At 38.6% G+C, this 72,089-nt stretch overlaps 1 protein-coding gene across 3 annotated transcripts; it reads left to right on the forward strand.

The window, feature by feature from the left end:
* Positions 1–15,465: 15,465 nt before the first annotated feature.
* On the forward strand, positions 15,466–38,547 carry MYL1 (myosin light chain 1). 3 transcript variants are annotated; one of them, XM_043445454.1, is made up of 7 exons: positions 15,466–15,891; positions 28,737–28,764; positions 32,930–33,073; positions 34,832–35,005; positions 35,460–35,537; positions 37,349–37,391; positions 38,231–38,547. In XM_043445454.1, the coding sequence occupies exons 1-6, from the start codon at positions 15,766–15,768 to the stop codon at positions 37,375–37,377; spliced, it is 579 nt and encodes a 192-aa protein (XP_043301389.1). In that variant the 5' UTR covers positions 15,466–15,765; the 3' UTR covers positions 37,378–37,391; positions 38,231–38,547. The 3 variants fall into 3 exon arrangements, with proteins under 3 accessions (XP_043301389.1, XP_043301388.1, XP_043301390.1); XM_043445455.1 differs by lacking the exons at positions 15,466–15,891; positions 28,737–28,764 and adding exons at positions 27,602–27,727; positions 28,458–28,482; XM_043445453.1 differs by lacking the exons at positions 15,466–15,891; positions 28,737–28,764 and adding an exon at positions 27,367–27,727.
* The last annotated feature ends 33,542 nt before the right edge of the window (positions 38,548–72,089 follow it).

Below are 72,089 nucleotides of genomic sequence, written 5' to 3' on the forward strand. Positions count from 1 at the left end.
CTGTCTCCTAAACTGTAATATATGTTTCTCTTGGTTTCCCTGGTGGCTCAGACAGTAAAGAGTCTGCCTGCAATGCAGGAGACCCAGGTTCAATCTCTGGGTCAGGAAGATCCCCTGGAGAAGGAAATGGCAACCCACTCCAGTATTCTTGCCTGGAAAATCCCATGGATGGAGGAGCCTGGTGGGCTACAGTCCATGAGGTCTCTAACAGTTGGACACGACTGAACAACTATCATTTACTTTTTCTATTTAAAGGATTATAGGACTTCCCTAGTGGCCCAGTGATTAAGAATCTGCCTGCCAGTGCAGGAAACACAGGTTCAATCCCTGGTCTGGGAAGATCCACATGCTGCAAGGTAACTAAACCTATGTGCCATAACAACTGAAGTCTACCCTAGAGCCTCTGTTCTATAGCAAGAGAAGCCAGTGCAATGAGAAACCCACGCACCACAAGAGAGGAGCCCTGCTCAACACAGCCAGAGAAAGCCCACACAGCAACAGAGACCCAGCACGGCCAAATATTAATTAACTAATTAATATTTTGAAAAAGGGTTATAAGTCTCTAGGAGAGAAAAATGTTTCAGACACTAGCCTCAGAAAAAAACCTTGCACAGTACAAAGAAAAACGTATCACCCAAAATAAGTCTATTCATTTATTTACTCAACAAATATTTATTGAGCATAATACTATATATCAGATACTATTCCACGTTAGAGAACTACAACAGTAAACAAGATAGCCATGAATGCTGCATCACAGAATTTACGTTATAATAGGTAAAACTGCACAATAATCAAGTAAATAAATAACTCAGATTCTTATAAATGCCATGAGCCCATCAAATGAAGTGTTGCACTAAGGAATAGGGGAAATAAAACCTACTTTGGATAGTATGAGAGATAAGGTTTCTCTGAGGAGATGACATCTAAGCTAATAGTTGAAGGACAAGAAAATATAGTCACTGGAAGAAAGGTGGAAAGGTCAGTGCAGGGGGAAAGAATAGCATTTCCAAAGGTCCTGAGGTACAGAAACATAATGAATAAGCTGAAGAGCCAAATGACAAGAGCCCAATGTGTGAGGAGGAGGTTAGCAGGAGATAAGGTAGGAGTTCATCCATTTTTCTTTAATGTTCTAGGAAAAATAGGTTCATTATGAGAAGGCAAACTATAAAAATAATTCCACTCACACACAAGGCCTGCTTTAGATACTCCCTTTCCTTCACACCTAAAGAAATATAAACTGAGGAAAGAAATGGGACAGAAAGGAGATTAAACCAGTCAATCCTAAAGGAAATCAACCCTGAATATTCACTGGAAGGACTGATGCTGAAGCTGAAGATCCAATACTTTGACCACCTGATGCGAAGAGCCAACTCATTGGAAAAGACCCTGATGCTGGGAAAGATTGAGGGCAGGAGGAGAAGGGGGAGACAGAGGATGAGATGGTTGGATGGCATCACTGACTCAGTGGTCACGAGTTTGAGCAAACTCAGGGAGATAGTGAAGGACAGGGAAGCCTGGCATGCAGCAGTCCACGAGGTCACAAAGAGTCGGACACAACTTAGCGAGTGATCAACAGCAAAGAAATGGGACCAAACCACACACCAAACTTCAGCCCTCAGATTTACCACTCCTCCAAGCCCCAAACAAAGGTCTTTCTCTGTCTATCAGGATATCCTGGATTTCTAGGCCTGCAGTATCAATGCACAGCCCTATCGAGGGTCTTCATATGCCTCTGATGGTGGAGTCCAGTCTTAAAGGTGGAGAAATATACAGGAATATATGTGTAGCTCAAAGACTGAATCTGAGGGGAAACTAAGGCATATTGGATTTAACAGTTACTGAAGACATAAAAAGTTTAGTTGGAAAGTTTCTGACACTTCTCAGGGGATTGGACGACAGCTTTGGAGTTCGAAGACCAAGTTTCCTGAGTGTTCAGACTTAAAATTCTGCCTCTGTGTAAGACCTTTCAGACTCTGTTTGCTGAAGAAAGAGACTGTGAAATGTAAAGGCTGGAAGTCACATTGTAGCTCTGCTTGCTGGCTGGGTGCCGAGGGGCCCCGTGCTATTTGTTTAGCCACGTTGTAATGCCCTTTCCAATCCAAAATTCATTCTCGCCTCCAGAAGATTATTGAAATGGGACTTGTGAGATATACAGTCTATTTCAACAAACAGCAATCTAATTCTTCCTTTACACATTCCTGGGAAGAAGAAAAAAAAAAATCACCTTGCCAGCTGGTACGCAGGCTGCGGTGCACGGAAGCTACAAGCATCTTAACTGCCAAAAGGACACCAAGGGGATTTTCATATATACAGTGTGGATGTGTCAGAAGAAGCATCTTATGAGGAGTTTAATCTGTTTGTTTGAAAGAGTGCGGCAGGAACAGTCCCCTGGGGCTCACCTCAGGGCAGGCGATGCTTTCACTCTGCAAAGAATCTCACTTGATGAGAATCAATAAGCGTGCTTGGTCTTGACTGCAAATAGTTCATTACAAGCTGAGAAAGAGGCCACTGCAGTTCCATTTTGCTTTCTTCCCAGCTTTCACGGTCCTAACTTCCTCCATGTCAGAAAAGCCCACAGTTGTGTGATATACAAGAATGTATGAGGCAACTTAAAAGCTAGAAATCTCACATTGAGGTTTATGATGATGGGGAACAGGTGTCTGGCATCTTTTAGATCCTGGTGCCATTCTGGAGTGGGCCCAGCATGCTCTTTGCACTATCCTCTCCTCTAGAATGCCTCCAAACGCACAGGCTAAGGCTGCCAGTCCCTAGAGAATGTTTAACGTGCCACAGTGTGGCCTCCTGGAGTCACAGATACTCTCCTGGCCTGAATTAGAAAACCTTGCCTGGGAGAAGTAGCAAATGCACTGTCAGCCACGGCTATTCCTGTCCCTGCAGTTGCTGCCCATCCTCCAAATGGAGACGTCCACACTCATGCCCCCTGAAGTCCCTAAAACACGCTTGAAAACAGCAGCCCTCAGTCCCTCCGACTTCATCTGTGGTTCAGTTGCTAAGTCGTGGCCGACTCTTTGTAACCCCATGGACTGCAACACACCAGGCTTCCCTGTCCTTCACCAGCTCTTGGAATTCACTCAAATTCATGTCCATTGAGTCAGTCTACCCTCACTCATTTTACCTTGAAGGGCAGTATTACTTCTTTTCATTACTGAGCTTTTTATTAAGTTATATATTTGGGAGAGTGCCAAAATAAGTGTACAGCTTGATGAATAATCACAAAGTGAATATACTCATGCAGCTACCAATCTCTCCACTCACCACCACTACCCCACCCTCCTCTCCGAGTTAACCACCACCCTATCTTCTTATGCAATCAGTTCATTTCATTTGGTCTTGAATTTTATATAAATAGAATCATATTGTATATACTGGTTTTTTTAATCAGCGTTCTTTAACTCAACACTACATGAGATTGATCGCATTACTATATATACCTGTAGTTTGTTCCTTCTTACTGCTGTGTAATGTATCATTATATGAACATACTGTGCTTTATGTGTCCTCTCTACTGTTGATGGATTTCTGAATTGTTTTGTGCTACTATGAATAATGTTGCTAAGAAGGTTTATGCCCACATGTAGACATTGTGGTAAGGCATGTTTATAGCAGTAGAATTACTGGTTTTTAAGGTAGGCACATAATTAATATTTCTTCTTAACATTTTTGCCCTGGGAGTTACTGCGTACTTTATTTCCCAGAAAAACAGCAAATGCTTGTTTTGCCAGTTTGTTCTCGGAATGATGTTAAGTATTGTAGAATGACAGGGAGCTAACAGACAGTCGTTGTCCTTGGGCATTTGTGCTCTCGCTGTCCTTCTCCGGAGATGACCAGGCGGCATCTCTGACCCCGAGTCTGACCAATTGGCTAATGTGCTTCTGCTGCCGCAGTGCCTTAACTTGAGGTAGCGTCTACACCATGTGCCCTTCTGTGTCACCGTCTGGGATTTTCTGTCCCTTTTGTACTCCCCTCTTGCCAAAATCACATACTACAGTATCAGAATTACACAATGAAGCAAGCTCTGGGCAATTTTAATCACTATAAATGTCCTTCCTTAAGAAACCTTACACCCCGCCCCCAAGGGAAGCAGCATGCTAACCATGCAAAGAATCATGCTGACTCCTTTTCCACATGGCTCACCATCTCCCTCTGAAGGCAGGATTCCTAAGCACTAATCCCGGCTTGCCCTGGATGTGGCATGACCTCTAGCAAGGTAACTCTAAGAGCAGTAGAAGAAAAAAACTCCAGCTCCTATTTACACAAGGATGGGATGTACTGAGAGTTAAATAAATAACACTGGTTAAAAACTTAGTGATGAAAGGAGTGTAAATATCAAAAAGAAAAAAAATCATCATTATTATCCACTCCTAGTTCCTTAAAAAGCTTGCACTTAAATACCTATCTGCTCTTAAAAGGAAACAGTTTACAACATTTCAGAACACTTTTGGAGTATCTCTTAATCCCCAGTTGGTGAATTATTTATTTTTATCAGAAAGTCTCTTCACTCATCCTACTTAGTTTTATATTAAGAAGAACTGATGAATGTTCTCTTGTTACATTTTACATAATTAAAATTGTTTTTTAGTCACTGTTTTCCCTTCCTTCCACTAGATAATGCCAGTCTTTATCATGTCAGAATGGGTTCTGATAGTCAATTCTCTATTCATTGCCTTTCTAATCTAGCTATCCAAGTTCTTCCAAGCTCTCAAAAATTAGAGCTCCAAACTGCCTGGGTCATTTAATTATAATTAACCAATGCCAAAACCCATACCACTCACTTATTTATTCATTCATTCAATAAATAAATACTTGTTTTGAACTTACTATGAGTTGAGAGCTTGAGGTTTGCTGTAGAACCAGACAGATGAATCCCTGATCTCATGGAGCAGCACACTTCCTAAAATATATCAGAAGATAAATTATAAAATGTGAAATTTATAAAGGCTATGAGGAAAATCAAACCAAATACTGGCCTAGATAATGACTGAAACAGGGACTCCTTATGATAACATGACTGAGGAATGTCTTTCTAAAGAGGTAACACTAAAGACTGAAATCTCAGTGACCCCAGGAGACTGGCATGAAAAGGTGTGTGGAAAAGTGTTGCATGCAAACAGACAGCAACAACAGCCTACATACAGCAAAACACACCCCTAAGGTGGAAGGGTCAGCATGACTACAGTGTTACATGCAAAGACAAAAGCAGTGAAGGGAGGCAGGTGGGAATTAGATCAAATACACTTTGTTGAACAATGTTAGGAGTTCATCTCGCAAGTTCCATAGGTCATGATTCCATTATTGTGTTGGTCCTTTAATGGACCAGAACCTGGCGGTCCGGAGAGTAAGAGAAAGCGGCTGATATCCCCTGGTTTACACGGAAAGCCAATAGAGCCCTGTCCTTAGGGCTCGCGCGGCTGCACGTAGGCACCGGGCGCCCTCTCGAGTGGGTGAAGGCACAGTGCGCCTTCTCCACAAAGTCTTAGAAGCCCGGGCAAGCAAGTGAGCTCATCGGGCCTCTGCGCTCCAAGGAATTAGCCAGAAAGAAAGAGAGAGAGAGAGAAAAGAAAGAAAGAAAGAAAGACACGGGGACCAAAGCTCTGATGGAGCAAAGGTGTTTTAATCAACATGGCATGGGCATATATACTGTAGTTATTCTCAGCAAAGATAAAGATTAAAATTCCAGACTTATAAAACATAAGATGATCCCTATTTAAAAGACAGTTGCAAACAATCACTTTTTACCGTATGACTCATAAAAAGGAAGAGGGTACTTATCACCGTAATGAGAAATGCCTGGATTCCTCAGCCCAGGGAAAGGCGTGCCTCTCCTCTTAATTCCTGAATATTCAGGAATCAATAAGGGCCAGAGGGTTCCTGACAGATCCAAAACAGCACACAGGAAGCCTCTTGTTAAATGCTTCCTGACATTATTGAAAAATCACGTAAATGTTTTTCTCTGGATAATAAATGCCAGGAGAATGACTTTCCTAGTGGTCCAGTGGTTAAGACTCTGCACTCCCAATGCAGAGAGCACAGGTTTGATCCCTGGTTGGCGAAACTCAGATCCCACATGACTCATGGTGACTTGATAAATAAATAAATAAAAATAAAATGCACACTCCCATTCATTAAAGCATTAAAAAATATGCCAGGAATATGATCCTATCACTGCTGTATACTCTGTTCCACTTTGCATTTTCCAGTACTCCCAAGGTTTCTCAGACATTGGCGTCTCTAGCCCTCGGGTAGTTATTTTCCCTCTTTGAGCCTCTCTTCTGAAACAGCATTCAAATGGATTGACAAGATTAATTCTAACATAAGTGGACAGCTGATGTGTAATCCACACAGTTTTTCACATGTAATTTTTCTTCCCTCAGTCAGTAGGAAGCAATAGTTAAGAGCTTAGGCTTTTAATTATCAAAACCAGGTTCTATTTCTGTTTTTGACACTTTTATTGTGTGTAACTAGTACATTACTTTACCTTGCTGAGTCTGTTGGTCTGTAAAATGGATAGTAGGATATATCTCTACCTTAAAATTGTTGCAAGTTTTGATGAAGATAATACACAATAACCATCAACAGATGGCCACTATAATGCTGTTCACAAGCAAAATTCATAGACCTTTTCAGTAAAAAGAGATAATGGAGTGTACCTTATCAATTTCTCTCATTTTGCATGTAAGCCTCTCTAAAACTAAAATAACTGTCAATGGTAACTTCCTTCTTTCCTCTATTCCTTCCTTTCTTTCTTCCTTCCTTCCTTGGAACTAAACCAGACTTCCCTAGTTAATATTCTCATGGAGAAATAATTCAACAATTCACTGCTTGCTTTAGCTTTGAGGTTGGACTATATGAACTACACAATCATTACCTAAATAAATCACAGATACAGTCTTATTCCTGTTAGGGAAAATTGTGATTGGAGAAGTGTATGATTTAATGCATACTACTTATGAAGGCTTGAGAGACTCAGAAACGTGAATTCTACTTTTTATTCAATTTGTTAAGTGGGAAAAGCCAATAAGAAGATATGATTTCCATACAATTCTCACCCACAAAATGTGTATTGTAATTTGTAGACAAAGCTCAAGCAAGGAAATACATTGTAGATGATAGAAGAGCTATAATAAGCAAATATTGGATATGGATTGCCTTGTGGATATGTCATCTAAAATTCAGATAAGTAGCTGTTGGGGCATGGAATTAGGTGAAGCCCCCTTATTCCAAGGGCCTGTCATTGGCAAGTTTTCATATAGTCATCACACAGACATGAACTTAGCTATATAAGCATAAAGGGGAAAAATTCCTGAATCTTAATTGAAAGTTTAACAAGTAGGCTTTTATGTGAACTCTTTGTATTGTACCCATATCAAATCCTTATTATTGGCTTTTTGAATTATTTTATCATTTATGTATTACATAAACAAACTGCAACCACAGAAGAAAAATAGAAAATATACATTAGCCAAAGGAAACTCATTCATACTTTTATCACTCAGAAATAACTATTACTAACATTGTGCTCTTTACCCACACACACACACACACACACACACATACACACACACAGTAATTCTTCACACATTCAAGCTAATTCTTATTTTACCTAAAGAGGCATAACAAAGGAAATTGAGGCAAACTTCTAAACCTAATACAGTACTTTGTTACACCAAAACATAGTTATCACAAATGAAAAAGACATTTCATACGAAGAAATTAAAATTTTCACAATTATTGTTTACTACATATAGTCATCTTTCAGTCTCCAAGGGAGAATGATTCAGGAACCCCTCCTTCTCCAAAGATAGCAAACTCTGTAGATGCTTCAGTCTCCTATAAAATGGTGTGTTATTTGCATACACCACAGCCTGGTGTGCTGCAGTCCATAGAGTCACAAAGAGTCGGACACAGCTTCATGACTGAACAGCAACAATTTGCATATAACCTACGTGCATCCTCCCATATATTTTAAATCACCTCTAGATTACTGATAAAACCTAATTCAATGGAGAGGCTATGTAAATTGTTGCTGTGTTGTTTAGTGGCTAAGTCATGTCAGAATTTTCTGTGACCTCATTGACTGTAGCCCACCAGGCGCCTCTGTCCATGGGATTTACCAAGCAAGAATACTGGGGAGGGCTGCTGTTTCCTTCTCCAAAAATGTTGCTGTCATGCAGCAAGTTCAAGTTTTGCTTTTTGAAAATTTCTGGAATTTTTTTCAAATATTTTTGATCCACAGTTGATTGAATCCAAGGATTCAGAACCCATAGATATGAAGAGCCAATTGTACTCAGTTAATTAGCAAATTTTCTTCAGGACTGTACAAGGGAGTTATGACAACAAATTCCGTTCTAATTCAACAAGACTTTACTAAAACTTTTAATGGTCCCTATATGTGGGGAAATATAAAATAATTATCTATACTTTTGAGGAATTATATCTTCAGGGAACACACACACACAAAAAAACTTTCTGATTACTTGGGCAAAATAATTGGTAGGAGGCATGAAAACATATCGAGTTTTGGGAGCTGATGAGGTCAATGTGTCTTTTTCAAAGTCCTTGCAATGAAGCTGGAGTAATATTACCTCTCTCCTCCTTTCCACAGGGCCTCCCTGGTGGTTCAGGTGGTAAATAATCCACCTGCAATGCGGAAGACCTGGGTTCGATCGCTGGATTGGGAAAATCCCCTGGAGAAGGGACCAGCTACCCACTCCAGCATTCTGGCCTGGAGAATTCCATGGACTGTGTAGTCCATGAGGTCGCAAAGAGTAGGACACAACTGAGTGACTTTCACTTCACCTCCTTTCCACAAGAATAAAGATAGGCAAAATCCATTACACACTTTGCATTCTCAAGATTTCTCTGAGTTTTCTGTCACCTACTTTTATTCCAGTTGGCTGGACAGATGGGATTTGTAAGTTACTTTGCAGATACAGACTCAGCCAAAAAGGCAAGTCTTTGAAATTCAAATGTCTTTTTGATTTATTATGAAGGACAATTGATGGGGCCACTTTCAATTTCTTTTTAATTATAGCCCGCATTTAACTTTTTTCAGTTGCTTTAATATTTATTTATACAGATATTTCGTTGTTGTGTATGGCAACCCGTGTTAGGATGGCTTGTGCACTGCCATTTCTGTTGGCTAGAATCTTCATCCCTGCTCCCTTCATGTATTACTGCCTCTCTTCCCGTTCTCAACCTAATTATCCTTTCCTTAGGGAAGACCTCACTGATACCCTCAAGTTTTTCCAACTCCATGTTCTCATAACCCTGCTTATATACTCTTTCAAATACCCATCTCAGTATAATTTTAGATTTCTGTGGGTGATGCACCAGTGCTTTTCTCCATCAACAGACTATAACCTCAAGTTTTTGCTCACAACTGTATTCAGAGTGCCCAGCATGGTACACAAGACATGTTAAATACGTAATAAATGTTTGTTGAATAAAATTTCCTGAGAATATATTTTTTACCTAATTTGATTACAGCTCCTGGAGAAAGTGAAGGACAGGGGAGCCTGGCATGATGCAGCCCATGGGGTTGCAAAGAGTCAGACATGACCCAGTAACTAAACACACACACAGTTTTTCAAGACTCATAAGTAATACCATTTTTACCCATTCTATGTCTAAAGTGAGTAATTTCTCTTTAAGAACAGCTTGCTATAAACCCAGTTCTAATAGACATAATAGGCTCTGTATACTGTATTATCATCAAAACAGGAATATAAAGCATATCTTTACTCTCTGTCCATAGCTTAAGGAAAGATTTGACTCTGAATTCAGCAACAATGTAACCTAAACCTAAGAAATAGGTGTACCAAATTAGCTCCCATCTCTAATATAAAACAGAAATCCAAAAATTCTGCTGAAGGTTGTTGCATTTACTCACTTGCTATTTGACACATTTTTAACTAAACTGATTTTATAGAAGTCACTTTGTTTTTCCTTGTGGTCTCAAATAAAACTAATTTAACTATTACATGTTATTATCCAAAATTATCTATTCATTGTAAATTTTGAGCATCTAACATAAATCAGCCACAGCACTGAGCATTGGGGCTGCTGCTGCTAAGTCACTTCAGTCGTGTCCGACTCTGTGCGACCCCATAGACGGCAGCCCACCAGGCTCCTCTGTCCCTGGGATTCTCCAGGCAAGAACACTGGAGTGGATTACCATTTCCTTCTCCAATGCATGCATGTATGCATGCTAAGTCACTTCAGTCGTGTCAGTTAAAGAAATCCAGCCCAAACAATCGTTTCTACATTTTATTCATTTCTCTTTCTCCAAAACATCAAAAAATAAAAGTCCAAGAGCTAGGTCCATTACAACTCTTATTACAATTTTTTGTCATTTCATTCTCTAGTACTTCAAAATTCCCAAGTCTCTTCCTCTCTTTCACTCCTAGAGAATATTATAAGCATTCAAAACTCATCTCCTTTGATAAGTAGTAAGAAGCTCTTAGCATGATCTAATTCTTCAGGGCTATGTTTGGTTGCTGAAGAAAGATGTGTATATGTGTGTCCTTGTAGGGGGTGTGTGTGTGTGTGTGTAGAGTATGTATCCCCGAGATCCACAGTTCAGGCACAAATGAGAAAGCATAGAGAGGAAGGAACAGTGCCATTAAAGACAGCATCCCAACAAATGAGATTGTAAAAGTGAGTCTCTGTAGCTTCTCTTTGCAGATCTCAAGCCCCTCTAAACTATTACCTTTCTTCTGCAACATACACAGCCGTGAGCATTTTGAGAAGCACAGGAATATCATCTTTCAAGTCATAACCTAAATCATGATAACCTGCTTCAGTGTTCAGAAGAGGTGTAATGGGAAGTGGTCTTCCTAATCTTTCTCTACGATCCCTCCATCCGCACTCAGCTTGAGCTCTCTGTGTATACTCAGTCATTTCAGTCACGTCTGACTCTTTGCAACCCCATGGATTGTAGCCAGCCAGGCTCCTCTATCATGGGATTTTCCCAGCAAGAATACTGGAGTAGGTTGCCATGTCCTTCTCCAGGGGGTCTTCCCAACCCAGGGATCAAGCCTGCATCCCTTGCGTCTCCTGCATTGCAGGCAGATTCTTTACCTGCTGGGCCTTTGGGGAAGTCCCTTGAAATTACTGCAGTCCCTTTAAGTCATTTCTCACCTGTCTGAACAGGAATCAACCTAGACATGTATTTATACATGCATAGGTAATTATGTAGATTTTTGTGGATATATTTACATATATGGTATCATATTCTGCAACTTGCTATTTTCATTTCTTACAGATCTTTCCTTATCCCATGGAACTGCATAGAAAACCACCACATGGACCATGTCAATTTAACCAATATTCACTGATAGGCATTTTTGTTGTGATCTTTTTCCTATTAGAAACAATGCTGTAATAATACCCTTGTACAGGATCTTGGTTCATATGCATGAATATTTGACTATGGTTAGTGTTTCTCAAAACTAGCTTTACACAGAATCATCTGTGGAGCTTTTAAAAAAATACTGCTGCCCATGCTCTGCTGCCCCTTCCCCATACCAGATCCATTAGACCAAATTCAAGAAAGAATTTCTTGAACCCAGGCATGAGAATTTAATAAAATCTCCACAAGCAATTTCAATATCCAACCAGGGTGGAGAGTCATTACTAATTGTGAAGAATTAGCATTGCAGATTTGAAGGATATACACATTTTACACTTTGGACTCATTTTGTAAGTGGTTAAATTCCGTATAATTGCAAATTTTATAATATCATTACTTCTTCTGCTCTAAGTTTCAGAAAATCTAAAAGTATAAATCAAGTACAAGAAAATGGTCTCCTTTTAAGCTAAAACGGCATCTCCTCAGATATAAAAGTGGGTGTCCACTCCACTTCAAATAGTTATTTTCACAGCACTTGGTTTTCTTCATCACTTGTGAAAATTTGCCATCCTTTCGTTTACTTGATTACTGTTTTTCACAGCCCCCTTCTCCAGTAAAACTCCAAGAGAACAGGAACCAAATCCATCTTGTTCACCCAGTAAGCCCTAATGAATGCTATTATAAAAGTGCCTAGCATATTATAGGTGATCAGTATGTGTGATAAATAAATCCCTGTGGTCGCCTGGTCAGTAGGTGAGCTTGTTAAGCTATTATAAGGACCAGGGCAGAGAAGGGGAAATACTGCTTCCTCTCGTTTCCCAGGCTCTAAATTTCCAAATAGAAAACAAATACTTTATCTTAGTCCAAAAGAACCTAAAAACATACACCATTACATAAGAAAAAGATTGATGTGTACCAAATCTTGACCATGTAGTTAAAAAAAAAAAAATACAAAGGGTTTAGAAGGTCAGATGTGACGATCCATCTTTAGTAGTGAATTTATCCCTTCTCTACCATTCCCCTGAACTTTGGTAAGCCTCAAAAAAACTTATACAGCAAATGATACAGTTAAGCATGAAGAACACTTGGAGATCTGCTCACAGGCAAATCAGCTGTCACTGAGAACATGACTCCTCAGCTGTTGCCCTTCTTTCTCCTTACAAGTAAACCTTGTCACATGGCCTCTAAAAAGGAAGAGTCAAGAGAGAAATTTCACTTTGAATTTAATTACTATATTAAATTTCTCAAGATCATAGTTGCAGGAAGGCTCTAAACTCTTCTTTCTCCACAGATAATTTCTCTGTCTGGTTACTAACATCTATCAAAGTAACATATACATCATGTCCAATAGACTAACCATTTCATAAAAGACCTCAGTCCTGTAAATTGTGTTCATGTTTGGACTTCATTTCTCTAATATGCCTGAGTGAAACACAATGATTGTTGATTAAGTAGGAATGAGATCTTACCATTCCTTTCTTTGAAGTTTCAGGGTGAATTAGTTTTAGGGTTTTTCATTCTTGGTATTTTTTAAATCAAGTATTTATTTTAGGATAGTTGTAGATTTATAGAAAAGTTGAGGGGAGATCCCATGTGCTCCACACCCAGGTTCCTCTATTGTTAGCATTGTAGTTTAGTATGGTACATTTGTCACAATTAATGAACCAATTCTGATATACTAGTATTAGCTAAAGTCTTTGCTTTATTCAGATTTCCTTAGTTTATACCCAATGTCCCTTTTTTATTCTAGGATTCCATTTTGGATACCACATTACATTTACTCATCATGTGTCCTTAGTCTCCGCTAGGTTGTGAAAGTTTCTCAGACTTTCCTTTATTTTAATAATCTTGACTGTTTTTTAAAGTGCTCTTCAGGAATTTTGTACAGTATCCCTCAATTGGGGCTTGAATTTTTCACATGATTAGACTAGGTTATGGGTTTTGAGGAACAGCCTGTCAAACACCATCTTAACCTTTTAGTCAACATTAATACCATGAGTAATGTCATGTTTTGACACCATGTATCCTTGATAAGATATGAAAGACATTATACGTTTGTGATTTCCACTTTCCAAGCAGAAAATTCTACACCAATATATATTTCCTCTGTGAATTCATATACCATGATATTTATTTGATAACAAAAAAGGATTTAGACATATAGGGAGATCAAGCCATTTCCCCCTTAACATGAAATAAAGTATTCCAATTTCAAATTGATTCACTCAGAGCCCATAAAGCTCTTTTACCTGTCACAGATTTTAAGGGATTTCTGCACATGAAGCAAAGTATTAATACAGGCTATGAGTTAAAGGAAGAACATATCCATCACTCAGCACTTGCTTTGATAATCCAAACGAAAACAAACTGATAGACAAAATTTCTGCTATTTACAAAAATAGTTTCTATTATAAATATAGCATTATTTTTTGAATTCTAATTATTTTAATTTGAGACAAGCAATATTCTTAGGTAAAATATATTCAGATTCTCATGACTCTCTTGTCTGTAAGAAATGAGTAGCACAATTTAGATAATGACTGAACCCTTGATGTGGGGCAGCAAGGAGGAGGGAGTAATAAAAAAGCTTCTCTTGAACCTATGTGGATAATATAATCCAGTGGATCCGGCCACCATGTGAAATCAGAATAACTGTGGGTCAGCTATGACTTAATGAATTATTGCTAATATGAGTCTCAATCTTTCTTAGCTATGGAGAGGAACAGTGACCAAGTTGGGGAATGCTTTTAATCAGACCAAAAGAAAATGGCCAAAATCTATAAGCACAATTATATTCAACAATTAGAATATATATCGTCTGTTTACATGGTATATATATATATACATATAAATATATATAATCTTATATATCTAATGTGTAAATATATATAATGTGTAAAAACTCCATTACTTTGGCCACCTGATGCAAAGAGCCGACTCATTGGAAAATACCCTGATGCTGGGAAAGATGAAGGGTAGGGAGAGAAGGGGTGACGGAGGATAAGATGGTTGGATGGCATCACTGACTCAGTGGACCTGAGCTTGAGCAAACTCTGCGAGATAGTGAAGGACAGGGAAGCGTGGCATGCTGCAGTTCGAGTCTGACGTGACTGAGCAACTGAACAACAATGTGTAAATATGCTCTTCCAAAATCTCAGATTTGCTACTGGATTTCTTTTGACTAATTAATAACTACTCAGTAATTAGATATCTCACAGATTAACAGGAGTGAGGATGGTACATTGGCTAATCATGTTTCTTAATACGAGAGTCTAATCTTACAAACTGAGAAAGTCAAAGACAGAAAAGGAAAAACTTACAAGTTACTCACCAAAATTTCCACTTAATGATAAAGTCCTTTTCTCTCTTTATCTCTCTGGTCATTTAAGTAAATTTAAAATTTTATCTTATCTCCCTAGTAAGGATGAAAATATTAGATGATAAATAATTAGACTTGGTTCTAATTGGTTTAGGAATTCTAAATTCTAAACCAATGCTTCCTTGGTTTAGGAAGTAAAATGGATTAAGCATCTACTGTGATTGAAAGTTACTTTACTCTTACAAAAAGTGTTTGGCAAGAGGGTAAATCTTCCTGTTATTTCCACCGCATTTGATGTTTTTGATTATAGAAAAAAGAGGGAGCTGTGAATTATTCTTTTTAGCATACTGTTCACCACAGTTTAAGAGAAAGGGAGTCAGAGTGTGTGCTCCCTAGAAGGGAAGTCACTTTAAGACTTAACAGGCTTTCCTTATACGTCTGCTTTTTATTTTTAAACACCACTACCTCTTTGCTGACAAACACTTTCTTGCAAACTATGGCAAGGGAGGAGGAGCATGCGCAAAGAAGCTGGGTGAAAGTTGGTGATACTCTCTGCCAGAATTCCAAGTTGAAACCAAATCCTTCACTAAAGTTTCTTAGGCATAGGAAAAAAAAAAAAAATGATTTACAACTTCAGCAGAACTGTAATTCTATGAAGAGAAAGTATCAGTCAATCTACTTTACTGTCACCAAAGGATCTAAAGCTGGCTGGCTTTGTCATACTTCTTTCTCCTTTATATATGGAGGTGGCGGGGGTGGGGTGGAAAGCAAGAGGAGTTAAAAAAAAATTGATGAAGCCCTGACCCTTTTGATTCCATTTATAGTCTGAGCCGGAATGCCATCCCCCTGGACTAGGGAACTGTCCAATCCAGCCCCAAGTGTCAAGATTCTGTTAGGCACTAAGTGAAATATATATGCATGCCCTTATACCGTTTAACACTGTGGGTCCACCTTCAAGACACTGGGCTGTGGATCAACCGAACCACCACTCTTCATCCAAGAATCACTTTGACAGGTTCTTTTGGAGGTGCTCCTTCTCTCTCTTTTTTTTGAACCCATCCTTTTAAACAAAATGGCACCAAAGAAGGATGTAAAGAAACCTGCTGCTGCTGCTGCCCCCGCCCCGGCCCCTGCCCCTGCCCCAGCACCTGCACCTGCTCCACCCAAAGAAGAAAAGATTGACCTCTCTGCCATCAAGGTAACAAAAAGGGTGAACTGTTTGGTCACTGAAACATCTCTTAAGAGTGGGGAACACTAGGGACTTGAAGAGGGGCATGTTTTTCATTGAGAGGAATAGAATTACTAAGCAAACTGATAGATCTGGATAGAGGAGAATCCTGATTTTAAAAAATTTAGAACAAAACTGTAGCAGATAATTTCAGTAAAATTATCATGAGTATGGCATTATATTTGAAACCTGTATTTGCTGTACTCTCTGTTTTCTGTTTCTTTTTTCCCCTCAATTGTCAAAGTCTATGTTTTACAAACATTTAAACCAATGGTTTCTTTTTTTAAATAAAATCTCTGGAAACTGGAACTCTTCCTTAAAGCTACATTAAAAAGAAAGTTTTAGTCCTTACTTGTTTCCAAAAGTTTAAAAACAGCTGATGACCCAGTTGTCCTAGCTGCTTGACAGCTGCTTTATTTCATCTGAAAAAGAGATTTTTGCAACTCGGGTTAATTCCCCCTTCAGCTTTGCTTAATAAAATTTGATACAACATTAAATGAGATCTCAGTGCAGACAACTATGCACTCAAGTGTTTCAGTGACTATAACTGTCATCTTGCTTATTTATATACAGCATTTAATGCAGAATGTGAGTTGTTTCTAAATGAAACTAACCCCCCTACCACCAATGTTGTAAAACTTGTTAGTTATATGGCTTTGAGCTTATGTCTTTGAGCTCTTCCTTGCATACTGATCTTGAACTAAGGAGAATGTGATTGATTTTTTGTGTCAACACTTTGCTGTGATCAAAGTTCTCAACTGCTGAAAGGTTATCTGCTTTTGGAAAAATGATGCTATGGATGTGCCTGCTACTTCTCAGTGATGTGACCTATCAAATGTGCGCTGTCTCTTCATTCACTGGGCTCTGATTGGTCCAAATGACAGTTTGAAAATCTTCATCAAGGGAACCCTGCCTTATATGGAAAACTAGTAGCTGAAAGTGCCTAGGAGGTGATCATTTCACTGAAGCCAAAAGCTCTATGCTTAATAAATCTGAATTTTGCTAACTTAATCCTTGTTAGTATTTAATATGTTGCTTACCTGCAACAGTCAAGCTAACCTATAAATAAATAATTCATTGACTACTTTAGTATAATTGTAGATATTTAAAATATTTTGGCATAAATATTGAATTAGATTACCCTTAAATATATGTGAAAATATTAAGTAAATATATTTAAAATTTTTACAGTAGTCCAGTTAAACATGAAATTTTATATTTCAAAGTAGAAGTAGTTCATCGTAGATATTTTATCTTGAGTTTGTAAGTCACTGAAGTCACATTTGAAAAAAGTTCATCTTAGAATCTAATATTGGTTAGGAACTATTCTTAATGAATATCCACTTAGGAGAAGAAATGAATGTTATGTCTTCCAGTAAATGTTTTTCTATCTTGAGGACTGTATGCATACAGTTCATTAGGAGAAAATCAAATTTTTCATCTCTAGCAATACTAGTTAATGTATCTTATACATGCACACTGACTGCATTATACAATAAGCAAGATTACAGACACTATTCTTTGACTCTCCATTTTATTTTAACACTAAAGATATGAACCACTGTCAAAGCAATTCCTCTTTATATTTATTGTGATTTATAAGACAATATCACCCTTTTGTATCTGGGACTACAAGCATTTGGAAAGGAAAAAAATGTGCCTTCTTAAAGAGAAAATGAAGTATCCCAGTAATGAAAACAGGCACTAATTTTCTTCCCCAAGGAACTGTGTAAGAATAAGTAAATAAATAAAATTTTAGTTTGTCAGGTAAAAGTCTCCAAGAAAAGACAAGTAAGGAATCACTTTTTAAATCCAAAAATTAAACTGATTGCTTCTTCATAGCCAAGAAGTGATGCTTTTCTGTATCTTGAAAGCTGGTTTATCTTTTCATCTGTATCTTGAATTAATGCTACTGTGAGCTAGTACAAAGAAAAAAAAAGAAAAGAAATTCTCCTAGAGAGTCTCTGTAAGGATAGGATATAGGATATACTCCATCTTCACTATTTCTTTGTAGAATGAGAGAGGTGATGGATTTTAATAAGGGACATAAACCAAAAAGGGACATTATATGAAAAAATGAAAAAACATTATCTTTCATTCAGAGAGTTCATTCTTCATAGAAAGAGAAAAAAGAAAAAAACAGAATTGAAACATATTTTTGTAAAAGAATTTAAATGGCTTTAATGATATGTATTCAACAATATGAAATCAGTGCATATTTATACATACGATAACATAGCCAAAAAATATGATACAACTTGAGAAATTTATAAAATATAATTTCATCCCAATAGGTAAAAAGAGTAATTAAGATGTGCACTAAAACATTTCATATTATGATGCTTTTAATCATTCAATGATATTTCTAGATATATAACCTCATATAAGTTATAAACTTTTTTCAAGCAGAGAAAATGAACTTTAAAAAAATTAATAGAGCTATTATATGCATTCATTAACTTTCTGAAAACTTGATAAAGGAAAAAAACTTAATTGGATTTTACACTGTCTTTCATAAATCATATAAGATTAGAAATCTAGCTGTTCTTTATACTTTGAGTAGGGCTGAAGTTTAAGTGGAACTATCTTTGTGTAATATAATCATAGCAATCATACTATTTAATCCCTCAATACTATCCCAGTTATGTTACTAGCCATATATTTGACTCTCCATAAACTGAACAATATGAATTTGTTTTATCAATTTCCTAAATGTGTTTTCCAACCTGATTTCCCATTTTATTGGCTATTTGTTTAGGACATTTCTTTGGTTGCTCTGACAGTAAACCTTTGATATTTTCTGAGGGATGGCTTGCCTGATATGCCCTTGCCCCATGGATTTTCTATGAGTATCCTTTTCAAACACACAGCTATGCTGACAACTGAGCATTAAAGCTATTGTCCTGGGTGGTTCTAAGCATTCTTTGCTTTCAGAGAGTGATACTTTAGAACATCGCCTGACAGAATTGGAAGTGTAGGAAGTGAAACCCACCATGAGTTTAACTGCAAATATAAATAATATTTAACACCTGTTGCCCAAAACTACAACCAAATGAAATAACAGAAGTAGATAAGCAATGAGATGATCATTTGCCTAACTTTTAAAAGATCTTCACTTTAAGCAAATTTTTTGCATGATGCACGCCTTAGCTGGTATGTTGGGATTGCTCTGAGGTGATGAGACTTTGAATATGTGTCATTGTGCTACTTAAATTTTAATTCTTGTTGTAGTCTTCACTCAGTCAGGTCATCCCTGACAATATACTGCGGGCGACATTAAAAAAAAAGTTGCAGAGGTACAGAATGCATTGACAGAAACTCATCAATAGCAAATCTCACAGCAACAATTGACCATGTGTTTGGGAAGACAAACTTTTAATTTAACGGACAAGGTGGAAATATAGCATTCCCAATAAATGTATCTATTTACTGATGAGTATTCAGTGGAGGCAAATATTATGTATTCATTACAACATCTGACTTATTCTGGTCCAGGTATAGGATTGTTGGTGTTAATCTATAAGTTATTTTTTCTCATCCCTAACAAAGCTAGGACTTCCCTTGTGGCTCAGCTGGTAAAGAATCCACCTGCAATGTGGGAGACCCAGGTTCAATCCCTGGGTTGGGAAGATCCCCTGGAGAAGGGAAAGGCTACCCACTCCAGTATTCTGGCCTGGAGAATTCCATGGACTATAGTCCATAGGGTCGCAAAGAGTCGGACACGACTGAGCAACTTTCACTAACAAAGCTAATACAAACCCAGTCCCACTTAGAATTGTTGGAAAAATAAATTAGCTCATAGCTTGTGAAAAGGTTTGAATATTATAAAGCTCTTTTAATAATCAATATTTATTATGAATTTATTCTATGCCTAATTATAATATTTCATAGTCAAAACATTACACTCAGGTTGTTTTTAGCTACATTTTGCAAGAAACAGAGCCTAAATGAGGTTCAGTGTCAAGCCCATGTTCAAATAACAAGTATGTGATAGATCTAGGATATAACCTACCAGGATAAATCCAGAATCAACTGTATTAACCACTTCCTAAACTACCTCCTGTTATAAAGGGTAAGTTTCTATTTCCAAGAAAGTGAAAAGGAGACTTTTTTGCTCTTAAGGATGAGGGTAAGAGTGATCAGTGTTAAGAGTGACTCATGTTGCCCAGCACAGCCCTCTGCAGCCAAGGGAGGGGGTTACAGCAGCCATCAGAGCTAGTTCAATCAAGACTTTTCATCTTGGCAATTCACTACTGTTCTGTTTTCCTCAGCTTTCCCTTATCTAAGCACCTGTTACTGACAGGTTGGGTGTTCTCATTTACAGATGGAAGGTGAGATATTAGGATCCGAGAAAGGCACCCTAGTCACTTTGGTCCAGCTTCCTGTAAATAGTTGTAAATGGAACATGGGTACTAACAATGTTGTTGAGAGTAGACTGGTAATTGCCAGGGTGGGGTGGGGATGGGAGAAAAGAGTGAATATTATCAGAGGGTACAAACGTGCAGTTAAAAGATTACTGAGTTCTGAGGATCTAAAATACAATATAACGACTATGGTTAACAGTATCATATTGTATACTTGAAAATTGCTAAGAGAACAAATTTTGTGGCTTTCACCACAAAGATAGCTATGTAATATGATGGTTATGTTAACCAACTAAACTTATGTGGTAGTCATCAAAATCATTATGTGTTAAATCATCATGTTGTACACTTTAAACTTATACAATATTATATGTCAATCATATTTCAATAAAGCTGGAAAAAAATATACCAAAGTATATTTAAATGTTGTTAAAAGTAGGCAAACTTATTGAATTTTAAAATAATTTTGCTTTTGTTTAATTAAACATGCACTTATGTCAAACCTGACATGCAAAATTTGCCATCAGACTAATAGTCTAAGAACAGTATGGGTTTATGTTTTGTTTACAAATAACTAGAAATCTCAACCAAATATTCTTTGGGGTGATATAAAGAAACATAATGCCACATGTATAATGATTAAATAGTAACTAGTCTGAGGAAAAGAAAGAGGGAAAGAAGACATATAGTCAATTTCTAATTAGAAGGAATATGTGAAGATGTAAGTTATTTAAGTTTTCTTCATATAATTTTAAGAATCTGTCTTATTTTACCCTGGCCTTTTAATACAACTAGAATGTCAACCAGTTGCAATATTCATCCATTTGGGGCATGATTATAACTTCAGAAACAATCAAACATTATTTGAGACTATCACTAAGTATTGGTATTAAGTTTCCACTTTGAAACATCTACCCTGTAAAAGAAGAGAGCAGGTGGAGTGGAGTGAGAAAATATTAAAGGGCATTCTGTAACTCTGTCTGAAATTATATTTTAAATAATATTTAACTGGATTATGTCTTTGCAAAGTAAAGGCAGTTTTGGAAAAGAATAGGAATGTTCACCAATAATTAGTGAATAGTACTTTTAATTTTAAAGATAATGAAATTTTTGCAAGACAAGAAGGCCACAGAGTGACAGAGCCAAATTTAGCCTCTCGACATTTCAGTGCTGCGAATGAGCCCCCTGGCAAGTTGTCTTTAGAAGCCTTTCCATAATTACCCAGCATTAAGCACCATCTGACTCATGGAAATTGTGGCAAGGATTATATTTAGTCTGCTGATACTACACATTTTTTTCTTCTTCTCTTCATCCTAGAATACTTTTTTATGAAAAGGAGATCTTCTATAATTTGTTCCTCCATCAAGTTCTACAATTTGTTTCTCCTCCCAAATCAGAATCTGGAAGGCAAAAGTTGCAGTATATAAGTAGTAATGGCTTCAGTGATACTGGTGAAAATGTGAATTATATAGATGATAAACTCTTGTCCTCTTGATCATAAATCAATAACAGTGAATTGAAGCCAGAGCAGAAAATTTTTTCCTTAAGATAAAACTACATCTTATTCAACTTGACCTTCTTTCTTTCACTGTGGCAAGTGAGGTTCTTTGTACCTAGTTAAGTACCCAACGATATACCATCTTCTGATATAAGTAAGATATAAAACACTCATTAGAACAGTGTTATGAAATTTTGTTTTGCTCAACTCCTCTTTATCTAAACTGGTTCAAAGTAATATATCAAATTTTTAGGCAACTTTTATCCATGTAGTTCTACAGCGACTTGCTGTAGATGCTACTGAGAAAAGGATGAAAAACTCAAAACATTATAGAACCACAAGCAATCCTAGAAACCATGCAGAATAAGATTTCTTATTTGAGGAAGCTATAACCCAGAAACATTACTTTGCCAACAAAGGTCTGTCTAGTCAAAGCTACGGTTTTTCTAGTAGTCATGTATGGATGTGAGAGTTGGACTATAAAGAAAGCTGAGCACCAGAGAATTGACGCTTTTGAACTGTGGTGTTGGAGAAGACTCTTGAGAGTCCCTTGGACTACAAGGAGATCCAGCCAGTCCATCATAAAGGAGATCAGTCCTGAGTGTTCATTGGAAGGACTGATGCTGAAGCTGAAGCCCCAATACTTTGGCCACCTGATGTGAAGAATTGACTCATTGGAAAAGACCCTGATGCTGGAAAAGATTGAAGGCAGGAGGAGAAGGGGATGACAGAGGATGAGATGGTTGGATGGCATCACCAATGCGATGGACATGAGTTTGAGGAGGCTCCGGGAGCTGGCGATGGACAGGGAGGCCTGGCGTGCTGCAGTCCGTGGGGTACCAAAGAGTGGACACAACTGAGTGACTGAACTGAACTGATAACCCAGATAAGAGAAGATAATCAAAAGACATGATTCATTACAGAAGCACCAGAACAAAATTTTGAATACCTCAAGCCCCAGCTAGGTCTTTTTCCACCCTATCGAAAGACCTGAAATCTCCAAAATAATAATGTCAGTATTCATATATCCCTGTTGTCACAAAAAGAAGCTCTACTCCAGAAAAGTAGAAAAAAGAAGATACTTATAATTCCTTAAAATACAAGCACAAAGACTTTTACTCTAATGCTCTCATTTTAAAAATAAAAAGAGGAAGGAAAGAACATAAACACAACTTGGATTTATAATTAAACTAAACACAAATGCACAAAGTAGAATAGGAGCAACTCAAGAAATCTTAGATTTCTTTATCAACCATTGACAATGAGAAAGCTGATGAGAAATCCAAAGAAGTACAGGCTTAGGTCACATTTTAAAACTTTTATTAAAATTCTTCTCTGTTAACTCCTGTAGGTCTAAAATGTATTGTTTTAGTAATCCAGACTTTGCTCTAATGTGAGTGAATTCAGGTGACTAGTCGAGGCACCCTAAGCATAGAATTACTCATTTCTCCTTCTATTCAGATCAATTTATCCAATATAGCCATCTCTTCTCTCATATTAGACAACTCAGGGTGGTACTGTATTCTCATTGCTCTTAATTTCTCCTTTTTACACCATATTAGAGTCACCAGGCTAAATATATCCTTTGTTGAAATAAAAAGTGCAATAAAATAAATTAAATTAAGTGAACTGTTCTGAAGCACAAAACTCTGAAGAGTTCCAAAATGGTACTTCTGCCTGCCTTTTACAATAATTCCTCATAACTCTGAGGTTGGAGTAAAAATAATTAAGTTTTTGTTAGGTTTTGCTTACATCCAGGTCTTTGTTCTCCCTCCCAGGCATTAAATCAATGAACATGCAATGTTTTCTAGATTGAAAAGTGGTTAAAGTAAAGTCTTTACTTAACCTCACCAGTCATTCTCCTTTGTATCTAGCAGTGATGATTAAGCTCTTTAAAAACTGCAGTCTACGTTCCTTCTTAGGGCATTAGCCCTCAGCAACTCAACATCTCCCAGATCATCTTTAATTATAGCTCTTTGTATTAAACTAAAGATTAACATGCATCAGTCTGACAGCCTGTTTGAGTAAATGCATGTTAATATTTTTCCTATAAATCAACTCTTTCTATATACCAGCATCTTTGTCTTGTCTTTAATCAGTTAACCAAACCTCATGATTACTATCAGAAAAATATTTCTCAAAGTGAGAAACAATCTGAAAACATTGCAATAAAAATCTTTTTTAGTACCAGTATCTTGTCTACTACATATCTAAATCCAATACTGTTTACTACATGAATCATAAAAACGTGGAATGTAGTTATCTTACCAACAGTCATTTTAGTATGTAGACTAAAATGAAAAGAAAAAAAAAACCACTTTAAAAAAATAGGGAATGGTCAATTAGAAGTCCTGATCATAACATTTATATAAAATCTAAAGAAATGTTCCAGAAATATAAAGGCATATACATCAATAAGGGCTTCCCTTTGGCTCAGCAGGAAAGAATCTGCCTGCAGTGCAGGATACGCAGGAGATGCAGGTTCATTCCCTGGGTCAGGAAGATCCCCTGGAGAAGGGCATGGCAACCCACTCCAATATTCTTGCCCGGAGAATCTATGGACAGAGGAGCCTGGCCGGCTTACAGTCCGTAGAGTTGCAAAGAGTCAAAGACGATTGAAGTGATTTAGCGTGCACACATGGACATGACATCAATAATTTTAAATAAGCATGCCTACTAGCTATGTGCCTGGCAGTTCCAGGTGCTGGAGATGCAGTACCAAAGGAGAATGAGTCCATGAGTGCCCCCTCCTCTAGAATGTAAGCTCTTTAAGGAACTGACAAGGCCTCTCCCCTCCAGGAAGATAATATCCTAGAGGAGGAAACATGTTTGAAGGAGGAACTTACTGTACACCTGTTGTGTTATGTGTTATGTGCTAAGTCTCTTCAGTCCTGTCTGACTCTTTGTGACTCCATGGACTGTAGCCCACCAGGCTCCTCCGTCGCTGGGATTCTCCAGGCAAGAATATTGGAGAGGGTTGCTGTTTCCTTCTCCAGGGGTCTTCCTGACCCAGGGATCAAACCCAGGCCTCCTGCATTGGCAGGCAGATTCTTTACCACTAACCCCACCTGGAAAGTCCCTGTTCTAAAGATTTTAATTTAATGAACATTCTGTTAAGTATCTAATGTAGACAAGGTATTGAATAGGATTATGGGGGACACAATCTAAGAATAAGGCAGGGGCAGCACTCCAGGAGGGAGAGGTTGGCTCACAGTCAGGTTCACAACATGGACCAAGGGATCTGGTCTCCAGTAGCAGCCTGTGCTTCCCAGAAGTTTACAATCAGGAAGGTTAAACATACTGAAGTGGGAGAAAGGAGTTAGACAAATAGAAAAGGTTCTTTCAAGGGTTTTGAAGGATAATTAATTTCCAAGAAGCAGAGATGACAGAACATTCCAGGTAGAAGAGACTTAAATCTAACTTTCATAATAAAATGATGCCATAGCAAACTGAGTCCAAAATCAGCTGACATTTTGTATTCATATCATGCCTTTGTGCAAAGGATTGATTACTTCATCATTATAACACCTAGGAAGAGATATAAGTGAAAGTTTTAACCATTTATCAAAGTGTAAAAGTGTACCAGAGAATAAATATCATCTTCCATTTATTGTACGAGGCCAGTGTCTAGGTCTTTTGACTTTTAAACTACAGTTTATTCTCTAGACTAGACTAGACTAGACTGTAGCCTTCTCCACCATTGTCAATAGCTTTTTTAAATGTTTACCTTCCTCAATAAGCATTAAAAAAATCAAACTCTCATTCTCTATGTGATAAATATATGGACTAAAAACTAGAGTGAAGTAGTGTGATAACTGCCTCTATTGTATTTTAATAAATAATAAACCTTTACATAGTATGCAAGTGGCCATGAATAACTTGTTTATAACATAAATACAGCTATTATACAGCAAAATGCCTTTGCAGTTTACATGACAGATTTTACACACTTTGTATTTTATATGTATTCAAGGACTCATTTTTCTATCTGAAAAAAAGAAAATGAGCATTATGTAGGGTATATGATGGGCATTATATAGGGTACCTTTGGTGATTTACTAAAGAATATGATAGTTCTCAATACTGATCATAGGGCAATTCAGATTTAATGACACAGTACCTAAATCTAAAGCAAAGAAAGATGGTCTGCTGCAATGGCTTTAATTTGTGCATCAAAAGTCATGAGACTCCAAATTAGTTATCGAAGGGGACAAATTTCCACCTTGGTCCCTCTCTTTCTTTTCCCCTAATGATTCAAAGGATTTCAATGTTTCTATTAACTTCTATTTCCCAACAACCTTTCAAAATGTCAATCTATTCATGAAAATATGTTTGTATGGCTTCTAATACTGTTTAAGTTATACTTTCAATCTCATTTTGGGACTCAGATTCTATGAGATTTTCTTCACTACTTGCAGACTTTGGACAGAAAAAAAAAAGACATACACTTAAATGTTGATTTCTTTCCAAATGGCTTGGGGGAAAGTTGCAAAGTATACATCTGTCTAGCAGAGGGAGACTATGCTTTTTGTGATCATTCTCTTAAAAATAGTTGCTAAAACAGTACTTAAATTGGAATTTATCTCTAACATTTGTCATGCCTTTGAGCTGTTTTAAATATATAGAAAACTGACAAACATGTCCGAGCTTTAGTGGACATCTAGACTGATCTTTTTCCAATATCGTCCTAGGAAGCGTAGGAAATAGAAAATTACCTATTTTCTCATAAGCTGCCATGAAAACTTAATACCAATCCCATGGACACCTTTAAAATTCTAAATTAAAACTTTGCATTTCACAGTCTTTACTTTGGCTTCTTTTGGTTCTCAGTCTGGTGACTGAGTCACAAAATATTTGACATGACAGAAAGGGAAACAGCAAGTTCTAGTAAGAAAGTAAGCAACGTTTATAAATTTTAAAAGAATATGTATAGAATGAGAGGGGAAAAGAACACAAAATGGCCCATCAGCTTTCCCTCCTAGAAGAATTTCATAAATTCAAGAAATATGACTAGTCAGCCACCATAAAGAGAACAGTGAATGCTCAGTCACTCAGTTGTGTCCGACTCTTTGCAACCCCATGGACTGTGGCCTGCCAGGCTCCTCTGTCCATGGAATTTTCCAGGCAAGAATACTGGAGTGGGTTGCCATTTCCTTCTCCTAAAGAGAAACAAGGAAGGAATCTAACACCTACCCCTAAGGTAAGAACACTAAGGAAGAATACTAAAAATGGAGATTAAAACCATCCCTGGCTTAAATGAATTCTATACTTCTGAGAGTACAGTGTGCAAAAGAATGGTCTTTAGTTGGAGATTTCACAAAAAAAAAAACTGACCAGATTTTCACTTGGTAAGGCTTTAAGAAGCACATGGCATGTGTGTGTCCCTTTCAAGTCCTCTGAACTTTACCAAAGGGGACAGAGCTCCAGAGGCTCTTCCTTCTATAGCAGTTGCCATTTGAAACCCCAAACCAGTCCCATCCAGTAAGTTCCATTTATACCCAAACTGCTGACTTAAAGCTTACAAAGTCCATAATTCACTAAGAGAAGAGGTCAGCCGGAGTCTTTCGAGAAATTCTGAGCCCCTCTGCCACTGAACAAATGAGAATCTTCTTCAAGGAAGACGCTCCAAGAGACCATCTCAGGGTTAACGACCGTAAAAGTACTGATAGGCATTGGCCTCATCATGGCCATCCACTCTTAGGTTCTGATTTCCTAAAAATAGACCTCAGGGTACAGATCTCTCCTTCCCTTTGCCCTAAGAAAGTTAAAAAACCCTCCAAGAGGAGTGGCTACTTCTCTTTGGAACCTGATGCTAGTTTTGAGGTCACGGCTTCTCCAGAAATAAAAGGCAGCCTCGGCAAGGGAGGACCCACTCAGGGACTGGAGCGGCCCTCAACTCACTCTTCAGCTTCGCCGCTGTCTGCAGCCCAGCAGCTCCATCATGGTGGGTCCTACAAGAAAACTATTTGTAATTTATAGGCAGATATGAAAGGAGATAGGAATGAAATTGAAGAGAGAACATACTCAGTGTGAGTCTGTAGAATCTACTTTGGGTTTTTATCGAGGTGTGTTGAGGATAGACGAGATTAATTCAAGCTATTATGCCAGCTAGAGAAATACATCTTACTTGCAAAAGAAGTACTTTATGCTTCACCAACTTTCTATATCTCATAAGGTTTATTATATCTAAATTTGAGGGGGGGAACCTGCAATTATAGCAAAATATTGCACCTTAAAAAAACAGTCCAATGACGCTGATAACTAAAATTAAATAAACTACTTTTGATGCATTGGGTAAAACATACTGGTTAAATAGAAGAAAGACTTAAAGTGATCTTTTTAATGCAGTGTGTCTGTAGTTCTTAATACAGTGTATCTATACTAGACATATCTTAAATGCACCATAGATTATGATATTGTTCCAGGAAGAATTTGATTTAACATTTGTTAAATTATTGACTCATGGGTTAAGATACAGAGAGATATTCCCTAACTATGTTTTGCAATAGCTTTTTATTTTTCCTAGATTCAAAAGTATCCTAAGGCAAACTTCTTATTCTCTGACACCTACATGGCTTCCTAAAAACCTCAGAGCAGAGAGCGCTCCCTTCTGTCAATGCATTTGAAAGAGTACTAGTTGTTTCTTTCTTTCTTCCTCTCTCTCGCCATTGCAGTCCTTCAGTGCTGAGCAGATTGCTGGTAAGTGAAATGAGCTTCTCTACTTCAGAGGCAGGCAGAGCACTGCTCAGTTTCTGAAATAATACTCACCTCCAAGGCATGTTACTGTGTGGCTCGAACTGTGAGTATCCAAGCTATGCCTGAACTCTGAAAAGTAGGCATACTTTTTGAGCTTACTTTGAAGATTACTCAGGGAATGAGCTTGGATACATTTAAAAAATCAGGACATTTTTGTTTGGTTAAAATATTCTTTGTGGTTACTTTCTTTCTAACAGATCGAGTTCTCTAAGCAACAGCAGGATGGTAAGTTTAAACGATGTAGTTGTTAATATGTGCACACTCATAAAGATGGCATGTGAGAAAACCAACTCCCTTGAGATGAGATTAGTTCTTTCTAATTATCCCCACTGGTGCTGTCACTCTAAATATAAATGCTCTCAATCCCTCTAAACATAAATTCTCTCAACATGAACCCTTTGTCTGTAATCAGTAATCAAAGGTTTAAGCAAACAAAAGCTAAACACCATGAAATAATTCCTTGTATTCACTGACTTCTAAATAGAACTAATTTGATACAGTAGGTAATATCATACACATACCCCCAAAAAGGATATGGATTTTGGATGGCTGATTTGTTAATCAAGTGCCTACATAGAAATTTGGCAGGTCTAAATTGTTCACTTTAGAAAATAAAATTGATTATAAAACTGCCCAGTTACCAAATACACATGATTTCAATGGGCACCACAGTGAGCTGAGAGAAATAGAGGTGAAGTGGATTTAGGGGGAAAGTACATTCAGAGATAGAGAGGAAGATGATTTATAAAAAAAAAAAAAAACAAAAAAAAAACGTGGAAGGAACCTTAGACATTTCCTAGTCCATCTTTAGAGATGCAGGACAGGCACCCAGAGAGATGTTGAGACTGACTCAAAGATCCAAAGAATTAGTGATAGCATCAAAATCATAACTGGCTGAATTAATTAGGAATTTATTTCATAGAAACAGTTTCTAATTACAATACTTTAAGCTCTGGAGATTCAAAAGAATCTGAATAGTTTCACTAACACTTTCACTGTTTCTTCTTCTGGTCTTTAGATCGAAGCGATCCCATGGCCTATGAATCTTGTTTCTTTACTGGAAAGTGTAGGACAGAATGTTTTATGGAAAAGAGTCACATACTTAAATAAATTGAGACAAAAATACGTCTATAGAAAGAATGGAATAAAATGATAAAATTTTAGTTATATAATATCATAGAAATATTGGCCATAAAAATAAGTATGTGTATATTATGTATTTTATAATATATAATATAAAAATTGTGAAAATACTAATAAGTATAAAATTATAATTATACTCCATTCTATACCTAAAAGTATCAACATTTTTCAGCTTCTTCTTGAGTGTCAAAAATATCTCCCATTTGGACATCAGTTAAAATATTTCATAAAAGGAAAGAAAATCAAAGGATATTTGCTATAGTACAGACATATATATATATATTTCATGGTCAATGCCTTCATGTAGACACATTAGATGATTTGATGACTCAGCTCAAGATCATTTGACATTGTACTAAAAGGACTAGTTTTTCTTTGAAAACAGTTGGCAATTCTGCTATGGTTTGCTTGATTTTTAATCTATTTTAACTAATGATGCTGCTACAATATCTGCTCCTATATCCCAGTCCTCTCAAATATCTAACTTACAGTGTCATTATGACTGCCAAACTATGGTAGAAGCAAGCAATAGAAGACTTAAAAACCCTTTGAGAGACTTTTAAATTAAAAGGAAATCTTATATTTTAAGAAATAAATAAAAGCATACTTTGTTTGTTTCCTCCTTCAATGATTAGCTTTTCTCACAGCTGCTCTATTTGAATGTATCACAAGTTCAGAATAAAGACAAGAACACCAGGAAATTATAGTACTCTAAAGGTGTAAGTCCTGTGCCATCCAGAAAAGTTGCCGCTAGCCACATGTGGCTTTTAAAATTTAACCTGTAATTAAGTAAAAATAAATGCATTTAAAAGTCTACTTTCTGCTTTCCACTAGTCATATTTTAATGCTCAAGAGCCATGGGCAGCTGGTAGCTGCTACCCTTTTGGGAAGCCTGGATGCAGAACATTTTCAATCATCACAAAAAATCCTAGAACAGTGTTGCTCTAGACTAAGGGCTGGCAAATTTTTTCCTAGAGGGCAAAATAGTAAATACCTAAGCCTTTGTTGGCACTGCAGTCTCTGTGGAAACAACTCAGTTCTGTCCCTGAGGTATGAAAACAGCCATGGATAATACATAAATGAATGGGCATGGCTATATTCCAGTCAAACTTTATTTACAAAAAGAGGTGGCCAGCCTGTAGACAGTCATTGGCTAACCCATGTTTTAGACTCTTCAAGGGAATAACTAAGCTTTAGAAATCTGAAGTAAGAAGAGCAATATCTTTCTGTTCTTGGCCTTTAAATCAACAAAAGAGTTAATGTCAAAGAGATTCTATTACAGCCCATAAAACCCTATTTCTATATCAGCATCTGACCAGGATAATAGGGAGCCTTCTGAGCAATCTGCTTGAAAGGCTGGAGCCAGTAATAAGAGCAGTTCAGTTTCACAATTCCCTTAGAAAGATGAAAAATTATATTTGACTGATGACCCCACAGGACCTACTGCACGTCTTTTAGGTAAGGGAAATGATCTGTGAGGTCAATTTGCATAAAATTTGAGGGGGACGTTTCAGCAAAGAGTGGTAACATGATCTATAGTTGATTGTGAATTTAATGTCTAGTAGTCTTGGATTAGAGGATGAAGGGATAGTTAAGATATTTTTCTGAGTCATCTACCTAGATAGTATTTCTTGATCCGAGGCCACTAATGGCCTAAAAAGAATGCTTTCACCTCTACCAGCTCACTCACAAATGAGTTTTCGAGTGTTGGTATTAAACTCCAACAGATCACCATCAGTACTTTTAGGTTTGCCAGAAAAATTGATTTAATTTAGCTTTGTTGCTTCAATTAAACTGTCTTTAATTGCTCCTAAATCCATAGTAGCACCTCTTTCTGCCTTTTTGGTGTGCACTTCTTAATTTTGGGTTAATGTAATCCTGAAAGGCAAAACCAATTATATCAAAGGAAAGTGACCAAATTTAGGGCAAGTAAGTCATAGAGTGGGGCTTCCCAGGTGGCACTAGTGGTAAAAGAAAAAAAAAAAAACTCGCCTGCTAGTGCAGGAGACATAAGGGATGTGGGTTTGATCCCTGTGTGGGGAAGATCCCCTGGAGGAGGGCAAGGCAACCCACTCCTGTATTCTTGCTTAGAGAATCCCACGGACAGAGGAGCCTGATGGGTTATAGTCCATAGGGTCACAAAGAGTTGGACAAGACTGAAGTGACTTAGCACACACACACACAACCAACAGAGAGACTGTTATAAAAACAGACAACACTTTTAAAATGTGTACTTACATACACACATGAATACAAGTAAAACTAGGGCAATCTGAGTAAAATAGGTGGACTCTATCCATGTGAATATTCTGGTTATGTGAATATTCTGGTTATGATCATATACACATATATATAGTGTATATATATCATATACTATAATTTTGAAAAATGCTACCATTGGGGAAATAGTATTTTCCCCCAGACAGAGTATTTAAGAGATCTCCTTGTATTTCATAAAATGACACATGAATCTACAATTATCTCCATAAAATTTTAAATTAAAATATGTATCTGCATAATAAAACTAACATAGCAACATGTTATCATATGTAGTACCTGAAAAAAATAAAGTTTAAAGCAATCACTATAGCAATAGATTCAAATAAATATGCTTCCTTCTGACTCTGTTACACTAGGAGCCTATTAAAGTCATGCATCAGTGGTTAAAGGATATCAGAGAACTTAGAGATTTGTGTCATCTTTCTAAAATTTCCCTGAAAAATAAAGTTACTCCTGAAGAAAATTAGTTAAGAAGAGAGTCTAGGGAGTTTGTACCTCAACAGAAATTTTTCTATATAACTTGAGAAATTTGGGTTAACCTCACATGACACAATCCCAGTTAAATGTTTGTTTTCTTGAAATTTTATTAACTTTGTTAATTATATGAGGGATTTTATGAAGAATTCTTAAGATTTTGCCAGGCATCAGAATTTCTTAACCCAGTCCTGTTTCCAAGGTAGATGAAGGAGATATGAACAAATATTATGAGGATTCTCAACTTCCATATCTAATAAATAATAACATATGACTTAAAATTTGAAATGCTGCTTTAAAACAGTCCCAAAAAGAACTGTCAAAAGAGGGTTGACATTGAGCTCAGAAAAGGGAAATTCCAAAGATAGCAACTGAAGAGACTGGCAAAAGTTATAAAATAGAGGAGAGTTTGAACTGGATCCTTGATGAAGTTTGGGTTCCTTTATAAGTTTGAGGCAGAAAAAAACAACCAAATGTTTCTTGCTTCTTGCAGAATTCAAGGAGGCGTTTCTCCTGTTTGACAGAACAGGTGAATGCAAGATCACCTTAAACCAGGTTGGTGATGTCCTTCGGGCTCTGGGCACAAATCCCACCAATGCAGAGGTCAAGAAGGTGCTGGGAAACCCCAGCAATGAAGGTAACCACATGTTTTTCCAAGAAGCTGGAAGTGTGTGTGCATGTGTGGGAGTGGGTGTGTGTATAATAGAGAGAGAGTTGTTGAGAAGCAAGTTCCATAGAATAGGATTTAATTTATTTCTGACAGTAACTGTATTTCTTGGCTATTTAGTCTCAGTTTTTTCCCCCATAAGATAAATTAACCTTCCTTTGAGAATTCATAAGCATAATTTCATATTAATGAAAGGAAATAATACCTAATGCTAATATCATCATCATCATGCTATCTAAATATAACCCTGCTTCTGTGACCATCTTAAAGGAAACTTGGCTATCTTAATTTAGAATAGATAAATGATACCTTAATAAAAAATTCTAAAAAGAATTAAAAATCTTAAGCCAAAGCCTGCATTCAGTTGCCCAAGGAAAATCCGAAGGCAAAAGCTAGTGAAATATATAAGTGGCAAAACTGCAGAGGTCATTGCTGGGTAGAGTAATCTAGTCCTTAGTCAAGAACAAGGAAATTTTTTCTAATCCCATGGTTCATGGCAAAGTATAATAGTCTGTTGGAAAGTACCACTCTGAACAAAACAGAAGATACAAAACTGAAGTTTTTTTCAAGTAGATATCTCAGTTTATCTTTACCATATGGAAAATAAGGCTGGAAAGGCAATCTCTTTTTTTCTAGAAAAGACTATGTTCCTTTGTTACAAAAGAAAAAATACTCCATTAAGAAAAAAAAAAAAAACTACCTCTAAATCAGCCTGCCGGAATTTTCCTCAAATTATTATTTCCTTTGGAAATATGTCCACATAATACATTCAAAAAGTACCTGAGAGCATCAGGTAAAGTAAGTGCTCAGTTAGCCAAATTCATTCTTAAATGTCATTTCCTAACTTATCAAACTTCTGTATTTAATAGACTTATTAGATAAATGTTCATTTATTCAGCATTCAAATTTAATTTTCTCTATATTACTCAATATACCAGATTTCTACACTATGAGGAAAGACTGGTAAATGGAATTTTAATTTATGGGTACATAACTTTATCCATTTGTGTACCTCTGATTAGTCTGTTTTATACTTTTGCTATAAATACCATTTACCTTGTCAGAAGGTTACTAAAGAAATTCTCGTCATCTCCAGACTTCTAAAACCACAAAGGCAGGAGATCACAAAGTATTTAACACACACACATTCTTCTCATAGGCTTCTTATTTTAAAATTAAAATTTAAAGAAATTGAAAGTTCTGCAAAAGCTCAAACAATGGTGGAATACATATTAAAGTTCAGCTAGCTTTTGCTATATTTATATGCCAATAGGTTTGTTATCAGTATATTTCTATATTGCTTCCCAAGTATTTATCAGTATTTATTAACTAACAATACTAATAAAATAGCAGCTAACACTGATCAAGCACTCAGTTTGTCCCAGGTACTGTAATAGACTGTGCATTATTACCTCATTTAATATTCACAAAGCACTACAAAGAATCTCTTTTGAAAGATTAAAAAGTTGAGGCACAAAGAGGTTAAGAAACTTGCCCATGATCACATATTTGTAAATGGTGAATTAAGGATAAAAGCTCAAGCACCAGGACTCCAGAGGTCCTGCTATTCTCTATTACAAACTTTCTGTCAGCAGCCATTTACCAACTGAAATTTAAGCTGTATAAAGATCTTTCTGATGATCCAGAATGGACATTCAAGCTTAATTTGTAACTCAGTGGTGGCATTTTATGATAGCTGATAACTCTCCAAATGGCAATTTCTTTCAGAGATGAATGCCAAGAAAATTGAGTTTGAACAATTTCTGCCCATGTTGCAAGCTATTTCCAACAACAAGGACCAGGGCACTTATGAAGACTTTGTTGAGGGTCTGCGTGTCTTCGACAAGGAAGGCAATGGCACTGTCATGGGTGCTGAACTTCGTCATGTTCTAGCCACACTAGGTAAGAAAAATTCATTTCAGTGGACTTAATAGGACAGAGTATGTAGGAAGGAGCATGACTTAGGGGAATCATGTTATAACCAAAATAAGTAGGGGGAAAGACTACAAAGGGAAAATGAAAAGGAATAGTCAAAAGTTAATGACCATTTCAATTGGCCTCAATGTCAGTGAGTTTATTTGGGGGAAATGATCTTAATAACTTTAATTATTGGTTATGAATAAGTAACATATGGCATTGTAGTTCTTACAGGATAGAGTGTGGATGATCAGGTATAATGTGAATTTAATTCATTTACTCAAAAACAATTTATAGGCAAACTTCCTGCCAAAGCAACAGGAAAGTCTTGGTGTCTATCCTACAAGAGGTCTCCAGGAGTCCAAATCTTATCACTTAGGGTGGAATTTTGAGAATATTCTCTGGCTTTCTTCTTGAACAAAGAGTTTTGTTTCATCAGGTGAAAAGATGAAGGAAGAAGAAGTGGAAGCCCTGATGGCAGGTCAAGAAGACTCCAACGGCTGCATCAACTACGAAGGTATCATTTAATGTGATCTGATGGTTACAGCAACTCTGAACTGATTGGGTTGATGGCGGATGCCTTTTGAGTTTAAAACAACTTATTTTTCTCTACTTTCTTATTGAATATACACACATTATTTATTATCAACCAATTACACAATAACCTTAAAAAGATATCTTGTAAGGATCTGACTATATACATTGATTTCAGTGGGTTTTAACATTTTCGTGCATTATTATACAGATTAAAATGTGTTTTTACTTTTTTATTAGATCTTTTAAAAATTTTTAATTGGAGGAAAATTGCTTTACAAGATTGTATTGGTTTCTGCCATATATCAACACGAATCAGCCATCTTATTAGAGCTTCACAACACCTCTGTAAGGCAGCATTTGTGTCAGAATAAATTTTAATATTAAAGTTAATATTAATTATTGAATATTACAGTTGGAGATATCACAAAATCCTTTACAGCAAGCAGTGATAAAAATGAGGAATCTGAGTGCTGAAGATGTTTAGCTACTTAATGAAGGTCACATCATTAATAGCAAAGCTGGTGCTAAAATTTAGTTCTCCTTATCTAGTGTTCTTGCTTAAATGAAATTGATCTCATGGTATCCAATTATCTATTTCCTGCCACCAGTTTACTCAGAGGGTCTGAAAAGCAATGCATCACCCAAAATAAAGATACAAGATAAAACTGCATGATATAACTTGTAAATTTGAAATGTTGCAATATAACTGAGAAACTTACCCACCCTCCCAAAAAGACTAATCTCACCACTTCTCAATAAACTATGTTGATAGTTTTGATGGCAATATGGACTTACAAAGTCTGATAACTTGGATAAAGTAAGAAAAGAAACACAGAGGGGAGGAAAAGGGAGAGAAAAGAAATGGAAAGGAGAGAAGAGAAGAGGACAGGAAAGGATAGGAGAAAAAGAAAATACTCAGCCAAGCATATCTGCACTGACAATCTTGGTTAAACTTTACTTTTTCCTACAAACAGCATTTTACATTCAGTTACTGCCATAAGCAGGAAGGTCACCTGGAGAAGGAAATAGCAACCCACTCCAGTTTTCTTGCCTGGAGCATTCCATGGACAGAGGAGCCTGGCAGGCAACTGTCCATAGGGTCACAAAGAATCAGACACAATTAGCAATTAAACAACGACAACAAAGAACAATGTCCAACAATATAGAAAGCATCATATAGATTTTGGTACATCTACACAATGAAATTCCCCACAGCTCTAAAAAGAACAAGGACGCCCTTACTTATGGTTATGGTAGTATTTCTAAGACAGTACGTTATGCAGTGAGAAAAATAAGAGCAAAAGGGTTTGTAGAACTGCCACCATCTGTGTAAAAAAAAAAAATTATATAACGTATATTTGTATTGGGGGGGGCGGGCTTCCCTTGTGGTTTAGATGCAATGTGGGAGCCCCGGGTTCAATCCCTGGGATGTGAAGACCCCCTGAAGAGAGGAAAGGCTACCCACTCCTGTATGCTTGCTAAGCAAGCATAATAACTGCACCCACTTAGCTATAAAGAGGAACTAGCAGACAGTGGTGAGGAACATTTTTTGTTATAAACTCTTTCATACTTTCAAGAAAAACATTTAACCATGCGAATGTAACACTTAAAAAGCTAAACTTACAAAATCAGGGGGAAAGCCATAAATCTAGTATTAAGAATAGTGGGATATACAGAGTTTAAATAAATAAACTCTAGAGTTACAGCTTAGAATAATTAGAATTAACTTACCATACTGCTCTTTTATTAAATTTGACTCTTTTCTAACTCTAAACTGTATTATCCCTACAGCTTTTGTCAAGCACATCATGTCTAACTAAACGGAGCTCTCAAGGTATCTATCTGTTCCCTGTTTAATATATAAGGCTTTCTCAATATTGTATTTAATGTAAAGAGTTATTCATATTAGTTATTAATAGAAAGAATAAATAATTATTCATGTTAACCAGAACACTTTAATATAATTGATATTATATTCATATTAATGCATTATATTATTATAACTCCTTGAGATGGGTTATTTAGAAATAGATTATTTTTGTATAAGTGTACAAGCAAAAACTTTTGAGGTTTTAGCTTCAATTTATAGACCATATCAAGGCTTCCCTGGTGGCTCAGTGGTAAATACCCCATCTGCCAATGCAGGAGATGTGGGTTCAGTCCCTGAGTCAGGAAGATCCTGTAGAAAATGAAATGACAACATGCTCCAGAATTCTTACCTGGAAAATACCATGGACACAGGAGCCAGGCGGGTTATAATCCATGGAGTCACAAAGGAGTCAGAAACGACTTAGAAACTAAACAACAACAAATAGACCATATCTTCATCTGTACTATAATTATGCAGTGGAGAGTCAAGAAACCAGAGAGTAGTTAATTGATTTAATCGTAACATAAGAATAATAAAAGCACTATCCTAGGTTCTTTGAATAACTCTAAACTGTATTAAAGTCATTTTTAATAATTACTCCTCTAGAAAAGCATATCACAGTCCAAAGTGCAGCACTTGAAACCAGGTTTGTGCAGCAAGGAAATGCCATCCCTTGGAACTGATGGTTCATTTTGTGCTTTTTTCTTCTTTTTCACTTTACATTATTTCCTTCCCATTATTTCCCATTTTCTTTCTGAAAAGATGCAATCAACATCTAACTCTTTTTCCCTTTTCCTTTATAGATCAAGCATTGTTTATGAAGACTGGCTGAACCTTATTTTAAGAACACCCATGACTAACTGTCCAAATCTGTTTGCCATCATTTAGAAAAACAAAACAATTTGTACTATTCTGAACTGAAGGACTCCCTGAATTTTTGTACATTTTATGTTTCTCTCTGAATTATATTCATACCACACAAACCAACTGTCTGCTGATCTAGACAAGAATGGTGAAATACTGACAATCTCAGATCCAAGCCCTACTCTTTATTTTCTACCATGGGTCAAAGAACATCCTTAAAATAATAAATCAATAAATAATTTTGGTCAGTCTGGAATGTTCAAGTTGCATCGCATTTTTATCTTCCTACTTAGAGAAACTAATTTTTCAAAATCCCAGTTCTTTTCTTAATGTTGATGAACTTTAAAATTTTAAGAGAATAATCACAGTCTATAGAGCAATGACAAACTAAATAATAATGATAATCATATATTATTGAAAAAGCAAATAGAAAACTGAGGAAATTCAGATAAAGATAGTTTAATGTAAATTATACAGGCAATTTGGCCTTCCCAGGCGGCTCAGTGGTAAAGAATCCCTGTGGCAAGCAGTAGATGTGGATTCAATCCCTGGGTTGGGAAGGTACCCTGGAGAAGGAAGTAGCAACTCACTTCAGTATTCTTGCCTAGCAAATCCCACGGACAGAGGAGCCTGGTGGGCTACAATCTATGGGGTCTCAAAAGAATCAGACACAACTTGGCAACTAAACAATAACATCCAGGCAATTTAAGTGAAAGTATGTTTCTTCAGCTTTGTGTAAATCATTGTATACATAGCTTGAACTATTTCACTTCTAGTGACAATCTGGCCTATTGGAAAATTCTAATAAGCTCTTGATCTATCTCACTGAATGTCTTCAAGGATAAATTTTAAAGTGACCTTTCAGCTGTTACTTAAAAAAACCTCTCTAAGAATGACACTCTTACTCAAGACTCTATCTATTAATATCCTCTCTCCTACTTTGTATGTCCGTGTCCCAAAATCTTGGTTCCATCTTTTAACACATGCTCTGAATTGTAAGATCAATTGATAGATAAGTTCACAGTGTAAACTTATTCATCCTATCACATCCCATCACTTTATTTATTTTAAGAATAGAAGCAGAATTTGCAAGTTAGTAGTTGGATATTTAGAAAAGATGAAATGATAAATACTTCTCCCACTCTTTAAAGAGATATCTCTAAAATATATGGGATTTTAAAATCTCTGAAAAGTACCTGCCTGCCTATACATTTTTGGAAGCTGGAACAGCTTTGTCCTGACGTCGGGCACTTCAGGTCATCATGCTCCTTTATTTAGCAAATGTCACTCAGATTTCAGTAGCCCTCAGCTTTAAACTTGACCTACGTTTCTGTAGCCAAGATAAGGTTGGCACATTGCAATCATTTTTCTAAGAAGAATTTACTATGGTCTCAAGATCTCTAAGGTCAAGTTAGCCTCAGACCAGGAATTGGAAATTTAACACAGCACTATCCCATAGAAACTTCAGTAAAAATGGAAATCTGTATCTGTATTGTCTTGTATGGTAACCGCTAGCCGCATCTGGTGACTGAGACCTTGAAATGTGGCAAGTGTGACTGCAGAACTGAATCTTTAATTGTATCTCATTTTAATTAATTAAACTAGCCCTATGTGACTCATGAATACATACTGAATGGATAAGCTCTCAGTACACACTCATATTTGGTTGTTACATCAGGAAATAAAATGTGTTTTTAAAAATTACAGAAGTCAGCATGTAGAGATGTCAATTGGTACAAATAATCCAATCCTAAAAGGCTCATTTTTGTTTTGGAACATGTGGCTAAATTTCTCATCTTGGACACTCCTTTAATATTTTTCAGTTAGAAAAATGTGATGTCTACAAGGCATTGAATGTTTAGTTCTCAAGCTTGATATTTAATATATTTCCCTCAAGACCTTATAAAACTGCTTTAACTCCCCATGGGATAATATCAAATATACTGTCATGGGACCTAGCCTTATTAAATTACCATGTGTGAGATGCCCATGACTCAAGTTGTAGCAGGTGCAAAATAGAGTAGCAGGCAAGAGAGTGACAGTAATTTTTAACATCCACACCAGCTGGCAAAAGTGACAGGTGCTTAATTCCTCAGTCTTTAAAAATAACTGTTGGAAAGCCTGCACAGCAAAGCAAATATTTTCAAGTTTGTTTTTTAACTATGTTCAAGTTACCTTCCTGACATATATTAATGTAATATAATATTATGTGTTAATTTTTCTCCTTAAAGTATATTTAAAACAGTGCACAAGAACTTAATTTTTCTCCTTTATGAATGAAATAAACAATTATTGTCAAATTAGGGAAATAAAATTTTATTTTTCTCAAGCAACATTATATCCAAAATAACTCTTGCCATCTTTTTCTCTGACTGGATTTACATTTTTTTTTTCCACAGTGGCAAATATACCTTGAAACTTAAAAGAGTAAAGGAAAAATATCTTCCTTTAAATTCTAAGTCGAGAGAAAAATTATGAATCCAAAGATTTAGTTAACAAACCAAGTCCAAAAAACAAAGAGATTAAACAGCAAGGATCTGGAATCCAAACTAAAGAGTTATACTCTCTTGAAACCAAGGAAGAGCAAAACAATGGAATAATTCAAGCAATGATCTCAATTTTACAGTTTGATGAGGGAGCCTCAGGCTAAGAAGAGGCAGTGCAAAAGGAAGGGGGCTGGGTTTAAAACACCTGTTGAGAATTTTTCCAGAAACTTCATATCAAGATACATTTTTTTCATTTATTCATTAATTTATGGTAGGAAAAAGTACTAGCTCTACCCTACTTTGTCCTTCACTTGCCAGCTCCTACGTTGTGACGGGCCAGAGTCTGCTTTTACCACGACACTGAGAGGCGGAAACACTCTTTGGTTAGGGCCAATGTTGCCCATGTCCTGTACCTCACACTGTAGACCTCACAGTCTGGTTCTCCTCCAGAGTCAAGGAATCTACACAAAAATAGAGCATGCCACTTCTGGAAACAACGCCCCCACTCCTACACACTCTGCATACCCATGACCCCAGACTTCCTAGCCCAAATGGCCCCAAACTTTCTTCCAAGAATAGGTGGGATTCTTCCTAGGTCTACCCTCCTAAACGAAGACTACAAAACAAACACCAAGAGATGGCCAAAGTCAGCTGTTTTTGTTTTGTTTTGCTTAAAGTGAGGACAGAATTAACGTCAAGGTCCCTGCATTGCAGAATGGAACTGGAGGTGGGAACTGAAGGAGGGCAGGCCACCATATCACCAAGGAGTCCAAGAAGTGTAACTTGGCCTTCCAAGCTATTACGAAGCTTTATTTGTCAAGGGAGCACCAGAGTATACATTATGTAACAGTTTGTTAATTTGACTGATAACTTTTAATCAATTTAAATTTATTTAAATTTATGAGAAGTGGACCTCAATTTGAACTCTTGTCCCAGGCCTGCAAAAATAGGGGTGGACCTGCTGAGGAAAGATAAATTCAGATTTTCTGGGGGCAGATCTTTAGGTTGTCCATAAATACTCCAATAAACACAAGAAATACTTCTAGTACACTTGAACTGCTAAAAAAATAATAGAGGTTAGGGCAGTCAAGATGGCAGAGTAGGAAGATCCTGAATTCAACTCTTCACACACACCAAAGTGACAACTACCTACAGAGCAACTATGAAAACAACCTGAAAACTAACAGAAAAGATTTTCCACTGCTAAATACATAAAGAAAGAATCACAGTGAGATGATAGGAGGGGCAGAGACATGACATAGTCGGGACTCTAATCAGCAACCCACAAATAGAAGGGATATCACTGACTCAGTGGTAAAGAATCCATCTGCCAATGCAGGAGACACGGGTTCGATCCCCAGGTCAGGAAGATCCCCTGGAGCAGGAAATGGCAACCCACTCCAGTATTCCTGCCCGGATAATCCCACAGACAGAGGAGACTGGTGGGCTACAGTCCATGGGGGACAAGACTGAGCATGCATGCATGCACAATTGTAAAGTCCTCCCTAAAAGGCAGGAACTCCAAGCTGCATATCGGGATTTCCAGCCTAAGTGTCCTTCACCATGAAAACAAGCCCCCAGAACATAGTGAGACTTATGTTCAGAAGAAACTAGAAAGCTACAGAAAACAAAGACTGCTCTCAAAGGGTGTGCACAAAATTTCACGTTTTGAATTACAGTGCTCAGGCAGTAGTTTGAACGGAGCCTTAGTTGGGCCCATTTGTTCACCTTGAAAATCCTCCCAAAGAGAGAAGAAGAACCTTGGGACTGCCCCTGAGGATACAGATGCTGGCAGCAGTCAATTTGAGCAGCACATTTGACAGCAGTAATACTGGCACAGGCAAGAACCATTTTGGAGTCCTCCCTCTAGCCTAATCAGTGCCAGGAGGTTACCCACCCTACCAGAAAGTAGGCACTAGCCCAGCACATTCCAGGCCATGTAGACAGTCATGCGCTGAACATTACCCACCAGCAAGCCAGCACCAGCTCCATGCCCCTCTCAGGTCATATGGGAGACTGGGTGCACCAAAAAACTGGGAAAACCAACAGCCTGCAAGATCAGCTCACTCGTAACAGGAACAGACCCCACTTGGAGATCCTAACCACCCATAAAGAAATTTAAGCACCAAAGAATTGATGCTTTTGAACTGTGGTTTTGGAGAAGACTCTTGAGAGTCCCTTGGACTGCAAGGAGATCAAACCAGTCAATCCTAAAGGAAAACAACCCTGAATATCCATTGAAAGGACTGATGCTGACACTGAAACTCCAATACTTTGGCCACCATATGCAAAGAGCCGACTCACTGGAAAAGACCCTGATGCAGGGAAAGATTGAAGGCAAGAGGAAAAGGGGACGACAGAGGATGAGATTGGCATCTCCAACTCAATGGTCATGAGTTTGAGCAAGGTTCTGGAGTTGGTGACGGGCAGGAAAGCCTGGCATGCTGCAGTCCATGGGGTGGCAAAGAGTCAGACACAACTGAGTGGCTGAACTGAACTGAACCACCCATGTTTCCCTGAAGTTTCAGGGGACTGCTCCATGGGTACGTTACACTTGAGTAAGGAAGGCATCCAGGCCCTAACCCCTGGAAAGACAATCCAAGACAGTGAACAACTCCCCTCACACCCCTCCCCCCGACCATTATTCTTGTGAATCTCTCGGATCTAAATCTCTTTTCCCAGAAACTAGCAAAAGATAAGTAACTGTATGCCTTGCCAAGCAGTAGAGATTTGGAGATAATTGATTTGCCCTAAATGATGTTAGCTGACCAGGGAGGGTCTGTGCACTGGCCAAAAACACATCAGGTTGCTTTATCCTCAAAGCAAGTGGCCTGATTAGAGTAAATGCAGACAGGCTTCTGAAAAATGCAATTTGACTACCAGAACCCAATGGAACAACCAGGAAGCAGGGTAATGTAAGCTCTTCCTGGGGTCACTTGGTTTCTACCTTCCGTGGGCTGCTTAATAACCATTGTTCTCTTATAGGTATATTGGCCCATGTACCTGATATTGTCTGGTGTCCTTTGTCTCCAAAAGGTTAAGTTCAGTTGCTCAGTTGTGAGTGACTTTTTGCGACCCCATGGACTGCAGCACGCCAGCCCTCCCTATCCATCACCACTCCCGGAGGTTACTCAAACTCATGTCCATTGAGTCGGTGATGCCATCCAACCACCTCATCTTCTGTCATCCCCTTCTCCTCCACCTTCAATCTTTCCCAGAATCAGGGTCTTTTCAAATGAGTCAGCTCCTCCCATCAGGTGGCCAAAGTATTGGAGTTTCAGCTTCAACATCAGTCCTTCCAATGAATGTTCAGGACTGATCTCCTTTAGGATGGACTGGTTGGATCTCCTTGCAGTCCAAGGGACTCTCAAGAGTCTTCTGCAACACACCATAGTTTAAAAGCATCAATTCTTTGTCACTCAGCTTTCTTTATACCAACTCTCACATCCATACATGACCACTGGAAAAACCATGGCCTTGACTACATGGACCTTTGCTGGCAAAGTAATGACTCTGCTTTTTAATATGCTGTCTAGGTTGGTAATAACTTTCCTCCCAAGGAGTAAGCATCTTTTAATTTCATGGCTACTATCACCATCTGCAGTGATGTTGGAGCCCCCAAAAATAAAGTCAGCCACTGGGTCCACTGTTTCCCTTGTTCCCCCATCTATTTGCCATGAAGTGATGGGACTGGGTGCCATGATCTTTGTTTTCTGAATGTTGAGCTTTAAGCCAACTTTTTCACTCTCCTCTTTCACTTTCATCAAGAGGCTCTTTAAGTTTTTCTTTACCTTCTGCCATAAAGGTGGTGTCATCTGCATATCTGAGGTTATTGATACTTCTCCTGGTGATCTTGATTCCAGCTTGTGCTTCATCCAGCCCAGTGTTTCTCAAGATGTACTCTGCATATAAGCTAAATAAGCACAGTGACAATATACAGCCTTGATGTACTTCTTTCCCAATTTGGAATCATTCTGTTGTTCCATGACCAGTTCTAACTGTTGCTTCCTGACCTGCATACAGGTTTCTCAGGAGGTGGGTCAGGTGGTCTGGTATTCCCACCTCTTGAAGAATTTTCCACAGTTTATTGTGACCCACACAGTCAAAGGCTTTGGCATAGTCAATAAAGCAGAAATAAATGTTTTTCTGGAACTCTCTTGCTTTTTCAATGATCCAGCAGATGTTGGCAATTTGATCTCTGGTTCCTCTGCCTTTTCTAAAACCATCTTTAACATCTGGAAGTTCACGGTTCACATATTGTTCAAGCCTGGATTGGAGAATTTTGATCATTACTTTACTAGCATGTGAGATGAGTGCAATTGTGTAGTAGTTTAAGCATTTTTTGATATTGCCTTTCTTAAGGATTGAAATGAAAACTGACCTTTTCCAGTCCTGTGGCCACTGCTGAGCTTTCCAAATTTGCTGGCATATTGAGTGCAGCACTTTCACAGCATCATCTTTTAGGATTTGAAATAGCTCAACTGGAATTCCATCAACTCCACTAGCTTTGTTCATCGTGATGATTCCTAAGGCCCACTTGACTTTACATTCCAGGATGTCTGACTCTAGGTGAGTGATCACATCATCATGATTATCTGGGTGGTGAAGATCTTTTCTGTACAGTTCTTCTGTGTATTCTTGCCACCTCTTCTGAATATCTTTTGCTTCTATTACGTCCATATAATTTCTGTCCTTTATTGAGCCCATCTTTGCATGAAATATTCCCTTGGTATCTCTAATTTTCTTGAAGAGATTTCTAGTCTTTCTTATTCTATTGTTTTCCTCTATTTATTTGCATTGATCACTGAGGAAGGCTTTCTTATCTTTCCTTGTTCTTCTTTGGAACTCTGCATTCAAATGGGAATATCTTTCCTTTTCTCCTTTGCTTTTAGCTTCTCTTCTTTTCAAAGCTATTTGTAAGGCCTCCTCAGACAGCCATTTTGCTTTTTTGCATTTCTTTTCCTTGGGGATGGTCTTGATCCCCGTCTCCTGTACAATGTCATGAACCTCTGTCCATAGTTCATCAGGCACTCTGTCTATCATGTCTAGTCCCTTAAATCTATTTCTCACTTCCACTGTGTAATTGTTAGGAATTTGATTTAGGTCATACCTGAATGGTCTCTTGGTTTTCCCCACTTCAATTTAAGTCTGAATTTGGCAATAAGGAGTTCATGATCTGAGTCACAGTCAGCTCCCAGTCATATTTTTGCTGACTGTATAGAGTTTTTTCATCTTTGACTGCAAAGAATATAATCAATCTGATTTCAGTGTTGACCATCTGGTGATGTCCATGTGTAGAGTATTCTCTTGTGTTGTTGGAAGAGGGTGTTTGCTATGACCAGTGCATTCTCCTGGCAGAACTCTGTTAGCCTTTGCCCTGCTTCATTCTGTACTCCAAGGCCAAATTTGCCTGTTACTCCAGGTATTTCTTGACTTCCTACTTTTGGATTCCAGTCCCCTATAATCAAAAGGACATCTTTTTGGGGTGTTAATTCTAGAAGCTCTTGTAGGTCCTCATAGAATGGTTCAACTTCAGCTTCTTCAGCATTACTGGTTGGGTCATAGCCTTGGATTACTGTGATATTGAATGGTTTGCCTTGGAAACGAACAAGATCATTCTGTCATTTTTGAGACTGCATCCAAGTACTGCATTTCAGACTCTCTTTTTTTTTTTTTACTATGATGGCTATTCCTTTTCTTCTAAGGGATTCTTGCCCACAGTAGTAAATATAATGGTCATCTGAGTTAGATTCACCCATTACAGTCCATTTTAGTTCACTAATTCCTAGAATGTCAACGTTCACTCTTGCCATCTCCTGTTTGACCACTTCCAATTTGCCTTGATTCGTGGACCTAACATTCCAGGTTCCTATGCAATATTGCTCCCTACAGCATCTGACCTGCTTGCATCACCAGTCACATCCACAACTTGGTGTTGTTTTTGCTTTGGTTCCATCTCTTCATTCTTTCTGGAGTGATTTCTCCAGTGATCTCCAATAGCATATTGGGCACCTACTGACCTGGGGAGTTCATCTTTCAGTGTCCTATCTTTCTGCCTTTTCATACTGTTCATGGGGTTCTGGAGGCAGGAATACTGAAGTGGTTTGCCATGCCCTTCTCCAGTGGACCACATCTTGTCAGAACTATCCACCATTCTAACCAAAAGGTTAGAATCTATAAAACTTCTAATCACTCATGGAGAGAAACTATCAGGGTTCAGACCTGGGGACACGCAAACCTGTCTACACGCACCTAGGGAGATGCTCTGCTCCTCTCCCTCGAGTTATAACCATGCCCACACTCAGCAGTGAGGAGTTACAGAAGGCGAATCTGAGCCCTCAGTGCTCCTCAAGAATAAGAATCAGGAGGAAAGGCAGAGAAGGAATGTTGACACCAACGCAAAGCTCGTTAATGACTCCCGGGAAACGTAAGTTGGAGTCTAGATGATAAGGTCTAACCTGTTGTTTTGTGCTTGGTCGGGTTTCACTTGCTTGCAGGGGTTGGTGTTCAGAGGCCTTGCACCTTACACGTTGGATTAGAGCTCCCAGCCCAGGACCACTGCTCTGGATACTTCAGCTCAGCGCGTTTACATGGACACTGCTACTCAAGATGGCAGAGGGGGACGTGTGTGGGGCGCTGTGACCTGGAAGGTAAGCAGTACTGCACCCGCCCTGTAAGGACCCCGCTGACGAGACCCATAAAAGCAGCGCCTGCCCCCCCGCCCCACAGCCTGTTGGGGACAGCCAGTGCCCTAGAGCAGCAGTCCCCAAACTTTTGGCACCAGGGACCAATTCCATGGAAGAACACTCTTCCATGGGGGCAGGAGGTGGTTTCAGTATGATTCAAGTGTATTACATTTATTGTGCACTTTATTTCTATTATTATTATATCAGCTCCACCTCAGATCATCAGGCATTAGATCCCCAGGGTTGGGGACCCCTGTTAGAGCATGAACTCACACCTCTCCATTCTCCCATGAAAGAATAAGGCTTTCCAGTTGCTTCTGAATGGAACTCAGTCTCCATGTATTGATACCCACAACACCAGGTAGGAGAAACCTTGTTGGGGTCCCACTGAAAGTTCAGTAACAAAGAGACTCAAAGATACAGAGAACAAACAAATGGTTGCCAGAGCTGTGAGGGGTGGGGGTGGGGTTGCTTAATAGGTAAAGGGATTAAGAGGCACAAATTTCCAGTTACAAAATAAATATGGCATAAGGTATATATGGTCAATAATATTGTAATAACTTTTTATGTCAACAGATGGTTACTAGATTTATGGTGATGATAATTTCATGATGGATGTAAATGTTAAGTCACTGTGTAGAACACCTGAAACTATAATCTTGTTATATCAACTGTATTTCAATAAAGAAAATTTAAAATTATAATAGTTAAATACCTTCATCAATAATCATATAGGTGGCTAAGAAGAATTCAAGTAACAAATAGGTTAGGCTTTTCTTTCTATCCTTGAAAAGACAAAAAAGATCGTCTTTTCCTAGTTTATTTCTCCAACCTGTGAAGGAGAATATCAACTCATCCTGTAGGGTGAGAAAAAGTGTACTGTTCTAAGAATAGTAGTATATAATCAATAATGCCCAGTGGTACAATTTTTCAATTATATGAACTTAAAAGTGATAAGTAAAAATGTATTTGGGGAAATATTTTTATACTTTTTCAAAGTTCACTAATGATAGCTCATCTATAAAAGCATACTTAGTGGTAAATCATTTAATTCCAACTGGGAAAGCTTAATTGGAAATACAATTCAGCAAAAGTGGCCAAATGGCAAACATATACTCACTCTTCCTTACCTTTACACTGTCATCAGTTAGGCATTCTTAGGAAGAATACCTTAAATGGCAGGCAGGTGCTTTGAAGTCAGGCTTAGATTAGAATCCTACTGCTATCACTTTTGAACTGTGTGACTATGGTGCAATTATTTGACCTTTGTAAGTCTGAGTTTGTTTTATATAAAATGACATTTACTAAGGCTGTTTTGTAAGTTAAAATAAATTAAGAATGTGAATTATTTTGCATGTAGCAAGCATTCAAATATTTTCCTTCTCCTTTTCTTTACTACTAGCCTCTGAGTGTTTTAGGAAGTATTGGATTAAATCTGTAATAACTCCCCACTGCCTAGAAGATAAAGCTCAAAGATTATCAAGATACACAAGATCTTCTAGGAAAATTTTCAGTTTTTGTCTCCTGCTATTTTAATTATTCTTCTGCTGAAGGATGTAGTGGGTAAGTGATGTAAAGATGTAGTGGCACAGACTTGTTCTGTCACATCATACACGGGTAACTTTGATTATATTAATATTATATATAAAATAGAATAGGGAGCTCTGCTGTAAGAATTAAATTAGACAACATATAAAGTGCCTATGTAAGGCTTACTTATTGTAAGGACTAAATAAATGAACTCAGGGTTTTTATTATAATTATCACCTCTTGAAATTGTTATGAAAATGTTTATTCAGAGAAATGATTTTACACATTCAAGACTTTATTTAAGTTTTATTTCTTCTACTGACTTTTCCTCACTTCACCTACCCACAAATACTCACCAGTGTGCCTATAGCACCTTGTTCCTATTGTAGTTAAAATATTCTATAAAATATTTGTTTGTATCACAGCAGAGCTGTATCTTCAGGACCTGCAACAGTCCCTAATACACAGTTGGCACTAAATAAATAGTAACACTTTTATCCTGAATGTTTAAGTGAGTAATAAAAAGCAGTAGGTAACCAATAAAAATTTTTAAAATGTGTTAATAAACTAACAAATATAGGAATGTATTAATAAAGGGAAAACTCCCACAGTTACAGGTAAGATAACCTTGAGGTATGTCTCTTCCTTCAGAACCAAATGGCAAATGGGTACAATCTCTTTTCAATTGGTAGTGTTTGTCTGAAACACTTTTTTTTTTTTTTTTTTTTTTAGTGAGTTATATAAGGAAGAGGTGGCAAGAATACACAGAAGAACTGTACAAAAAAGATCTTCACGACCCAGACAATCGCGATGGTGTGATCCCTCACTTAGAAACAGACATCCTGGAATGTGAAGTCAGGTGGGCCTTAGAAAGCATCACTATGAACAAAGCTAGTGGAGGTGATGGAATTCCAGTTGAGCTATTTCAAATCCTGAAAGATAATGCTGTGAAAGTGCTGCACTCAATATGCCAGCAAATTTGGAAAGCTCAGCAGTGGCCACAGGACTGGAAAAGGTCAGTTTTCATTCCAATCCCAAAGAAAGGCAATCCCAAAGAATGTTCCAACTACTGCACAATTGCACTCATCTCACACACTAGTAAAGTAATGCTCAAAATTCTCCAAGCCAGGCTTCAGCAATACGTGAACCATGAACTTCCAGATGTTCAAGCTGGATTCAGAAAAGGCAGAGGAACCAGAGATCAAATTGCCAACATCTAATGGATCATTGATAAAGCAAGAGAGTTCCAGAAAAGCATTTATTTCTGCTTTATTGACTATGCCAAAGCCTTTGACTGTGTGGATCACAATAAACTGTGGAAAATTTTGAAAGAGATGGGAATACCAGACCACCTGACCCACCTCCTGAGAAACCTGTATGCAGGTCAGGAAACAACAGTTAGAACTGGACATGGACCAACAGACTGGTTCCAAATAGGAAAAGGAGTATGTCAAGGCTGTATATTGTCACCCTGCTTATTTAACTTATATGCGGAGTACCTCATGAGAAACGCTGGGCTGGAAGAAGCACCAGCTGGAATGAAGATTGCCGGGAGAAATATCAATAACCTCAGATATGTAGAGGACACCACCCTTATGGCAGAAAGTGAGGAGGAACTAAAAAGCCTCTTGATGAAAGTGAAAGAGGAGAGTGAAAAAGTTGGCTTAAAGCTCAACATTCAGAAAACTAAGATCATGGCATCTGGTCCCATCACTTCATGGCAAATAGATGGGGAAACAGTGGAAACAGTGACAGACTTTATTTTTTTGGGCTCCAAAATCACTGCAGATGGTGATTGCAACCATGAAATTAAAAGATGTTTACTCCTTGGAAGGAAAGTTATGACCAACCTAGATAGCATATTAAAACACAGAGACATTACTTTGCCAACAAAGGTCCGTCTGGTCAAGGCTATGGTTTTTCCAGTGATCATGTATGGATGTGAGAGTTGGACTGTGAAGAAAGCTGAGTGCCGAAATATTGATGCTTTTGAACTGTGGTGTTGGAGAAGATTCTTTTTTTTTTTTTTTTTTCATTTATTTTTATTAGTTGGAGGCTAATTACTTTACAATATTGTAGTGGTTTTTGCCATACATTGACATGAATCAGCCATGGATTTTTCTTGAGAGTCCCTTGGACTACAAGGAGATCCAACCAGTCCATCCTAAAGGAAATCAGTCCTGGGTATTCATTGGAAAGACTGACGCTGAAGCTGAAACTCCAATACTTCGGCCAACTCATGCAAAGAGTTGACTCATTGGAAAAGACCCTGATGCTGGGAGGGGTTGGGGGCAGGAGGAGAAGAGGACGACAGAGGATGAGATGTCTGGATGGCATCACTGACTCGATGGACATGAGTTTGAGTAAACTCCGGGAATTGGTGATGGACAGGGAGGCCTGGCGTGCTGCGATTCATGGGGTCGCAAAGAGTCGGACATGACTGAGCATCTGAACTGAACTGAGCTGATGTATTTCATATATCTATATATACCCCTATCTATCCATACCTATATACAGAGAATAACTGCTACACATGCCAAATTCAGACAAGGGCATCTACTGGAAAGACTGTCTAATCTCTACCATAGCTGGGGAGGTGTTTTTAATCCCTGCTTTTAAAGAAAAGGAAAAGAAATTCAGCAGGATTAAGTGGCTTGCCTAGTCTCATATCTAAATTTTTCCGACTTTTTAGCACATAACCTTCTATCACAACAGTCTGCTCAAAGAGCAAAACAAATGCAAAGAACTTTCCTCAGTACTTTATAAAATGGTAAGCAAGCCATCATTTATTCAATAAATATTTAATTTATAATTGTATGTTCTACCTCATTCCAAAAAGAATGAAGAAGCTTATTAAAGCAAATAAAGTCAATAGGCTATAAAAGAGAAAAAGTACAGAGAAAATAAAGGCAAAAATAGGTGAGTCAAGAGAGAAAAAATGACTAAAAGGTATGCAGAAAAGCTGTATTGCAAGTGTGGACCTAAAGACTTTCAAAATAAGGGGAATTCTCCTTACCTTTTAGTCACAGTGTTAAATTATACATTCCCAGTATTTCATAAAAGTTCTTTAATTTGGTTCTTTTACTGTAATTGAATAGCTAGTCAAGCAACACATGAATAAGGAATTGAGGCTGGTTTGCTGCTTTGATGTACTTAGTGATTTCCATCCCTGTTGATTTGTTTTGGATTTATGGAAACTATGCTTCTTATCAATATCAAAAACACTTTCAGTTTTGAATTCATTTGTATAGAATATGTACAAAATGCAATACATATTCAAATAATTTCAGAAAGACAGGTGCAATCCACTGCACAAACCCAGATAGTTTGGCTGGACAAAGGGGAACTGTTAGCTGGTAATAAATGGCACAAAAGAGTTGGAAGCAGTGATTTAACTGGAGGCAAAAAAAGAGAAAAACAACAGTAATTAGTACATGAGAAGTGATAAGAATGTTACTAAATAGTGTCCAAAAGAATAAGACATACAAAAGGGGAAACTCAAAAACTCATACACAGACATTCATGTCATAGAATCCTACCTAAGCAGATGCTAGAGTTAGGCTGCAACTGTGTCTAAAAGATCACAGCAAAGAGTAAAGAACATTCATTACAGATCTTACAGTAAACTGGAAAAACATATCCTTTGCCCTAGACAAATTTTCCTGGTTTGGAGAGTGCTTTTTTTTGAGGAGCAAACCTATGTGATATGAATACCTAATTTCTCTCCCTCTAAGAACCAAGAGTTTTCCATTTGGAAAAAATGTCTTTAATGTGTGTAATTGACTTTTGTTCTCCACAACCATTCTCATACAGCTCAGAAATTCATCAGGTGACAAGACTGACCTTTAAGCCTATCCAAGATTTTGGAATAAAGATTATGTTAGATGCAGATTTTCTGTTTGTATTCAAGCTTAGAGAAGTTCAAAAGAAAAACAACCTTCATGAGGAAGTGATGGTGCCACAATCAAGGAAATAAATGTCATGGGATTTTAATTTTAATTCCAGTTACATATAGGTTATTATGAAAGACCTTTCAAATGCCAGTTTGATCTCTGAAGGAAGGAAGCACACAGTAAGAGAGTCCATTTTATCATTCTTACTCCCTTGAGGGTCTTCACACTTTACATTATTTTCTTGTGTCACTTTTCGCTTTTGATCTTTTCTTTTTCAGTTGAAACAGGAAAAAAATTAAAATTTTTATTGTTTACAAAACTTTAATTCTCCTTTCATCTGGGTTTAGCAAACTCAGCAAATAATATGTTAAACTCACTCTAAAACAATGTGAATTTCAAGGGGCATTAAATCTTTCTGATTTAGTCATAAATCAGAAATATTGAAATATTATTTGTTAGAAAATGCTTAATGTCCAGAAATCTTATGAACCATTTTATCATCTTTTAAAAATTTGATTCAGCAAGTTGATTTTCTTGGGTAGTAAATAAAGTTTATATCTGGAAAGCTGAAATCACAAAGTCTCTCAATATAGTTATTATAGTTTATATCATCAGTTGTTTCCAAACAGACTTGATATGCTCACAACAAAAGTGCTTCCTATAGGGCAGTTAAAAATAAAGGTAAAAATTGAGGTAAAAGATTTACAGAAAAAATAATTATATGTGGAGAGTTATAAATGTATTAAACTTATTCTGAGCTTTCTGACCACCAAGTCGGTTCAATCACTCAGTCGTGTCCGACTCTTTGTGACCCCATGGACTGCAGCATGCCAGGCTTCCCTGTCCATCACCAACTCTCGGCGGCTACTCAAACTCATGTCCGTCACTTCAGCGAGGCCATCCCACCACCTCATCCTCTGTCGTCCCCTTCTCCTCCTGCCCTCAATCTTTCCCAGCATCAGGGTTTTTTCCAATGAGTCAGTTCTTTTCATCAGGAGTTTCAGCTTCAGCATCAGTCCTTCCAATGAATATTCAGGACTGATTTCCTTTAGGATGGACTGGTTGGATCTCCTTGCAGTCGAAGGGGCTCCCAAGGGTCTTCTCCAACACCACAGTTCAAAAGCATCAATTCTTCAGCACTCAGCTTTCTTTTTAGTCCAACTTTCACAACCATACATGACTACTGTAAAAACTGTAGCTTTGGCTAGATGGACTTTTTTTGGCAATGTAATGTCTCTGCCTTTTGATATGCTGTCTAGGTTGGTAATAGCTTTTCTTCCAAAGAGCAAGCGTCTTTTAATTTCATGGCTGCAATCACCATCTGCAGTGATTTTGGAGCCCAGAAAAATAAAGTCAGCCACTGTTTCCAGTGTTTCCCCATCTATTTCCCATGAAGTGATGGGACTGGATGCCATGATCTTTGTTTTCTGAATATTGAACTTTAAGCCAACTTTTTCACTCTCCTCTTTCACTTTCATCAACAGGCTCTTTAAGTTTTTCTTCACCTTCTGCCATAAGGGTGGTGTCATCTGTATCTGAGATTATTGATATTTCTCCCAGCAATCTTGATTCCAGCTTGTGCTTCTTCCAGCCCAGAATTTTGCAGGATATACTCTGCATATAAGTGAAATAATTAGGGTGTCAATATACAGCCTTGATGTACTCCTTTCACGATTTGGAACCAGTCTGTTGGTCCATGTCCAGTTCTAACTGTTGCTTCCTGACCTGCATACAGATTTCTCAGGAGACAGATCAGGTGGTCTGGTATTCCTATCTCTTGAAAAATTTTTCACAGTTTGTTGTGATCCACATAGTCAAAGGCTTTGGCGTAGGCAATACAGCAAAGTAGATGTTTTTCTAGAACTCTCTTGCTTTTTCAATGATCCAATGGATGTTGGCAATTTGATCTCTGGTTCCTCTGCCTTTTCTAAATCCAGCTTGAACATCTGGAAATTCACAGTTCACGTGCTGTTGAAGCCTGGCTTGGAGAATTTTGAGCATTACTTTGCTAGCATGTGAGATGAGTGCAATTGTGCAGTCGTTTGGGCATTCTTTGGCATTGCCTTTCTTTGTGACTGGAATGAAAACTGACCTTTTCTAGTTCTGTGGCCACTCCATTGCTGAGTGTTCCAAATTTTCTGGCATATTGAGAGCAGCACTTTCACAGCATCATCTTTAGGGTTTGAAATAGCTCAACTGGAATTCCATCACCTCCACTAGCTTTGTTCTGACCACCAATGCAAAAGTCAAATCAAATGATTTTACTTGGAAGAAGTCTGACACTTGGCTTTATCTTCATCTTGGATAGATAGTACATGCATCATATTATGAGAGCAAAAGCTAACAAAAGCAAAGAAACCAACAAACCAGGATTACCTTGCTTAGCAACAGTTTCCAAAATAATTGAAAACTTGAACCTTCTTATAAAGTACTTCTTAACAGAAATAGTTTAATTTCTGTCTTTTGAAATCATGGATGAAAATTGTTTTTTTTCACTGTAAACAAACTGATAGAAAACTGGGTTATTTGGTAATGGTATGGAAATTTTCACGAAATATTTAATTTTTGTTTGGACACCAGTTTCTTTTAAATCCTAGACTTCCTTTCGGTCTTTTTTTTTTTTTTCAAACAAAGTATTGTCTTTTAAAAAAGTTTTTGTTACTGAGACTCCCTTTTGGTGTTAGTTCTACAATGTTTATGTGATTTAAAAATTAAAAGAAACTTTAATTTTGTTTCTAATTGCTAATTACAAAAGCAATATATTCCCTACTAAGCAGTCAAGAATACCTACATAAAGAAAACATGAAAACAAATGAAAATTTCATAGTAAAGCAATTATCCTCCCATTAAAAGTTTTTTTAAAAAAAGGAAGAGAAAGGATATAAAAAGAATAACACCTTGGGATCTTTTCAACCCTTTGAGTATATGTATACACTTTATAGCATAAAGTTGTATTAAAAGTGAAGTCACTCAGTCCTGTCTGACTCTGCAACCCCATGAACTGTAGCCTGCCAGGCTCCTCCATCTATAGTATTTTCCAGGCAAGAATGCTGGAGTGGGTTGCCATTTCCTTCTCCAGGGGATCTCCCTGAACCCAGGTCTTCCTCATTGCAGGCAGACTCTTTACTATCTAACCCACCAGGGAATCTCTCAAGTTGTATTGTGTTGTGTTTTATTTGTTAAAACGAATGGAACTTGAATTTGGAATATTGAGACAAAATCAACTTCAGAGATGCACTAACTTTACTGGATTAATATTGGTAGATTTTATTTGCCATGTGATGTTCAAGGACTACAACTTAACGAATTTTATAGATGAACTCTGAACTCATGTTGGTAAGGGGAAATAACTGAATGACTTAGATTACTATAGAGAATAAACTCTTTTTGCAATTAAAAGACATTCAGTCACTGGGTTAACTTACTCTCAGCTTTTTCCTCAACTTTCTTTGGCCTTCCTTACTTTTCCTGTCCCTACCGTTCCTTTCCCTTGGGGGTCCCTATTCTATTTATCCAAATTTATGTTTCTTTCTAGTATTATCACTTTCTAAATTCCTATGCTATTTACTTGTATATTTCATTATTTTTTTCTCCATCAACAGAGTATAAATCCATGAAGAATACTTCTTTTAAAAATATTTTCTTCACTGATGTGTCTAAATATAGCAGAACCCAAATGAATGATTTTTAAAAAGTGATCAGTTCAATGGTGTCTTTATAATATTTATTGTTATTGAAATAGATTCATTTGATGAAGAAAACTCCCTAAGCTCTTAGGAGCAGCAAATTTATGGCATGCATGTCACTATTTCCCCCTCCTATCTTACAGCAGATGCCATAACATTCATATACTTTTTTCCAGTTCTAATCAAGAACAACATTCTTTTCTATTAAACGTGGGCTGTATCAGTTCAATTCAGTTCAGTTCAGTCGCTCAGTCGTGTCCAACTCTTTGCGACCCCATGAATCACAGCACGCCAGGCCTCCCTGTCCATCACCAATTCCCGGAGTTTACTCAAACTCATATCCATTGAGCCGGTGATGCCATCCAGCCATCTCATCCTCTGCATCCTCTTCTCCTCCTGCCCCCAATCCCTGCCATAATCAGGCTCTTTTCCAGTGAGTCAACGCTTTGCATGAGTTGGCCGAAGTATTGGAGTTTCAGCTTCAGCGTCAGTCTTTCCAATGAACACCCAGGACTAATTTCCTTTAGGATGGACTGGTTGGATCTCCTTGCAGTCCAAGGGACTCTCAAGAATCTTTTCCAACACCACAGTTCAAAAGCATCAATTTTTCGGCATTCAGCTTTCTTCACAGTCCAACTCTCACATCCATACATGACCACTGGAAAAACCATAGCCTTGACCAGACAGACCTTTGTTGGCAAAGTAATGTCTCTGCTTTTTAATATGCTGTCTAGGTTGGTCATAACTTTCCTTCCAAGGAGTAAGCATCTTTTAATTTCATGGCTGCAATCACCATCTGCAGTGATTTTGGAACCCCCCAAAATAAAGTCAGCCACGGTTTCCACTGTTTCCCCATCTATTTGCCATGAAGTGATGGGACCAGATGCCATGATCTTAGTTTGCTGAATGTTGAGCTTTAAGCCAACTTTTTCACTCTCCTCTTTCACTTTCATCAAGAGGCTCTTTAGTTCCTCTTCACTTTCTGCCATAAGGGTGGTGTCATCTGCATATCTGAGGTTACTGATATTTCTCCCGGCAATCTTGATTCCAGCTTGTGCTTCTTCCAGCCCAGCGTTTCTCATGAGGTACTCTGCATATAAGTTAAATAAACAGGGTGACAATATACAGCCTTGACATACTCCTTTTCCTATTTGGAACCAGTCTGTTGGTCCATGTCCAGTTCTAACTGTTGCTTCCTGACCTGCATATAGGTTTCTCAAGAGGTGGGTCAGGTGGTCTGGTATTCCCATCTCTTTCAGAATTTTCCAGTTTATTGTGATCTGCACAGTCAAAGACTTTGTCATAGTCAATAAAGCAGAAATAGATGTTTTTCTGGAACTCTTGTGCTTTTTTGATGATCCATTAGATGTTGGCAATTTGATCTCTGGTTCCTCTGACTTTTCTAAGTCTAGCTTGAACATCTGGAAGTTCATGGTTCACGTATTGCTGAAGCCTGGCTTGGAGAATTTTGAGCATTACTTTACTAGCATGTGAGATGAGTGCAATTGTGCAGTGGTTTGAGCATTCTTTGGGATTACCTTTCTTTGGGATTGGAATGAAAACTGACCTTTTCCAGTCCTATGGCCACTGCTGAGCTTTCCAAATTTGCTGGCATATTGAGTGCAGCTCTTTCACAGCATTATCTTTCAGGATTTGAAATAGCTCAACTGGAATTCCATCACCTCCACTAGCTTTTTTCGTAGTGATGCTTTCCAAGGCCCACTTTACTTCACATTCCAGGATGTCTGGCTCTAGGTGAGCAATCACACCATCGTGATGATCTGGTTCGTGAAGATCTTTTTTGTACAGTTCTTCTGTGTATTCTTGCCACCTCTTCTTAATATCTTCTGCTTCTGTTAGGTCCATACCATTTCTGTCCTTTATTGAGCCCATCTTTGCCTGAAATATTCCCTTGGTATCTCTAATTTTCTGGAAGAGATCTCTAGTCTTTCCCATTCTGTTGTTTTCCTCTATTTCTTTGTATTGATCGCTGAGGAAGGCTTTCTTATCGCTCTTTGCTATTCTTTGGAACTCTGCATTCAAATGAGAATATCTTTCCTTTTCTCCTTTGCTTTTGGCTTCTCTTCTTTTCACAGCTATTTGTAAGGCCTCCTCAAACAACCATTTTGCCTATTTACATTTCTTTTCCATGGGGATGGTCTTGCTCCCTGTCTCCTGTACAATGTCACGAACCTCCGTCCATATTTCATCAGGCACTCTGTGTATCAGATCTAGTCCCTTAAATCTGTTTCTCACTTCCACTGTATAGTCATAAGGGATTTGATTTAGGTCATACCTGAATGGTCTCATGGTTTTCCCTACTTTCTTCAATGTAAGTCTGAATTTGGCAATAAGGGGTTCATGATCTGAGCCACAGTCAGCTCCCAGTCTTGTTTTTGCTGACTGTATAGAGCTTCTCCATCTTTGGCTGCAAAGAATATAATCAATCTGATTTCTATATTGAGCATCTGGTGATGTCCTTGTGTATGTAGAGTCTTCTCTTGTGTTGTTGGAAGACGGTGTTTGCTATGACCAGTGTGCTCTCTTGGCAGAACTCTATTAGCCTTTGCCCTGCTTCACTCTGTACTCCAAAGCCAAATTTGCCTGTTACTCCAGGTGTTTCTTGACTTCCTACTTTTGCATTCCAGTCCCCTATAATCAAAAGGACATCTTTTTTGGGTGTTAGTTCTAAAAGGTCTTGTAGGTCTTCATAGCACCATTCAGCTTCAGCTTCTTCAGCATTACTGGTTGGGGCATAGGCTTGGATTACCATGATATTGAATGGTTTCCTTTGGAAATGAACAGAGATCATTCTGTCATTTTTGAGATTGCATCCAAGTACTGTATTTCAGACTCTTTTGTTGACTGTGATGGGTACTCCACTTCTTCTGAGGGATTCTTGCCCACAGTATTAGATATAATGGTCATCTGAGTTAAATTCATCCATTCCAGTCCATTTTAGTTCACTGATTCCTAGAATGTCAACATTCACTCTTGCCATCTCCTGTTTGACCACTTCCAATTTGCATTGATTCACGAAATACATAGTTGTCAGTAATTATATATGTCAGGGAAGTGTGTAATTTCCTCAGTTCTGTCTCACCACAGCAAAGATTTGAAATGATAGACCAGTGTTACAGCTGGGTAACAGCTCAGTTTTATTTAGCAAATAAAGGATAGTATACCCTCAAGGCGTGAGGGCAGGATGATCCCAAAGGAGAAGCCTCAATCCATCTTGGCTTCCTCTTTTTATATGTGTGTCTGCTCCCTCCTTGAGCCTGCCCTATGCAAATTGGGCTAGCCAAGAAGGGGGCGTGTTTGTTTCACTTGAAGTTCTCACTCCAGTCCATGGATTTTCTTTTGTTCTGTTTTCCTAGACTTTTCCATTTCTTTGCCTTTTAGCCACCGCCATTTTGGACTCCTTTTTCCTATTCTAACTACCTAACATTCCCCCCTCAAGAGATGGGAGGCCCAAATCTTTGGGAGTATGGGCATCACAGTCTCTCTGGCTACTTTCTGCTGAACTGGGAGGGTGAGGGGCATGGGCTTCCTCCTCTTGCTAATCTCAAGCCTCAGAGTCCTTATAGCACTGTGCATCTCAGGGTGAGGAATATTTTCTGTGGTTGGGTGTAGTTTTATACATCCTTATTGAACTAGAACTGCATTTTGTAGCTTATTGACCTGGAGAGAGACAAAATGGGCTAAACAGTTGATAATACATGGAGCAGTCATAAGCAGTATCAATATGGTGATAGCAGGGATTAGTAGGGGAATTAGCCAACTCCAAACCCCCCCTTGCCAGGAGAAAGATCCCCCAAAGAGAGATTGTAGCCACCCTGAGAACTCTCCAGCTCATTCTTTGATATTTCATAGGATCTGAATGTTTATCTTGAGGACTGTGAGACTTTCTTTAACTTAGCAGGAGGCATTTACCCAGAAAGAACACATCTCATTTAAGATGGCTCAAGACCCTCCTTGTTTGGGGATCAGGAGATCTAGCTCCTATCTATTTTGGAATACAACCTCTGCCAAGTTATGTTGGCTCTTTAGAGCTATCCCAAGAAAACTTATCCCCAGAAACTTAATTTGGGGGGTGTTTGTTTTAATGGCACTCATTTGTAGTCCTAAATAGGCATCTGAGATCTCCCAAGGGTTCACAGGTGTATTGAATCTCCTCTTCTGTTTTCTTTCATGGCTTGACTCATGAATAGTAAATCCAGGAGTCATGTCCTGGTACCTTGACTGCTGTGAGAGTAGAAAGATTTACAAGGTAGGGGCCCTTCCATGTGGGCTGGAGTTCAGCTTTTGGGGATCCATCTTTCTAGACTTTAATTAAGACTTGAGTCCCTGAGGCATATAGTGGTGACTCTTTAGAATCTTTTGGGTCCTGGTTGACACCCCACAATTTCTTGTTAGAATTGCCCAATGGCCATGGTATAGGACCAGAGGGTCTGAGCTTCTACATCTAGGAAGAGGTCATTGACATAAACAAAAGGCCTCCCATATAGCATCTCATAAGGACTAAAACCAACCTGTTCCTTGGGGCAATACAGGTGCAGAGGAGAGCTATTGGTAAAGCCTCCTTCCAACCAAGGGAGATCTCCTGGGTTATCTTTTTAAATCCTGGTTTCAAGAATTGGTTGGCTCTTTCTACTTTTCCTGAGGCCTCCAAACACAATGGAAGTAATAAGTAATACCCAATGCTTTGGAGACCCCTTGGGTGACCTTAGAAGTAAATTATGTCCCATTGCCACTTTGTAATGACCTGGGCAGACCAAATCTTAGAATGATTTCATGGGGCAATTTTTTTACCACCTCCTCAGCCTTCTCAGTCTGGATGGGAAAGCCTTCAATCCATCCTATGAATGTATCTGTCATGACTAATAGGTATTTATACCCTTGAGAAATAGGCATCTGAGTGAAGTCTATCTTCTAATCCTCTCCTGGTTAGGTCCCATGCAGGTGGGTGGTCTGAACCAGCTGGGGTCTTCGAGATCCTTGGGGGTTGTTTAATTGGTAAGTGGGACAAGAGGAGACCACTTGCCTTATAGTTGTTTGGAGGCCTGTTCCTCTGAAGGACATTTCTGATAATCTTTGGAGGGCCTTCTCTCATAAATGAGTGATGGCATGTAAGGAGTTAACCAACTTCCATTGAAGGTTCCCAGGCAGAAAAAGGAGTCACTCCTTTTTGAACCACCCCATATGATCTTCTTGAAAGCCCTCACTCTTAACTTTAAGAGTCTCACCTTCAGCATATGAAGGAGTTTCTGCCAAGTTAGTCTGTGGAACTAAGGTGGCAACCCCTTTTAGGTCATTGTTCTGTAATGCTGCTCTCTTTTGGGGGCCCTTTACAATGGGAGGCTGAAACCTCAGTGGGCAGATGGACTACCTACAAAAGCATAAGGATTTGATCACCTAATTGATTGGGGACCCTTGGGTGGTCAAGTGACCTCTTTCTTTCCAAGTAGCAGCATGTGCATGTAGCACCAGAAAGGCATACTTAGAGTCAGTGTAAATGGCTACTCTTTCCTTTTCCCAGCTCTAGAGCTCTAGTCAGGGCTATGAGATCAACTAATTGGGTTGAAGTACCTTGTGGCAAAGGTTTAGCCTCTATGGTCTCAAATTGGAGATTACTGCATATCCAGCTCTTCTTTTTCCATGCAAGACAAAGCTGCTTCCATCAGTGTACCAGATTTCCTCAGGAATGGTCAGAGGATCTTCTGACAATCCGTCTCAGGGGTTTTTTTTTTTTTTTTTCAGTGATCCAAAGTTTCTAGGTAAGAGTGAAAAGGGAGAGAACACTACTTGATATCTGAGGATCCTTTGATCAAACTTCCATAAATGGCCTCTCCGATTCAAGAGTTGTTTCACTTGGTGGCTGGTAAAAATTTGCCTGCAAGAAACAGTTTTAAAGCATCCTCTATCCGTACCGTAATAGCTGCAAGGTTTTGAAGGCAGGGAGAGATGTCTTCCCAATAAGGGAGTAGAACACTCATGGAAAACTAGAAACTGGTGGGAAAATACTTGTCCATCCCAGCAACAAAGAAGTGCTCAGGTAAATCTTTTTGTAATTGTTTTCCTGTAGCACCCAAACTGGTACAGGTTTTGGAGGAGAAGGCTCTGGAGTAGGAGGTCAGGACAGAGTAGGTAGCCCCTGTGTGAACCAAGAAATTATCGAACCTACCTGCCACATCCAGCTGCACCCTTGGCTTGAGCCCCATGATGGTTATCTGTGACAGGCAGGCTGACTGGAGCAGGCTGTTTCAGTCCTGTTGAACCATCATGAGGGAAGGCTTGGTGCTTGACCTTGAGGCTCTTGGGTGCCAAGGGCAGACTGCCGCCCAATGTCCCAATTGATGGCATTTGTAGCAAGCCATTTTAGGAGACTTATGATTTGGACATTCTTTGCTTGTCCCGCCTGTCTACAGATTAGGCACTTGCCTCATGCCTTGTCCTTCAAGGACTTGGGTTGTGCCATATGGCTTCCCTGGAAGGCCGCCAGCATCTGGGCATACCTTGTCTCTTTCCTTCTCTCCCTTTCCTGGGCCTTGGCCTCCCTCTCCCATTCTCTGTTATAAAAGGTATTGGTGGCTGTCTGGACCATCTCATCTAAAGAGGCAGTAGGGTCCTATACTATAGCTGTTGTAACTTTATCCTGATGTCTGATGCACAATGGGAGAGGAATTTGTCCTTTAAAATCACATGTGCCTCATAAGTGTCGAAGTCCAGATTAGTAAACTTTTGGAGGGCCTTTCCAGAAAGGCAGTAGAGTTCTCATTGGGCTCCTGAGTTACTGCTGAGACTAGGCACAGTCCCACCGCTAATAGGTCTCCTCCTATTTCCATGGGTGGACTTCCTTAGGGATGAGTCTCTCTGAAGATTATCCTACCCAGTACTGTTGCAGCCTGAGAGCCCAGCATCCCCGGGTCAGGGTGCAGATCCCCAGGCAGGTTGAGGTGTGACAACCTCCTGGAGATTAAATCCCTGGGCAGGTCGAGGCATGTCGGCCACCTGGGACCCCTGAACTGGTGTATCCTCAGGCAGGATGAGGCATGACCACTTCCCAGGGACCAGATCCCTAGGCAGGTCAAGGCAGGTTGACTTCCTTGGAACTCCATACTGGAATTGGGAGTCCCCAAGTTCTCCAGCATGACCAGTGCTGGGTAGGATTAAAGGGTTTTAATCTTAACTCATTGCTGGTCTGCTCACCACGGATGGGAATAGATATCATAATGTAAAGCAAACCAAGCCTGTGCCCTGAGATTGGGAACCTGGTGAAGCAGCCATAAGCCTTATCCTCCTACCGCTCTGAGGAATATAAGTCACTGATTTCCTCCCCTAGTCCTCCATAAGAGCAGTTTAAGGTGTTTCCAATGGTAAACATTTCATTGTCAAAGACCCACTTTAGGTAATAACAGAAGTAATGACAAAGGAGTGGGTTATCTGGTCCTGTTAGGGGCATTAAGAGTATTTTAATAATAAGTGAGGTGGAGCAATGTTGCCTACAAGGGGCATGGTCCTGGTTGTAGGTGTTAGGAAGTAGCTTAAGAACAAATTGATAAGAGGCAACAGACCAGATGTTCCATAAAAGTGGAGTGAAGATTTGATCCAGGAGTATGTTTGTAACTTTAAGAGAAGGGTGGTAGTAAAGGTTTGGGCCCAAACAGCCTTCAGGGTTAACTCCCAAGGTAACAAACATTATCCCTGGAAGCCCAATTGCCCTTGAAGAGATGCCACCAACAGGTGGATTTCTAGCAGCCATTGTGTTCCTGTCATCTGCCCTAGTGGGACCACTGAGAGGTGCTGTTGACACACATGTTGTAGGGAACATGGAAGATGAAGGCCTGAATCTCTAGAGGGATTGGATATTATACAGTATTTCCCTTCCAAGGGGCTAGCCAAGAAGGGGCCATGTTGTTTCACCTGAACTTTGCACTCCAGTCCACAGATTTTCTTTTCCTCCATTTTCATGGCCTTTTCCCTTTCTTTGTCTTTTAGCCACCACCATTATGGACTCCTTTTTCCTATTCTAAATATGTAACATATATATTTGCCTGGAGTAACAGGCAAATTTGGCCTTAGAGTACAAAATGAATCAGGGCAAAGGCTAATAGAGTTTTGCCAAGAGAACACACTGGTCATAGCAAATACCCTCTTTCAACAACACAAGAGAAGACTCTACACATGGACATCACCAGATGGTCAACACTGAAATCAGATTGATTATATTCTTTGCGGCTAAAGATGGAGAAGCTCTATACAGTCAGCAAAAACAAGACCGGGAGTTGACTATGGCTCAGATCATGAACTCCTTATTGCTAAATTCAGAGTTAAACTGAAGAAAGTAGGGAAAACCATGAGACCATTCAGGTAGGACCTAAATCAAATACCTAACGATTATACAGTGGAAGTGAGAAATAGATTTAAGGGACTAGATCTGATAGACAGAGTGCCTGATGAACTATGGACAGAGGTTCGTGACATTGTACAGGAAACAGGTATCAACTCCATCCCAAAGAAAAAGAAATGCAAAAAAGCAAAATGCCTGTCTGAGAAGGCCTTACAAATAGCTGTGAAAAGAAGAGAAGCCAAAAGCAAAGGAGGAAAGGAAAGATATAGCCATTTGAATGTAGAGTTCCAAAGAATAGCCAGGAGAGATAAGAAGGCCTTCCTCAGTGATCAGTGCAAAGAAATAGAGGAAAACAATAGAACAGGAAAGACTAGAGATCTCTTCAAGAAAATTAGAGATACCAAGGGAACATTTCATACAAAAATGGGCTCAATTAAGGAAAGAAATGGTATGGACCTAACAGAAGCAGAGGTGGCAATAACACAGAGAACTATACAAAAAAAGACCTTCATACCCAGATAATCACGATGGTGTGATCACTCGCCTAGAGCCAGACATCCTGGAATATGAAGTCAAGTGGGCCTTAGGAAGCCTCACTACAAACAAAGCTAGTAGAGGTGATGGAATTCCAGTTGAGCTATTTCAAATCCTAAAAGATGATGCTGTGACAGTGCTGCACTCAATGTGCCAGCAAATTTGGAACACTCAGCAGTGGCCACAGGACTGTGAAAGGGCAGTTTTCATTCCAATCCCAAAGAAAGGCAATCCCAAAGAATGCTCAAACTACCACACAATTGCACTCATCTCACACACTAGTAAAGTAATGCTCAAAATTCTCCAAGCCAGGCTTCAGCAATATGTGAATCTGAACTTCCAGATATTCAAGCTGGATTCAGAAAAGGCAGAGGAACCAGAGATCAAATTGCCAACATTCGCTGGATCATTGAAAAAGCACAAGAGTTCCAGAAAAACATCTATTTCTGCTTTATTGACTATGACAAAGCCTTTGACTGTGTAGATCACAATAAACTCTGAAAAATTCTAAAAGAGATGGGAATACCAGACCACCTGACCCACCTCTTGAGAAACCTATATGCAAGTCAGGAAGCAACACTTAGAACTGGACATGGAACAACAGACTGGTTCCAAATAGGAAAAGGAGTACATCAAGACTGTATATCGTTACCCTGCTTATTTAACTTATATGCAGAGTACATCATGAGAAATGCTGGGCTGGAAGAAGCACAAGCTGGAATGAAGATTGCCGGGAGAAATATCAATAACCTCAGATATGCAGATGACACCACCCTTATGGCAGAAAGTGAAGAGGAACTAAAAAGCCTCTTGATGAAAGTGAAAGAGGAGAGTGAAAAAGTTGGCTTAAAGCTCAACATTCAGCAAACTAAGATCATGGCATCTGGTCCCATCACTTCATGGCAAATAGATGGGGAAACAGTGGAAACCGTGGCTGACTTTATTTTGGGGGGTTCCAAAATCACTGCAGATGGTGATTGCAGCCATGAAATTGAAAGACACTTACTTTTTGGAAGGAAAGTTATGACCAACCTAGACAGCATATTAAAAAGCAGAGACACCACTTTGTCAACAAACGTCTGTCTAGTCAGCGCTTTGGTTTTCCCAGTAGTCATGTGTGGATGTGAGAGTTGGACTACAAAGAAAGCTGAGCGCTGAAAAATTGATGCTTTTGAACTGTGGTGTTGGAGAAGACTCTTGAGAGTCCCTTGGACTGCAAGGAGATCCAACCAGTCCATCCTAAAAGAAACCAGTCCTGGGTGTACATTGGAAGGATTTATGTTGAAGCTGAAACCCCAATATTTTGGCTACCTGATGTGAAGAGATGACTCATTTGAAAAGACCCTGATGTTGGGAAAGATTGAAGGCAGGTGGAGAAGGGGACGACAGAGGATGAGATAGTTAGATGGCATCACTGACTCAATAGACATGAGTTTGGGTAAACTCCGGGAGTTGGTGATGGACAGGGAGGCCTGGCGTGCTGCAGTTCATAGGGTCGCAAAGAATCAGACATGACTGAGCGACTGAACAGAACTGAACATATATATCAAATAATTGTCAATAATTAACATAAGCTCTTATATATGTGTATGAGTGTGTGTGTGTATCACAGCAAATATCTTTGATTTCTTCACTTAACTTTTCTTTAAATATTTGTGGTGAGTTCCTTGAAAATTTCTTTCAATATAAAACATAGTAGGGAGTGAATGATCATGGCTTTTACCTGAGCTTTTATTTGGTTGTCTGTCATCCTAAAGATGCATGTCACTTTATTGACAGGTCTAAAATAATTTTAGAAAGGAAAATATAAGAATTGGCCTCTTAACAAATACCTTGAATGTCATAAAAACGGCCTGCCTGAAAGGAGAAATTCGAATTGGTCTCTAGAGACTCCCCGTAGTACAGCAAGAAAGCAGAGCTGAATGTGCAGGAGACTGCAGCAGATCTGAGAATGTCATTGCAATGACCCAAGCCTTTGAAGTGGGGAGTGAACAAGGAATTACGTGCTTCCAGAAGTAGAATAAAAGTGCTCCTCCAAGAAAAAAGGCCCCAATTTACATAATTACTGACCCTTATTATCTCACCTTGCAAGCTCTAATTATGTAAAGCAAATGTCCTGGTGGTTCCCTTTAATAGTGCTATTTTGGAACAGGACAGCCATTAAATCACTTAATAACTGGAGATGTTCTCTGTCAGGAAGACTCCTCTAATCCAAGGTGTATTCTATCAGACAAGGGACAAAGTCAACAAATGAAAGGATCGTTTTCCATAATTTTCTTCCAGTTTCATGTCTATTTAACTCTACTACTCATGTTTTATGTAATGAGATGGAGAAAACTATATTGAGTAAAAATTTTCTTGGGAAGAATGTTGTATATGCTTTTAAGAAATGCTTTAATAGGCATTAAAGTAACAGGAATGGTTTTACTACCTCAGAGTGACTGGAAATTTCATTTTGTAAATGATGGAAGATTTGATCCAGGAGGGAAGATATTCAGCAGAGAGACTCTCCAAAGGAGAGTGGTGAGACTGAGTCAAGCTGTTCCCTGCCTGCATCCCATCAAGGCCAGCCCACTTTAAGCAGTTATTTTTGGACCATAATTCCTCGTTGTCCTGCCTCCTTCAGACAAAAAGACGATGATGGCCATGCAGCTATAGTACTGCCTCTGTATGGGGGCATGCCATCTTTCTGCAAAATTAATCACTAAATCAAATACCAAAAGAACTTTTCTAAGTGGTTTTCTCACCTCCAAAGAAGTCATTTTCTTCTTCACTGAAATTGATCAGCCAGTTAATTTATATTTATTCATCACTTACACAGTGACCCCCCTATAGTTTCCTTGTCAATTTGCACCTGTTCAGCTAGCACACTTTTATTAAAGCTATTTATGGGGTGTGGAGGATCATTTCTTCCTACATTAAGATTTAATTGTAGGATTATTTGGATGTGGCTTGTACAAAAGTGCAAAACTCTGTTTTCTTTCTCAAAAAAAGTTACAGCATTCCTATAGGAATAACACCAGGTCACATTTTTTTTCTAAATTTTTTTTTAATGTTTGACCTCAAGCAAGATATTAAGGATGGGCTTCATTATACAGTGTATCGCTAATGTTTTACTTGTGAAACCTGAGTTACTCCAGGCTTTCTACCAGATTGTAGGAACAGATGGACAGACAATAACAGCAAAAAGCCAAATCTCACTAATGTCTCCTCTTCCACCACCATCACCTTAAGACAAGACCTCCAAGCTGCTACGTAGGGTACTCCCCTCACTCTGCCCTCAGTAATGTTCTGGAGGTCCTCAGGGAACTCTGGAGGCATATGCATGTCCTTCCTGCCAAGCTTCATAACTGCCTTACTGAACACCTTAGCATGGTGACATCTGCTACTGCTGCTGCTGCTGCTAAGTCGCTTCAGTCGTGTCTGACTCTGTGTGACCCCATAGACAGCAGCCCACCAGGCTTCCCCGTCCCTGGCATTCTCCAGGCAAGAACCCTGGAGTGGGTTGCCATTTTCTTCTCCAAGGCATGAAAGTGAAAAGTGTAAGTGAAGTCGCTCAGTCGTGTCCGACTCTTAGCAGCCCCATGGACCACAGCCTACCAGGCTCCTCCATCCATGGGAATTTCCAGGCAAGAGTACTAGAGTGGGCACCTGCTAGATGCTACCAAATCTGTTGGTCCCTTGCCCCTTTCCACTAGTGTCCCCTGGGCACCAGCATGTCTGGTGGACACTCACAATTTGCCACTGTGCATCTGCTGCATTTGGGCGTGTCTGATGAGCACCATCAACTCCTGTCCCTATTGAGTCATTGAAGTCTTTTATATTTTCAGTGCAACATAGTTTTAGTTTAAAAAGTAGGAGCCAGGGCTTCCCTGGTGGCACAGTGGTAATGAATCCACCAATGCAGGGAACATGGATTTGATCCCTTGTCCAGGACAATCCCACATGCCTCAGAGTGATTGAGCCCATGTGCCACAACTATTGAGCCTGTGCTCTAGAACCTGGGAGTTACAATGACTGAACTCATGTGCCAGTACTACTGAAGCCCGGACGCCCTGGAGCCTGAGCTCCACAACAAAAGAAGCCACTGCGGTGAAAAGGCTGCGCACCTCAGGGAGGAGTAGCCCCCACTCACCACAGTTAGAGAAAAGCCCATGCAACAACGAAGAACCAGCACAACCAAAAATTATTAATTTTTTTTTTTTTTTTATTAGGAGCCAATGCCATTCTCCCCTTAGGTTAAATGCTATTAAAGAGCTCGTATACACTACTACTGTTATTGTCAATATTTTACAGTTTAAATGAAATTAGACTTCCTGGGTGGCACTAGTGGTAAAGAACCTACCTGCCAATGCAAGAGATGTTAAGAGACGCAGGTTTGATCCTCGGGTTGGGAAGAGCCCCTGAAGAAGGAAATGGCAACCGACCCCAGTATTCTTGCCTGGAGAATCCCATGGACAGAAAAGCCAGGAGGGCTCTGGTCCACAGAGTTGCACAGAGCCAGACAGAACTGAAACGACTTAGCACAGCACAGGTCTTGCTCAGGTATGCAGCACTACCTGACTTTACAATCTGTGCCCAAATGTAAGGACTGAGTAGTTGTTAGCTCTTGCACTGTGGGCCAATTCATTGGTAAAGGGCTTCACCTCCTTAGAGGAGAAGGCTTTTTCTTCCCACAAAGACTACATCATCTTATTAGGCCACTGAGCCCTGAGCTCCTAGGACTGCATCTGCAAAAAAATAAAAGGTGAAAGTGTTAGTTGTATCTGACTCTTTGCAGCCCCATGGACGGTAGTCTGCCAGGCTCCTCTGTCCATGGAATTCTCCAAGCAAGAATACTGGAGTGGGTAACCATTCCCAGTGGGGAGCCATTCACTTCTCCAGGGAATCTTCCTGACCCAGGGATCAAACCCAGGTCATCTGCATTGAAAGCAGTTTCTTTATTGTCCAAGCCATCAGGGAAGCCCTGGTGCACCTGGAAAAAGGAGACGCTTTTTCTAGTTGTTGGAGAAGGAAATGGCAACCCACTCCAGTATTCTTGCCTGGAAAATCCCATGGACGAAAGAGCCTGGTAGACTACAGTCCATGGGGTTGCAAAGAGTCAGACACAACTGAGCGACTTCACTTTCACATTTTCTAGTTGTGCTAATTTGCATAACAGTGCCATGAGGGTGGACACTAGGGTGGACATACCCTAGGGTGCATGCATTCATTTAGTGGGGCTAGAGTAAGGAACCAAATCAAGGAATAGGCATCATGTAGGACTCAGAACCATCCTTCCTTCCATCCCCCAAACAGAAAACCTAGGCTTTCTTACTTAACCAAGTGTATGGTGCAAGACTCCACCTTTTCCTCGATGAGTTACCCCAGGAGCTTCTAGGTCCTCATGCAAAGAAATTTGGGGTGAGCCCTCTCACCTAATTTATAGATATGACAGAAGCTAAAACCCTGCTGTCATTAAATAGTCCTATATAGTATCTGAATGTTTGATGTAATTTTTATAAAATCCTTTCTGAAAAAAAATATTTTATATTTTGAATAACACCTTGCTCCATAATTGAAGTAAGAGTAAGTAATAAATATTGCCAGATACAAACCGTACTTCTAGGGTCCACATTCATCTTGGACTGTATTCTCCTGCACCTTAGATACACCAGGTCTGATGAATGGAGTGGCAAAAAGCATGGTGACACAACGTGTTCATTTACAGGTGGTTAGGCAACATTTGTTGACTTGATTTAGTCAGAGGAGCATTAAATTCAACATCAGAAGACTTGGGTTCTAATCGCCACTGGTTATGGCCATGACCAGTTTTTGCTTGCTTGTTTTTAAAGAACAACAGGTCTTTGTTTAATTAATTTTTTATTTCTTTTTGGTTGCACTGGGTCTTTGTTGCTGCGCCAGCTTTCTCTAGTTGCGGTGACCTGGGGCTACTCTCTAGTTGTGGCGTGTGGGCTTCTCATTGTGCTGGCTTCTCTCATTTCAGCACACGGTCTCCAGAGCGCAGGTTCAATAGTTGTGACACCTGGGCTTAGTTGCCCTGGGGCATGTAGGATCTTAGCTCCTTGACCAAGGATGAAACCTGTATCCCCTGCATTGATTGGCAGGTGGATTCTTAACCACAGGACCACCAGGGAAGCCTCTGGCCAGTTTTCTAAGCTACAAAATGATGGCAAAACCAATTTTTTCTTATTTCACTTGGTCTTTGTGAATACTGAATGAGTATACTTGAGAAACTATAAAAAGCAGTGGATAATGTAAATTATTGTTATCATCTGCTATCCACAAGGACATAGGAAACATTTTATAATGAAAATTCTTCACATAATAGTGCTTAATTATATGGGATCTTTTAAAGTATATAAATAGAAAAAATTGATATTGATGAAAATGTAGATTTAAATTTAGATATAATCTCCCCATTATTGCAGCATATTTTCAAAGACTAGTTTTATTAAAATTAAATTTCAAAGTATAATTATTCCTTTAATTTAAAAATTATTACACAACTTATTAGTGTCACAGTGTGTATACATATTAACAATCCATCTTCAAACCTCATGAAATATTTGAAAAATTCACTGAAGGTGTACTGTAGGCCCTTGGATCCATTCCTGACCAGTTGCATGCAGT

The sequence above is a fragment of the Cervus canadensis genome, chromosome 24, assembly GCF_019320065.1.
Source record: "Cervus canadensis isolate Bull #8, Minnesota chromosome 24, ASM1932006v1, whole genome shotgun sequence".
Taxonomy (NCBI): domain Eukaryota; kingdom Metazoa; phylum Chordata; class Mammalia; order Artiodactyla; family Cervidae; genus Cervus; species Cervus canadensis.

Excerpts from the sequence above, each read along its gene's own strand:
- MYL1 (XM_043445453.1), top strand. The coding sequence starts at position 27,382 with ATGAGAATCTTCTTCAAGGAAGACGCTCCAAGAGACCATCTCAGGGTT. Across the intron at positions 35,006-35,459 it reads TCATGTTCTAGCCACACTAG|GTGAAAAGATGAAGGAAGAA; the intron begins GTAAGAAAAATT and ends TTGTTTCATCAG. Across the intron at positions 35,538-37,348 it reads CGGCTGCATCAACTACGAAG|CTTTTGTCAAGCACATCATG; the intron begins GTATCATTTAAT and ends TTATCCCTACAG.